At 40.4% G+C, this 64,269-nt stretch overlaps 5 protein-coding genes across 5 annotated transcripts; all 5 read left to right on the forward strand.

Moving 5' to 3' along the window:
- Positions 1-6,609: 6,609 nt before the first annotated feature.
- On the forward strand, positions 6,610-8,311 carry tmsb2 (thymosin beta 2). Its single transcript, XM_033974686.2, has 3 exons — positions 6,610-6,725; positions 7,703-7,807; positions 7,897-8,311. Exons 2-3 carry the CDS (start codon positions 7,708-7,710, stop codon positions 7,932-7,934), a joined length of 138 nt encoding a protein of 45 aa, XP_033830577.1. The 5' UTR covers positions 6,610-6,725; positions 7,703-7,707; the 3' UTR covers positions 7,935-8,311.
- A 4,218-nt stretch (positions 8,312-12,529) lies between these two features.
- On the forward strand, positions 12,530-13,887 carry LOC117377999 (protein Wnt-8a-like). Its single transcript, XM_033974539.2, has 4 exons — positions 12,530-12,698; positions 12,881-13,006; positions 13,108-13,250; positions 13,330-13,887. Exons 1-4 carry the CDS (start codon positions 12,545-12,547, stop codon positions 13,885-13,887), a joined length of 981 nt encoding a protein of 326 aa, XP_033830430.1. The 5' UTR covers positions 12,530-12,544.
- A 413-nt stretch (positions 13,888-14,300) lies between these two features.
- LOC117378000 (protein Wnt-8-like) lies at positions 14,301-15,959 on the forward strand. Its single transcript, XM_033974540.2, has 6 exons — positions 14,301-14,359; positions 14,429-14,462; positions 14,545-14,674; positions 14,759-14,884; positions 14,982-15,124; positions 15,210-15,959. The coding sequence occupies exons 1-6, from the start codon at positions 14,310-14,312 to the stop codon at positions 15,762-15,764; spliced, it is 1,038 nt and encodes a 345-aa protein (XP_033830431.2). The 5' UTR covers positions 14,301-14,309; the 3' UTR covers positions 15,765-15,959.
- Positions 15,960-25,712: 9,753 nt separating this feature from the next.
- Positions 25,713-27,973, forward strand: lcp2b (lymphocyte cytosolic protein 2b). Its single transcript, XM_055225034.1, has 3 exons — positions 25,713-25,757; positions 25,882-26,031; positions 27,839-27,973. The coding sequence occupies exons 1-3, from the start codon at positions 25,713-25,715 to the stop codon at positions 27,971-27,973; spliced, it is 330 nt and encodes a 109-aa protein (XP_055081009.1).
- Positions 27,974-36,422: 8,449 nt separating this feature from the next.
- On the forward strand, positions 36,423-38,647 carry foxi3b (forkhead box I3b). The gene is made up of 2 exons (XM_033974167.2): positions 36,423-37,169; positions 37,373-38,647. Exons 1-2 carry the CDS (start codon positions 36,578-36,580, stop codon positions 37,960-37,962), a joined length of 1,182 nt encoding a protein of 393 aa, XP_033830058.1. The 5' UTR covers positions 36,423-36,577; the 3' UTR covers positions 37,963-38,647.
- Positions 38,648-64,269: the final 25,622 nt, after the last annotated feature.

The raw sequence follows: 64,269 nt of genomic DNA on the forward strand, positions 1-64,269 counted from the left end.
ATGACGCGAGACAAAAAATAGATCTGGAGTAAACGTCACAGCATTAAAGCTGCACTCTGTAACTTTGTGTGTGTGTGTGTGTTGTGTGCGTGTGTGTATGTTGTGTGTTGTGTTGTGTGTGTGGTGTGTGTGTGCATTGTGTGTATGTTGTGTGTTTTGTGCGTGCTGTGTGTGTTGTGTGTATGTTGTGTGTGTGTTGTGTTGTGTGTGTTGAGTGTTGTGTGTATGTTGTGTGCGTTGTGTGTGTGTTGAGTGTTGTGTGTGGTGTGTGTTGTATGTGTTGTGTTGTGTGTGTGTGTTGTCTTGTGTGTTGTGTGTGTGTTGAGTGTTGTGTGTGTGTGGTGTGTGTGTGTGTATGTTGTGTGTTGTGTTGTGTGTGTGGTGTGTGTGTGCATTGTGTGTATGTTGTGTGTTTTGTGCGTGCTGTGTGTGTTGTGTGTATGTTGTGTGTGTGTTGTGTTGTGTGTGTTGAGTGTTGTGTGTATGTTGTGTGCGTTGTGTGTGTGTTGAGTGTTGTGTGTGGTGTGTGTTGTATGTGTTGTGTTGTGTGTGTGTGTTGTCTTGTGTGTTGTGTGTCTGATGAATTAGTCAACTATAGACCTATCTCTAATCTTCCCTTCCTCTCAAAAATTCTAGAACGAGTTGTGGTGAAACAGCTCTGCCGCCACCTGCAGGACAATAATATATTTGAAAAATTTCAATCTGGATTCAGAGCTCACCACAGCACAGAGACTGCACTGCTTAAAGTAACAAATGATTTACTACTAGCTGCTGATAACGGGCTGGCTTCAGTCCTGGTCCTACTGGACCTCAGTGCAGCGTTTGACACCATTGATCACAACATTCTACTGCAGAGGTTAGAATGTGACATTGGAATCAGAGGGACCGCCCTCAAATGGTTTAAATCCTATCTATCAGATAGGTACCAGTTTGTTAGTATAAACCAGAGCACCTCTCCCTGTTCTAAAGTAGCCTGTGGTGTTCCACAAGGATCTGTGCTTGGTCCAATCCTATTTACTCTGTATATGTTGCCATTGGGTAACATTATCAGAAAACATGGCATTAATTTTCACTGCTACGCTGATGACACTCAGCTGTACTTATCAATGAAACCAAATCAGACTGATCAAATAGATAAACTCAGTGCCTGTGTGAAGGACATCAAAACCTGGATGACCTTGAATTACCTGCTCTTAAATCCTGAAAAAACAGAGGTCATTGTCGTTGGTCCCAAAGGTCAAAGAGATTCTCTGTCAGACCAGATATTCTCACTCGACAATGTGAATATAGCTTCTAGCCCTACTGTAAAAAATCTTGGAGTCCTATTTGATCAAAATCTCTCATTCACAGCCCATATAAACCTAGCTTGTAATACCGCATACTTTCACCTGCGAAATATAACTAAAATTAGAAATATTTTACCTAAAAACGATGCTGAAAAACTCATCCATGCATTTGTTACTTCCAGACTTGATTACTGTAATTCCCTGCTTGCCGCCTGCCCCAAAAGTACTATAAGGAGCCTCCAGTTGGTCCAAAATGCAGCGGCCAGAGTCCTAACAGGAACTAAAAGAAGAGACCACATCAGTCCTGTACTAAAATATCTGCACTGGCTTCCTGTCGAGCTTAGAATCAAATTCAAAGTCCTCCTCCTGACATACAAAGCCCTAAACGGTATGGCCCCATCCTATCTGCAAGATGCTATTGTCCCGTACCAGCCAAACAGAGCACTCCGCTCTCAGAATGCAGGACTATTAGTGGTTCCTAGAGTGTCCAAAAGTACAGTGGGAGGGAGAGCATTCAGTTACCAAGCTCCTGTGCTATGGAATCAACTCCCTGCTGATGTTAAACAGGCCCCCACAGTCTCTGTATTTAAGACCAGGCTTAAAACCTTCCTCTTCGGTATAGCGTATGACCAGGTTACTTAGTGAGGGAGTTAGGGTCATTAAAACCCGGGATAAGATAAGCTGCAGTAGGAGTAACTAGCTGGGGGAAGTATGGCAACCTGAGCACTATCCTCTACTTTGCCCTATTTTCTCATCAGCAATGCTATTCACATGTTGTCCCCTGTCCCACTCCCCCTGTGGAGTGTATCTCTTTCAGATGCCCCGATGACAGTTGGACCTCCTCCTTGCCTGGCTCTCCTCCTCCTCGCCCGGCTCTCCTCCTCCTCGTCTGGCTCTCCTCCTCCTCGCCCGGCTCTCCTCCTCCTCGTCTGGTCTCCTGGCCGATTTCTTATGTTGTCTGATTTTTCCTGTTGTGTCTGATTTTTCCTGTTGTGTCTGATTTTTCCTGTTGTGTCTGATTTTTCCTGTTGTGTCTGATTTTTCCTGTTGTGTCTGATTTTTCTTGTTGTGTCTGATTCTTCCTGTTGTTTTGTTTTTTGTGTCTTGGCGGCACGGTGACTGAGTGCCATCACTCATGTCTCACAGCAAGAAGGTTGGTTCGATCCCCGGGTCACCAGGCCTTTCTGTGTGGAGTTTTTCATGTTTCTCCCCGTGTCTGGATGGGTTTCCTCCGGGTACTCCGGTTTCCCCCATCAACCAAAACATGAACGCCCTTCGAGACAACTGTTGTTGTGATTTTGGGCGTTACAAAAATAAATGAATTGAATTGAATTGTTGTGTGTGTGTTGAGTGTTGTGTGTGTGTTGTGTGTGTTGAGTGTTGTGTGTGTGGTGTGTTGAGTGTTGTGTGTATGTTGTGTGTGTTGAGTGTTGTGTGTGTGCGTGTGTTGTGTATTGTGTTGTGTGTGTTGAGTGTTGTATGTGTTTTGTGTGTGTTGTGTGTGTGTTGAGTGTTGTGTTTTGAGTGTTGTGTGTGTTGAGTGTTGTGTGTGTTGAGTGTTGTGTGTGTGTTGAGTGTTGTGTGTGTGTTGAGTGTTGTGTGTGTGTGTGTTGAGTGTTGTGTGTGTTGAGTGTTGTGTGTGTTGTGTTATGTGTGTGGTGTGTTTTGTGTGGTGTGTGTGTGTTGAGTGTTGTGTGTGTGTTGAGTGTGTGGTGTATTGTGTGTGTTGTGTGTGTGTTGAGTGTTGTATGTGTTGTGTTGTGTGTGTGTGTTGTATGTGTTGTGTTGTGTGTGTGGTGTGTTGTGTGTGTTGTATGTGTTGTGTGTGTTGAGTGTTGTGTGTGTGTGTTGAGTGTTGTGTGTGTTGAGTGTTGTGTTGAGTGTGTTGAGTGTTGTGTGTGTTGAGTGTTGTGTGTGTGTTGAGTGTTGTGTGTGTTGAGTGTTGTGTGTGTTGAGTGTTGTGTGTGTGTTGAGTGTTGTGTGTGTGTGTTGTGTGTGTGTGTGTGTTGAGTGTTGTGTGTGTTGTGTTGTGTGTTGAGTGTTGTGTGTATGTTGTGTGCGTTGTGTGTATGTTGTGTGCGTTGTGTGTATGTTGTGTGCGTTGTGTGTATGTTGTGTGCGTTGTGTGTATTGTGTGTGTGTTGAGTGTGGTGTGTGTTGTATTTGTTGTGTTGTGTGTGTGTGTGTTGTATGTGTTGTGGGTGTGTTGTGTGTTGTGTTGTGCGTTGTGTGTTGTGTTGTGTTATTTCTTTGCGTGTCCATAAACACATTTGACATTTGTGTGCCGTTTGTCATTACAGATGTTTTTTACAGCTTTAAAAAACGCCTTGAAAAACACACATTTTTACTGCGTGTTGGCTCGCTTCTCCACAGATCTGAACTGTAACTTGACTCCCATGGGCAAAGCTGTAGCATCTCCATGGAGACAAGCGGAAAAGTTACACAGTGCAGCTTTAAGAGCGTGTCACGTGTCATTAGAACAAGAAAAAACAAGTTTGGATCCCACTTTTGACATAAACATCATCACAGGTTGACGGTGCGATTCCAGCTCACACATAAATGCTGTTGTTGTGTCCTTGGGCAAGACACTTAACTCTGACATGAGCCTTGTAGTAAAGTAAAACTGTGGATTTTGGGTATTTCTTTCTTTTTGTGAAGCGTTGAGCTCGTCTGTTGTTATACAAGTTACATTTTTATGACATTTTCCACTTTTAAAACCCCAAATATCCCACCTGTTTTCATTTTGAAGGGTAAATACAAAAAAGCAAAAAATAAAAATAAAAAAATAAATAAAATAAAAAAATAAAATAAAATAAAAATATATATATCCACTTTTTTATTTATTTTTATTTTTTTATTTATTTATGTATTTTTGTTAATATCTTGAAGAAAATTATTAAAATATTCTACAGTTATATATAAATTGACCCTTGACCTTTGTAAATCCTAATCTCTTTTTCAAGACATCAGTAAAACATAAACATAAATTTAAACAATATTAAGACTTTTTTTCAAAGCTACGATCAAATAAAAAGAATGAAATGATAATTATAGATAAAACGTGATTTGATTTGATTTAAAAGTTTGTGTGTTAAACGTGTGTGAATGAAACAAAACACAACTCCAGGTCTGTTTGTGACGAGGAAACGACATTAGACAATGACTTAAAGCTACAAGAGTCAGTTTGTGTAACATAAGACCTTTAAATGTCCCTTTAAGAACTTTAAATATCCCTTTAAGAACTTTAAATATCCCTTTAAGAACTTTAGATATCCCTTTAAGAACTTTAAATATCTCTTTAATAGCACATGAGCTGCTGCTGTAGTTTTTTAAAGGTAAAACATCATCTGCTCCTTTAGATTCTGAATCACACTTGTGTCGTACAATTATCACACATCACACACACAATTAACACACACACAGTTATCACACACACAGTTATCACACACACAATTATCACACATCACACACACAGTTATCACACATCACAAACTATTTATTTTACAAGAGTAATGTCTCTGAATAGAGTGTCCAGCTCAGAGGCTCAGAGGTACTGTGTGTGTGTGTTTTGTGTGTGTTGTGTGTTTTGTGTGTGTTGTGTGTTTTGTGTGTGTTTTGTGTGAGTTGTGTGTGTTGTGTGTTGTGTGTTTTGTGTGTGTTGTGTGTGTTGTGTTTTGTGTGTGTTGTGTGTTTTGTGTGTGTTGTGTGTTGTGTGTGTTGTGTGTTTTGTGTGTGTTGTGTGTTTTGTGTGTGGTGTGTGTTTTGTGTGTGTTGTGTGTTTTTTGTGTGTTGTGTGTTTTGTGTGTGTTGTGTGTGTTGTGTGTTTTGTGTGTGTTGTGTGTTTTGTGTGAGTTGTGTGTGTTGTGTGTTTTGTGTGTGTTGTGTGTTTTGTGTGAGTTGTGTGTTTTGTGTGTGTTGTGTGTTTTGTGTGAGTTGTGTGTTTTGTGTGTTTTGTGTGAGTTGTGTGTTTTGTGTGTTTTGTGTGTGTTGTGTGTTTTGTGTGAGTTGTGTGTTTTGTGTGTGTTGTGTGTTTTGTGTGAGTTGTGTGTTTTGTGTGTTTTGTGTGAGTTGTGTGTTTTGTGTGTGTTGTGTTTTGTGTGTGTTGTTTGTCACAGTTTATTCTAATCGTCCTCAGATCAGCTCCTGACGACTTAAACTGAACATGAAGATTCATCATCAAAAAACAGTTTAACTTTACTCTCTTCTCTCTCTCTCTTCTCTCCTCTCTCTTCTATCTCTCTCTTCTATCTCTCTCTTCTATCTCTCTCCCCTCTCCTCCCTCTCTTCTCTACTTTCTCTCTCTCTCACCTCTCATCCCTCCCTCTCCTCCTCCTCTCTGCTGCTATCTGCCTCTCTCTCCTCTCTCTTCCCCCCCTCTCTTCTCTCTATTCTCCCTCTCTCTCCTCCTCCTCCTCCCTGTATGTATCTTCCCCCTCCCTCTCCTCTCTTCTCTCCCTCTCTCTCTCTGTCTTTCCTCTCATCCCTCCCTCTCTCTCTCTCCTCCTCTCTGCTGCTATCTCCCCCTCTCTCTCCTCTCTCTTTCCCCCCTCCCTCTCCTCTCTCTCTCCTCTCTCGCCTCTGTGTGTGTATCTTCCCCCTCCCTCACCTCTTTCTCTTTCTTCCCCCTCCCCCCTCTTCCATCCCTCCCTCCCTCTCTCCCCCTCCCCCCTCCCTCTCTTCTCTCTTCTCTCTCCTCCCTCTTATACCAGCCCTGACACATCAGCACACTCACTTCTTCGCTGCTGGCTGTCTCTCTCTCTCCTCTCATCCCTCCTCTCCCTCTCTCTCTCCTCCTACTCTCTCTGTGTATCATCCCCCTTCCTCACCTCTCTCTCTCCTCTCCCTTCCCTCCCCCCCTCTCTCTCTCCTCCTGTCTGTGTGTATCATCCCCCTCCCTCTCCTCTCTCTCCTCTCTCTTTCCCCCCTCCCTCTCCTCCCTCTCTCTCTCTCCTCCTCTCTCTGTGTGTATCATCCCCCTCCCTCTCCTCTCTCTCTCCTCCTCCTCTCTCTGTGTATCATCTCCCTCTCCTCTCTCTCTCCCTCTCTCTCTCCTCCTCCTCTCTCTGTATATCACCCCCCTCCCTCTCCTCTCTCTCTCTCTCTCTCCTCCTCCTCTCTGTGTGTATCATCCCCCTCCCTCTCCTCTCCCTCTCCTCTCTCTCTCTCTGTGTATCATCCCCCTCCCTCTCCTCTCTCTCTCTCTCTCCCTCTCCTCTCTCTCTCCTCTCTCTCTCTCCTCCTCTCTGTGTGTATCATCCCCCTCCCTCTCCTCTCTCTCTCCTCTCTCTCTCTCCTCCTCTCTCTGTATATCACCCTCCCTCTTATACCAGCCCTGACACACCGGCACACTCACTTCTCCTCTGCGAGCCGCCTCTATCTCTCCATCCCTCCGTGCTCTCTGTGCCGGTGCGTTTCGCCCGTCGTCTCCTTCTAAACCCGGTAAGCCGCACTCGTCCATGTTTTCTCTCGTTTTCCTGCTTTCGTCGTTGGGTTCGTGGGCTTTTTTCCCCGGAGAAACGCAGACAAAGGAGTGGGGCGTGGCAGCTCGTGGTGGAGGAGACGAGAACGAGGGGGTGATGGTGCTGAACGGGGACTGTGGCTATAAACAAAAGAGCTAAACGTGGGGGATGATTAAGCTAACGGACGCTTTTTAAAGATGTTTTTGTGGTTTATGTTTTAACGGTGACGCGTGGAGGCTTCACAGGGGAAAAAAACCCCCACTGCAGCTCATTTGAAATCCTCGAGCTTCCTCCCAACTGTGTCTAAACCGATTTTATCAGCTCCTTTTCAAACGTACAGCGCTAATTTTACAGTAGCTTGTGTTGCAAATGATTAGCTTCGGGCTAGCTGGCTTTAGCACGTTTCCACACACTGGCAGACGGAGCTGTGGTTTCAAAGAGGCGTGTCCGGCCATGCTGTTCCGAAGCAGATTAGTCGTATTCCCAGGGCTAGGTCAGGACTACACTGCGGTATCGGACAGACGGGGAGAACGCAGAACGCATCCGAGCGGCGCGAAGGTGGACGGGAGGGGGGAACAAAGACACCGGGGGGCCAGGAGAGAAGACGCGCGCAGACAAAGAAGAAGAAGAAGAAGAAGAAGAGACGCGAGGTGGAAGCGGGCACGTGTTTTGGGGATGCGCCGTCGTCGTTCACGTGTTCCGGACCTGCAGTGTCGTGCCACTCCCTGCGCGATCGCGGCGACGGGGAAAGAGCGGTTAGAACGTTAAGATTGACGCGTTACAAAAGCGCGTTGTGTTTATATCCCCCTCCGGACGACCACGGTATACGAAAGCGTTGGGAAAAAATCAAACCGTGCGACTGCGGCGAAAGCTTATCCGAGTGTTTACTAATCTATTATGGATGAAGGGAAAGGTCAAAGTTGCTCGCTCAAACGTTCTGCTCCGTCTTTTTTGCAGCCAAGATGTCCGACAAGCCCAACATGGCAGAAATCGCTAGTTTTGACAAGACAAAGCTGAAGAAGACGGAGACGAAAGAGAAAAACCCGCTGCCGACCAAAGAAAGTGAGTTACCGGGCCGACGCCGAGACGCTAAAAACGAAAAAACGTACCAAAAAAAGTGCCTTACGTTTGTGTGTTTTTGTGCGTTCTAGCCATCGAGCAGGAGAGGAAAGGCGACGCTACACCTTGACTCGCGAGAGCAGAAGAAGAAGACGAAAGATGCCACCACGAAAAGCACTTTGTTTTGATCATAACAGTATTTGAATATGTCGTTTGTCTATGTACATGGGTGCTCTGAGCTCCCTGGGGTGCTGTAAGGGGATATGGCACCCTATCTGGGGGTTCTCTTACTAGAAGGGAGAGGAGAGGTACGCCTGGGTGTGTGCTTTTTGTTGCAGTTTAGCCAATGTTCTCCAGTATTGCCAAACTAGGGAGTGGTGTAGAGTCGTAGCGCAGGGGAAAGGCAGACACCCACGCTTACATCCAGACAATTCGGATAAATCAAAGGGATGTTTTTTCTTAATCGACTTTTTACTTTTGTTTGTCAAATAAATATGAAGATGTGGACGTTGTGTTTCTGTCTGTTACGATCGCAAACGCCGCAGACATTTGACACAAGTTTCTAACTCATAAACATAATAAACGTTTGAATCATCAACGTTAAAAAAAGACTCAGAAAGGCCACTGTGGTCAAAGAGCAGGGCCGGTTCAGACTATAGTCAGACTGAGCAGCTGCTTAGGGCCCCGAAGCCACTAGGGGGCCCCCCAAAAGCCCATATATTTATAGTGAAAATAACAGAATATATCAAGTTTTATTGGACACTGGGTTTGTGTGTTTACAGCAGCATAAATATCCATCTAAAACTATTACATTTGTTTAAAATATCTGCTGCTGCTACGTTTGTTTTTGAGTCGGGCAGAGGTGAGGGCAGCTCTGTGTTTAGGACCCGACATAATGTAAATTTAAAGAACACTGTCGCAACTGGAACACGTTAAAATCCACCAAAAACGAAGAAAAAATGTCTAGAATTTAAAAAAATCTTGTGTTCTGCTCTTGTGGCTGTTGTAGTTGTGACATTCTGGATGTTTTCAGTCTGATGTTGGTCATAAAAATACAAATATAATCGGTCAAAGTGATGAGAGCAGAGTCAGAATGTGTCAAATGTGAATCACCAACAGCTGAGCCAGGAGGGGGCCCCAGAGACACATTCAGCTTAGGGGCCCCCTGAACGCTGGGACCGGCCCTGGTCAGAGGACACGGGCCGCTCATGATGACACATTTCTAACTCATAATACACATTCAAATCTCAATTTTCACCCTGAGCTGAGTCCAGACTGAACCAGGTCTGAGATAAACCATTCAGAACAAACATGAAGCTAACGTCTCTGCTAACATCTCTGCTAACGTCTGCTAACGTGTGAAACAGCCCAGAACACGTCTATGTGCCACGTGTCACAACAGACTCAGGGCTACACGAGGATTGATTTTTATTTACTTATTTATTTATTTACTTATTTATTTATTTAAAAGGGACAATGCACATTAATAAACACCAGTAAAAAAATACATGTGTAAATGTGCCGTTAGCTGCACAGCTCATTTTCATTCTCAGTCCCTCAACATCTAAAACGAAACAAGAGACAGGACACAAACAACAATCAAACAACTCCACAGATCACAAAAAACTCACCCTCCATTCGGTCCAAGTGCCTCTTTATAAAGTGTGTGTGGCTGAAGTGTGTCCAGTCATTTTAAAGTGCTGTGTTGTTCTAATAAAGCCCGTTCAGTCCAGATGTGTGTCTCTCCTGACGCTCAGAGACGACCAAGACACTGGAGTTTACAGACGCCCGCACGTCCTAAAACATTCACACATATAAACATATTTACATATATTATTCATAAAATAAATAAATAAATGGGTCCAAATTAAACAGTTTTAAGGATGGTACCAAATACTAATGAAACGTAAACTCCTGACCTTGAACTTTTGAAAAAAAGATATGAAAACTTGTCTTAAAAAATCCTTCTCTCATTTTTCCGACATTCAGCAAAAAGAAATAATTTTGTTTATTCTAACTGACGCAAAACAGGAAAAGTTTAGTCTGATTTCATGTCAGACAGTGAGGGGAAAAAAGAGTATGTGGTGTGTGTTTTTAAATATAGACAGATGGAGATGAGAATCACAAAATGGCACATCTGTCTGTCTGTTATTCGCCGGCATAATAATAATAATAATAATAATAATAATGATAATAAATATAATAATAATAATGATGATGATGATGATGATGATGATGATGATGATGATGATGATGATGATGATGATGATGATGATAATCTAACCTCTGCGCTGGACGCTGAAATAAAAGTAAACTGAGTTTACATCTGAAAACAGTTTGTGAATCTAATGTAAAATGTAAATAACTTGATGTCACTTATAATGAGATGAGGCAGTTTACACGTCTGTGTCACAATGAGACATAAAGACGTCTGCAGTGAGCTGCACCCTGCACCTCCTCTGCACCTCCTCTCCTGCCCCTCTTCTCTCCTGCTCCTCTCCTTCTCCTCCCCTGCTCCTCTTCTCTCCTCTCTGTTTCCTCTCCTGCTCCTCTCCTGCTCCTCTTCTCTCCTCTCTGTTTCCTCTCTTGCTCCTCCTTGCACTGTTGTTCTGATGCTGCTATTGTACATATTTTTTCCCTTTAAGTATTTCATTTGATTTTTTTAAGCATATCTTTTTAACTTTGTGCATGCTCTTATTTGTATTTGTATTTATTCAGTGTGTTTATGTTGCACTTTTTCACCGAATCAAGTTCCTAGTTTGTGAACTGTGTTCACAGACTATGGCAATAAAAGTCTTCTGATTCTGATTCTGATTCTGATTCCCCTGCTCCTCTCTTGCTCCTCTCTTGCTTCTCTCTGGTTCCTCTCCTGCTCCTCTCCTGCTCCTCCCCTGCTCCTCTCTTGCTCCTCTCTTGCTTCTCTCTGGTTCCTCTCCTGCTCCTCTCCTGCTCCTCCCCTGCTCCTCTCTTGCTACTCTCTTGCTTCTCTCCTGCTCCTCTCCTTCTCCTCTCCTCTCTGTTTCCTCTCTTGCTCCTCTCCTCTCCTGCTCCTCCCCTGCTCCTCTCCTCTCTGTTCCTCTCCTTCTCCTCCCCTGCTCCTCCGCTGCTCCTCCCCTGCCTCCTCTGACTCAGTGGCGTCTCTGCTCCTGCTGAGCCCCGTCACCTCCTGCTCTTTGACTCTCTCCATGTTTCACACCTGGATCATAAATCTTCTATTAACGCCCCGCGCGCGACGTTACGTCTCTTTGCGTCTGTTACGCAACAAAAGCGCGCACATCTGCATTTGTTTGTGTGATCTGAGTTTAGAGCAGGAGGGAGGTCACAGTGATCATCCTCATGGACAATAAACAGATACTTAAAGCTCTAGTCTCTTTACTGCTCTGTGTTTGTTCTAATAATGATCCCACAGTTTCGATGTTGTGATTAATCTAACATCATGTCGAACCCGCCCCGTTTAACCCTCCTCTGCAGCGGCTCTGTGTCGGGGCCTAATGAGGTGTTATGGCTCTAAGTTTCAGTCATAAACATAATGAAACATGTGTCATTAGAGGATTATCGTCTGCAGCACTTGGCGCGTCTTTGTGTTGAGCCTCGGCCCATCTCTGGACCATTGACCCGCGCCTCTCACTCAATGGCTCTTGTTAACTTTTTGAGTGGCTTAAAGGGATTTGGCATGTTTATGTGATTTGGAGAAACTGTTTTGTTTCTAAATGACTAATGACTTTCGCATCAACTTTGGTTCCGTTAAGAGAAAATGAACGAAACACCTGCGCAATGACAAATCCACTTTTTACAACCAGCCAATCAAATAAACTGTGCGTAAATGATCCAAACCACAGGCCCGATGTCAAATGTCTTATGGTTTTATTCACCGTTAAATCTCTATTTGCTTTGCTCTTGTAAATTCCAGACTGTTTTCACACTGTGTCGTTTCCCAGGGAAACATCTATTATCCTTTTATCACAGCTTCGCCAAAGCCACCGATGTGTGAGGAGTATTTACATGACTATATCCACGCAGCTCCTCAAAGACTTTATGGCTTTGTACTCACTGCTGGGCCCCGTAGGATACTGGTGCCATTTCCCAAACGCTTCCACATTCACCAGGGACACAACGGGACATTCCTCTATGTGCGCGCGGAACTGGCTCCAAAAAGGACAAGTTTTTTTTAAGCCAATGCGTAAATGTAGAAAAGAAACGCACAATAACATGATTAGGTCAGTTATGATGAATAGATAAATGATCCATGTGTGTTTTGACTTTATTTGGGGGAAGTGGCTGATGGGATGAGCCTGGGAAAAGCAGGTGAATAATGAGGCCAGTTACTGTCTGCGTCACGTCTTTGAAGTGCACTTACGCACCTACGGCTCCTATTTGTCTCCAGGACAAGGCAATCACGATCCGCGCGGATCTTTTCACAGCGAAACGCCACCTGCAGGACACACCTGTCAATCAAAGGGGCACGTGCATATAAATATCATCTGCGCGCACCACAGCCACAAACACCTCCCGCCTCACTCTGTAAAAACATCTGGATTTCTCCAGCGGAGCCCGGAGCATTTTGTAGCTATGGGATTATTTATTTTTTTCACAGTTTTCCTGCAGATGTGCTGCCACTTCCACTGCGCCTCCACCTGGTATGTGACTTCAGAACTTATCACCTCACTTTGTTTTAGTGCAGCTTAATAACTTTATCTTCGCCATTCCCCTGTTTGTTGCAGGACGGTCAATAACTTTCTCATGACCGGACCCAAGGCCTTCCTGACCTACGCAACGAGCGTCCAGTCTGGCGCCCAGAGCGGCATCAGGGAGTGCAAGCACCAGTTTGCTTTGGATAAGTGGAACTGCCCAGAAAGTACTCTGCAGTTATCCACACACAACGGCCTCCGCTCAGGTATAAGAAGTACTCAACCTTAAATACACTTTACTTATTCAAAAGTACAAACTGTGGAGGGTGAATCTGTTTTTACGCACGTTTTACGCACGTTTTACGCACGGGGTTTAAGCGCTCCGAGCATAAACTGTTATGTATTTGTAGCATTTAAAAATACTGAGAACATCTGTTATGAATTTTAGCCACGAAGGAGACGTCCTTTGTCCACGCCATCAGCGCCGCTGGGGTCATGTACACACTGACCAAGAACTGCAGCATGGGAGACTTTGACAACTGCGGCTGTGACGACTCAAGGATCGGACAAGCAGGTTTAGATTTATTTAAACTAAAAGAGTCTTCTGCAGTGACAAACACAACATTAATAATAAATATAAATAATAATAAATGCATATGTTCTTTTCGTTGTCAGGAGGAAAAGGCTGGATCTGGGGAGGCTGCAGTGACAACGTGGAGTTTGGGGAGAAGATTTCTAAACAGTTTGTGGACGCGCTGGAAAATGGACACGACTCACGCGCAGCTGTGAACCTGCACAACAACGAGGCCGGGAGACTGGTAACACTTTAACCTCACTCAGTTTAGCTCAGATGTTTTTACGTTAGAGGCCGGAGCTAAAGTTTTTCTCCTTTAACAGGCGATCAAGGCCACGATGAGAAAAGCCTGTAAATGTCACGGCGTCTCTGGGAGCTGCAGCATCCAGACCTGCTGGATGCAACTGGCCGATTTCAGAGAAGTGGGGAATTACCTGAAGCAGAAGCACGAACAGGCCAAGAAACTGGAGATGGACAAAAAGCCCGCGAGAGCCGGAAACAGCGCGGTTCACCGCGGCGCGCGCGCGCTCTCTCTGGGAGGCATCGCCAAAACGGAGCTCATTTACCTGGAGGACTCTCCGGACTACTGCGTCCAGAACCAGAGTCTGGGATATCACGGCACCGAGGGCCGCGAGTGCGTGAGGAGCGGGAAGAGCGCGTGGGAGAAGAAGAGCTGCCGCAGACTGTGCGCAGACTGCGGCCTGACAGTGGCGCAGAAGCGCATCGAGGTGGTCAGCAGCTGCAACTGTAAATTCCACTGGTGCTGCACAGTCAAGTGTCAAAGGTGCACGCAAGTCGTGACTAAACATTACTGCGTGCGTAAACACGGCGCGAGGAAAGCGCAGAGTAAAACCAAGCGCAAACATCTGCGCCGCTCCTGAAACTTCTGCTTTTGTAAATATGTTTATTGTTCATTTCTCTGCATCTAGTGCACTTTATATTATATTGTATTATTTGTACATTGATTTTATGAAGAAAAATGTTTTATTTCTGAGTAAAGACACATTTAGAGTAAATGATGAGGGTTTGGTCACGCGCACGAAGGACTGTAAATAGTATTTATTTCTATTTTTTATTTTTAAATAAATATATATAATAAAATGCACGTCTTGTGTCGTGTTACATTCTCTTTCTGTTTGTGTATTGGCACCGGGGTGTGTCAGAGTCTTTGAAGTGCGCGTGAGGCGTTTCCAGAATCATCCAATCAGCTCCAAGGAGCGAGGCTCAAAACAGAGTCTGAGTTTAAATGAGAGAAAGTTCAGAGGGAAACAGTCTGATCAGTGAGTAAAGCTGCTGCTGGGACATGCTGCGTGTTTGGTTTTGGCTCCTGGGACTGTGTCCCGCGCATGCGTGGTAAGAGTTTCCTCTGTGTTTGATGCTGTTGTATAAACTCTGAGTGTGACTGTGGTGTGACTCCTGCAGGATGGGGACTAACTTTCTGATGACGGGGCCAAAGGTGAGATTATTATTCATCTGTAAAAATGTTTTTTAGCTCAGACTAAAGACTCAGGTCTGACGTCACGTCTCCTCGCGCACAGGCGTTTCTGACGTACGCCGTGAGCGTGCACGTGGGCACGCGCAGTGGCCTGGACGAGTGTAGACATCAGTTCGCCTTGGACAAGTGGAACTGTCCCGACAGCGCCACGCAGCTCCGGGGCCTGAGGCGAGGTCAGTTATTTCAGATGTTTCAGTGTTTGTTAAACTAAACCCGCTGAAACGCACGTCCTGAAACATGAAACTGACTCACTGCAGCCACGAGAGAAACGTCCTTCGTCCACGCCATCAGCGCCGCGGGGGTCATGTACACTCTGACCAGGAACTGCAGCCTGGGAGACCTGGACAACTGCGGCTGTGACGTGTCCAGGAACGGACAGACCGGTGAGTCACGTGACACACGCGCCACACACTGATAACGTGAGATAATATTACATAATATCACCCCTGTATGATCTGAAACATGACTGTGCGCGCGCAGGGGGGCGTGGCTGGCTGTGGGGAGGCTGCAGTGACAATGTGGAGTTTGGTGAGTCCATTTCCAAACAGTACGTGGACGCGCAGGAGACGGGACAGGACTCTAGAGCCGCAGTGAATCTCCACAACAACGAGGCCGGACGCAGGGTACGAGCCACACACCTGTGTCCAGAGACACATTCACGTACAGAGCATAAACATGACACACTTTAAACTCTGTCTGTGTTTACAGGCTGTAAAGGCCACGATGAAGCGCGTGTGCAGATGTCACGGGATGTCCGAGAGCTGCAGTGTCAAAACCTGCTGGATGCAGCTGTCAGACTTTAGAGACATAGGAAATTATTTAAAAAACAAACACAAACAGGCGCAGAAACTGGACACTGATCAGACGCGGCTGAGGGCGGGGAACAGCGCGGACAGCCGCGGGTCCATCCTGGACGCGCTCCGCAGCATCGCGCCCACTGAGCTCATCTACCTGGAGGACTCTCCGGACTACTGCCGCAGGAACAGCAGCGTGGGGCTCCACGGCACCGAGGGCCGCGAGTGTCTGACCCACGGCCCCGGCCCGTGGGAGACAAAGAGCTGCCGCAGACTGTGCCACGACTGCGGCCTGGGGGTGGACGAGAGGCGCGTGCACGAGGTCACCAGCTGCAACTGTAAGTTTCACTGGTGCTGCCGCGTGCACTGTGACAGGTGCGCGCACGTGGTGCTCAAGCACGTGTGCGTGAGGAGGGACGTGCACGAGGCCAACGGCTCCAGGAGGAGACACAGAGGACACAGGACATAACATCTGTGACAGTGGACAGTGCTCTAGAGGAAAGAGGAACAAAAACTCAGGAAAAAAACAAAAACAAACAGTCCGTCCAGCTCCACAGGAGGAAGAGGAGGTGATGAAGATGGAGTTTGTCTGATGTTTGCACTTTATGTTTTGTTACGTGTTAATTTATGGATGATGTCACTCAAATAAAATATAAAACAGTTGAAATGAAGATAAGTGTGTGACTTTGTTTCAGTCGGGTCAGAGTCTCGTGGTCCATTTGAATGACAGAGGCACATTCATGAGGATTACACGCAGCTCGCGGCGCGTTTCACACCTGAGCTCATCTGCTGTTAGTCTGTGCTCTGTGTGTATTCTTACTCTGTTCAAAGGGAATAAAAGACTTTAAAAGATAAATAGACTAAGTGTGTTGAGGTAAATGTGGTTATTAGGCCCCGGGATCATCCTGTGTTTGGCCCCTGGGACCCACAGCTCAGGAAGATGCAAATGTGACTGAAAACATCAAAGTGCAGAGGAAAACGCACAGAACACGCTGAGGTTTAACTGTTTTATATTCGACAGATGACGTAGGAACTGTTTATTTTAAATAGATTTCAGTTTGGTTCTCAGTCAGTGCTTATTTAATTGTTCTTTTAAAATGTTGTTGTTGTTTTTAGGCATTTAAAATCCAAAGTTTACAGCCTGTTTGTGCTGGGAAATGTACAAACTGGGTCATCTTGAAGGATATTTTGGATTGGCCCATAAACAAAATCATAAAGTTCATCGTAGCGTCATCAGTGGAAACGAACATGAATTGAAACTCTTTTAAACGACTCCCTGTTTTCTGTCAGTTTGTGTTCTGCTGTTAGTTTTACCAAAGTGAACAGACAATTTCTCATCATCTTAACGTCATAAATAATAATAAAAACATACTTTAATATCATCTCGCGCTGGGACCCCCGACTTCAGAACAGGAAGACACTGAAAAAGTCCTGAAAAAGTCCGTCAGGGTCACGTTCTCGCAGTTTGATTCAGAATAAACCTGAAAAGCCTCCGTCTCCGCCTCACGATCTGCCTCCACCTTTTCCCCCCTGACCCCCTGCATCTCCTAAAATCTTCCTCTCAGCTGGACACGTCATAAATCTGCCAGGGTCCCGGGTCAATGAGACGGGATGGATATTACCTGCATCAGGGGGGGGTCCGCGCCTGGGGCCAAGGGGGGGAGGTCGTTTTGAGATTCAACTGTAAAAGAAGAAACGAGCCAGAAGTTAGAATGGAAAGATGGAAAGATTTCGTTCAAATTGAGAAATATAAACGTCTAGATCACGTGTGTCAAACTCAAGGCCCGGGGGCGAAATGCGGCCCGCCATATCATTTTATGTGGCCGCGAGAAGATAAATTAAAAGGCATGACTGTCATTTTACAATAAGTCTATACGGATTTATTATGCGCACTGACAGTAAACTAATGAGACTTTCCCAGCAAGTGGAACTGAGAAATATTTGCAAATAATCATCACAAAATGTTCATGAAGAGGAAAATTGTCGGCGTGGAAGGAAGTTTGGAGGAAGAAAAGTGAAAGTGAATACAAGTTTGTGCTTTGAGGAGAAAAACCTGTGTGTTTTTTGTGTTATGAGGCGCGGTCGGTACAATCTACGTCGACATTTTGACACCAAACACGGAGCTAAGTGTGAAAAAGTGAGTCTGCGAGAAAAACAACAAATTGTCCAATAATTAAAAGGCTGTAAAAGGACGAATTTGAAGCAGAGCTGAAGGTTCTGACCAGATCCACACTTTTAAAAATGTCAGTTTATCACAGAAACTGTTATTTAAAAAGTTAAAAAGGAATTACATTTATTTTACATGACATTTGTTTACATTTAGTGACATTTATCCTGCCACAGTCACATCTGGCCCTTGATGGCGGCCATTTTGCTGATGAAAATGAGTTTGACGCCCCTGGTCTAGGTGGATGTTACCGGGGTGAGATGGAGCTTTTGTCCTAAGTTCTAAGTCTGAACAAACATCTAACGTCGTGACAAACCAAAACGTAACCCGCCGATCGGCCCATTTGTCTGTTTACCTGTGGAACTGCTCTGTTTTTCCCATGATGCCCTGCTGTGTCTTAACGAAGACCTGGCCAACTGGAAACCTTTACTTATCTCTGCGGGTTCAGCTCTGGCCTCCGTGTTTTTACAACTTAAAACGCCTTTTGTAAAGAGGTCGGCGCGGTCGTTTATGTAATAGTTTGACGGTGACATAATCTCAGTCTTTATATTTTACATAAACGTTTAAAGAGCCGATGTTACGCTTTTTTCTGTGTTATAATGTGGTTTCCTCGTCACAAACAGACCTGGAGTTGTGTTTTGTTTCATTCACGCATGTTTAACGCACAAACCCTGCACCGAAAACGCTCTGTTCCACCTTGTGATGTCATCGTGTGGTAAAACAGGAAGTGCTCCACTGTGTTTTTAAACTCCACACACCTTCATTTCTAAAATCTTTGGGATCATTTCAGCTCTGGAGTTGCCGTTTATCTCGACTGAACTAAAGGTAAAAGGAGCTGTTAACTTTGAAAACTACCACTTCATGACATCACAAGGTGGAACAGAGCGTTTTGAGATCTGTTTTTGAGGAGGTAACAGTATTATAACATAAATTAAAGCTCATAAGAGTCCATTTTGGTTGCTCGGTAACACTTATGCAGTGATTTATGTCTAATCTGCTGCCAAACCAGGAAGTAAAATTAACAACTTTATAAAATCTAGGGACAACTGGGCAATTTTTTATTTTATTTTTGAACTAATCTTGAATATAACTGTTAACTATGTTCTACTAAATCATAAAGTCTCACCTGCTACGCTCTTAAACTGCGTATTTAGGCTGAGTTTTTCTCTCAAACTGAAAACACTCTGTTCCACCTTGTGATGTCATCGTGTGGTGATACAGGAAGTGCTCCACTGTGTTTTTAAACTCCACACACCTTCATTTCTGGAATAATTTGGATCATTTCAGACCTGGAATTGCCACTTATCTCGACTGAACTAAAGGTAAAAAAAGGAGCTGTTAACTTGAAAACTACCACTTCATGACATCACAAGGTGGAACAGAGCGTTTTGAGCTTTACTAAAGTGTGACTCAAACACGTGTGAATGAAACAAAACACAACTCCACGTCTGTTTTTGAGGAGGAAACAGGTTTAGAACAAGCTGAAAGAGTCCGTTTTGTGTAAATACTGGACGTAGGAAAGTACTGACATTTTACACTCAAGTAAAAAGTACAGTTACTACAATATACTCAAATATAAGTACAAGTTCTACTGCTGTACGTGAGTATAGAAAGGAGCCGAGGCAAAGGGGGGACAGTTGGGGGTTAGGACGACTGGGACACATGTTGGACTCAGCAACTTCTGTGATTTTAAATGTAGTTATTAAAAATATAAGTACTACTCAAAAAAGTACAGTTACCTCAAATCTACAGTACACAGAAGATGTATTTGCAGTTATCGGTTCAGTATTGCAGATATCGGTTCAGTCGATATCTCCTAGTTTGAGATATAAATACATGTAAAAATTTAGGGTTTGTAATTGTCCCAGAAAGTCAAATAATGTTTAAACTTTTATTTATACAAAGGATCAGTTTTGGTCTTATTTTATTTAGTTTAAAGGGAATAAATGCTGTTGTAAGTCTCTGTACTCGTATCGGTTGATATCGGCAGACAGATACTTAAAATGTATGGTATCGAAATCAGTATCGGAACTGAAAAAGCTGATATTTGCGATTCGTTTCTTGGCTGTGTGAGTCTGTTTACGTTTATAACAAGTAACGAGTGATTAAAGAAGTTAAAAGAAGAATAAAAGTTAAAAAGAAGTTAAAAGAAGAATTTAAAAGAAGTAATCGGCTATAACATTGTGTATTTATATGTGTATTTTGTATTTTCTGGACTTATCTGAAGTGTTTTAGGGGGTCTCGGAGCAAAATTTAGAGCAAATTCTATGTAATTTCCTACATTCTGGTGTGTTTTATGTGTTATATTTACAAAAAGTATCATTATTATTTCAGATTTTACGCCGGGATTTGCTCAGACGAATCGTAAAAAAAAATACAAATTCAAAATAAAAAAAATCTATAAAATGAGTACACTTTGATTTGTCACAAACGCTGTCAAATACAAACTTAATAAATAAAGTTTAGCCTAAAAACTGTTTCTCAATCAAAGTGCAAAGAGCCGCACGGGAGGATTTAAAGAGCCGCATGTGAAGGACGGGAAAGGGGGGGATCATGTAAAGTATCTGTATCAGAGGAGGAGCAGAGACCGTGGAGGTGGGAGGAGGTGAACTCCCACGAGGACCCCCCAGGAGGACTCAAATATTCGCGCCGGCCCGGGGCTCTGAGGGGAGGGGGAGTCTGAGGATGATTGATCACCGCTTCGGCCCGGGACGCCTTCCTCTTTCACCCAGGTGTGAGATACCGACGGCTCTTTGGGACGAGCCGGGGCTGGAGGACGAGATGTGACAAAGATCGGGGCGTCTTTAGCGATCGGTGTCAGAGAGGAGGTCGCTCAGAGTCATCATCTCGCTCTGTTTTCTCACGTGGTCACCAGCTGCAACGAAACAGTAAACGGTTATTTTTAGTGACCCGTGCAATTTTAAGGTCTGCTCTGAGATAATTTTAAACGTCTGAAGCTGTTTCTCACCAAACCACTGAAACTTTCCATCGTGACTGTTCAGCTAAAGGTCAAGAAATGAAAGTGAACGTGCGTTAGACGGCGTTTGAGGCAGATTATAAGACGCAGAAACAGCAGAAGCAGCAGCAGCTCGGAGCGAGTTCAAACGTTTACAATGAGTTTTACTGTTCCCCCGTCGAAATCTGAAGTGATGAGCTGGAAACCGCTGACTCTGGCAAACTACATGAGGAAGGTGAGTGAAAAAGAGAGAGTTTCTCACACGTTTGGTCAGAGCTGGAGGAAAATGTGAATGTGAATGTTATGGTTTTATTTTAGTTTAGTTTGTTAAATAAAACAACAGGGTTAAATCAGAGCTAAAGCAGAACTGAACCAGGACTAAAGCAGGACTAAACATGGACTAAACCAGGACTAAACATGGACTAAACATGGACTAAACCAGGACTAAAGCAGGACTAAACATGGACTAAACATGGAGTAAACATGGAGTAAACGTGGACTAAACCAGGACTAAACATGGACTAAACGTGGACTAAACATGGAGTAAACATGGACTAAACGTGGACTAAACCAGGACTAAACATGGACTAAACCAGGACTAAACATGGACTAAACATGGACTAAACCAGGACTAAAGCAGGACTAAACATGGACTAAACCAGGACTAAACATGGACTAAACATGGACTAAACGTGGACTAAACCAGGACTAAACCAGGACTAAACCAGGACTAAACATGGACTAAACCAGGACTAAACATGGACTAAACATGGACTAAACCAGGATTAAACTGGGACTAAACCAGAACTGAACCATGACTAAAGCAGAACTGAACCAGGACTGAACCAGGACTAAACCAGGACTAAACGTGGACTAAACCAGGACTAAACGTGGACTAAACCGGGATTAAACGTGGACTAAACCGGGACTAAACGTGGACTAAACCAGGACTAAACGTGGACTAAACCAGGACTAAACATGGACTAAACCAGGACTAAACGTGGACTAAACGTGGACTAAACCAGGACTAAACCAGAACTGAACCAGGACTAAACCAGGACTAAACCAGGACTAAATCAGGACTAAGCCAGGACTAAATCAGGACTAAACCAGGACTAAACCAGGACTAAACCAGGACTAAACCAGGACTAAATCAGGACTAAGCCAGGACTAAATCAGGACTAAGCCAGGACTAAACCAGAACTGAACCAGGACTAAACCAGGACTAAATCAAGACTAAGCTAGGACTAAACCAGGACTAAGCCAGGACTAAACCAGGACTAAACCAGAACTGAACCAGGACTAAACCAGGACTAAACCAGGACTAAACCAGAACTGAACCAGGACTAAACCAGGACTAAACCAGGACTAAACCAGAACTGAACCAGGACTAAACCAGGACTAAACCAGGACTAAACCAGAACTGAACCAGGGCTAAACCAGGACTAAACCAGGACTAAACCAGGACTAAGCCAGGACTAAATCAGGACTAAGCCAGGACTAAACCAGAACTGAACCAGGACTAAACCAGGACTAAACCAGAACTGAACCAGGGCTAAACCAGGACTAAACCAGGACTAAATCAAGACTAAGCCAGGACTAAACCAGGACTAAGCCAGGACTAAACCAGGACTAAACCAGAACTGAACCAGGACTAAACCAGGACTAAACCAGGACTAAACCAGAACTGAACCAGGACTAAACCAGGACTAAACCAGGACTAAACCAGAACTGAACCAGGACTAAACCAGGACTAAACCAGGACTAAACCAGAACTGAACCAGGGCTAAACCAGGACTAAACCAGAACTGAACTAGGACTAAACTGGGACTAAACCAGGACTAAACCAGGACTAAATCAGGACTAAACCAGGACTAAACCAGCGGTGCAGACAGGAAGGGGCGTTACCTTCCACAGCGTGGCGTCGGATTGGCTCTTTGGTTGCTATGATACTTGCTCCAGATTCCTGTTCCTGCTCTGGCCTGGATGAGCTTCATTTGGAGCTGAACTTTGTGGTGACGTCACTCAGTCAGTCACTTCTTTACACTTCTCTGTGGTGTGGAGATTACATAACCAAGAAACACATCTAGCAAATTATTAAAGATGGTATAATAAAAAAAAAACACCCTTTTTTCTGCGCAGCTTAAGTTTTCTGGCTGTGACAAAGTGACAATACAACAAAACATCACTGGAAAAAACTTTTTGGTGAGTATAAATCTATATAAATACACACATTTCCACCATAATAGTGATTTATTTAAATTAAAACCACATTATTGACAGCTAATGTCTGAGTGTGACCTGAGAGTGTTCCCGGGGTGTTACTATCAGTGAGTACTAATATTCATTCACAAATTAATTAAAAAAGTGCTGTATTATTCTGAACTTTTTCTTATTTCAACAGTAAAGTGAAAGATCTACAAAACGCCATATTAAACATAACTCCCAGTCCAAGGTAAACCCCGTGCAGTACTCTGGTAAAACTGTGAGATTTCATAGAGTCTGAAGCCGTGTTTTATTCTTTTTAGCGTAAACAACAACCAGAGACAAGGTAGTAACACAAATATACAGTAATAATGGTAAAACGTGTATTTAAATGTACTTTTAACGTCTACTTTTACTTCACTTCCAGTTGTTCAACAGGAAGAGCACTTAGAGCAGTATGTAAGTTGTAAACATAAACTATATTAGTAGATTTTCTTATTGTAAAAGGTGTAAATTTAAATATAAACTCAATATAAGATGTTTTGGAAGGAAAAATTAACGCTGTGAGAATCAACTGTGTCTCAGGACCAAGAGGAAAGTCTGTACGACAACGACAGTCTAAACTGCTCCTTGACCAAGATGAAGATAAAGAAGAATCAAAATGTCTACCATGGTAAAGTGGAAATACTTTGTCAGATTTAAGAGAAAAGAACAAAACATTTTTACCAAAGTTTAAAGATTAATATTATGTAACAATATAATGATATTTTCTGGCCCAGATTCTCTGACTGAGCCTGTTTCAGTTAAACCCAAACTGAAACCAAGGAATGATCTGGCATCACAAAGACAAGGACAACTACCAGGTAAATAACTAACTAAATAAAGAACTAACTAACTAACTAACTAACTAAAGAAGTAACTAAAGCAGTAACTAAATAAAGAACTAACTAAATAAAGAACTCACTAACTAAAGAAAGAACTAACTAAAGAAATAAATACATAAACAACTAACTAAAGAACTAACTAAATAATTAAATAAAGAACTAACTAAATAAAGAACTCACTAACTAAAGAAATAAATACATAAACAACTAACTCACTAAATAACTAACTAAATAACTAATTAAATAAAGAACTAACTAACTAAAAAACAAACAAACTAACTAATTAAAGAACTAATGACCTAACTAAAGAAAGAAAGAACTAACTAAAGAACTAATCAACTAAATAACTTACTGACGAACTAAATAACCAACTACATAACTAAATAAATAAATAACTAATTAACAAAAATAAATAACTAACTGAAGAACTAACTAACTAAATAAGTAAATTAAAAAAGAACTAACTAACTAAATAATTAACTAGAGAACTAACTAAAAAATAAAAAAATAACTAAAGAAGTAATCAACTAAATAACTAACTAACTACACGACTAACTAGATAATAAATTAACTAACTAATTAATCAACAAAAATAAAGAACTAAATAACTAACAAAGAACTAACTGACCAAATAAATAAAGAACTAACTAACTAATCCACCCCCTCTCGTTCCTGTCCTCCCCTCCACATCCAGCAGAGGGCAGTGCACACAAAGACTTGAGCTCCTCCTGCAGCAGTTACTCTCTCATCACACAAAGGTTTGTCAACTTCAGCTCAAAAAGTCTATTTTTTTTTCTAGTCACATGTTTAAAGTTAAATTTGACAAACTCTTACACTTGTGTTTACTTCAGAGAACCTCAGTCTTTTCCTGCACAAAGTTCAGAGCTGGAAGAGGTAAAAAGAGCCGCTACTATTTGATATCAAAACAATGTATTAGAACAATCGTTAAATGTCAAACACACAAGTCCCTGCACAAAGCTGTAGTTCCTAAAGCTGACCAGCAGATGGCAGTGTTTCACTAACACTTAAAACGTCTACACTCCATTTTTCCCATGTATTTGTGCAAACATCATCAATATTTTGTATAAGCAGCTCGTGAGGTCACATTATGTCTGCTGTGTTCTGTCCACATCCAGTTATAAACAGTTTAGTGTCTGTTATTAAGAACTGCACTGTTAGCATGCTAGTTGCCGTTAGCTTTAATGAGCTAGTGTTGTGTGCAAGACATTTAACACAACATAAACCTTCAGAACTTCCTCTTCCCTCCTCTCCTTCTGCTCCTCCTCCTCCTCACCTCATTCTCCTCCTCCTCGTCTCTCCTTCCCCTCTTCCTCTCCCCTCCTCTCTTCCTCCTCATCTCCCCTCCCTCCTCCTTCTCTTCCTACCCCTCCTCTCCAACCCACCTCCTTCTCTTCCCTCCCCCCACTCCTCCTGCTCCTCTTCCTCCCCTCCTCCTCTCCCCTCTTCCTCCTCCTTTTCTCCCCTCTTCCTCCTCCTCTCCACTCCTTCTCCTCATCTCCCCTGTCTTCCTCCTCCTCTCCTCTTCTTCCTTCTTCTTTTCATTCCCTCCTCATCTCCCTTCCTCCTCCTCTTCCCTCCTCCCTTCCCCTTTTCCTTCTCTCCCCTTCTCCTCCTCTCTTCCTCCTCTTCATCTCTACTCGTCTTCCTCCTCCTTCTTTTCCTCCCCTCCTCCCTTCCTCTCTTCCTCCTCCTCTCTCTCCCCTCCCCTTCTCCTCCTGTTCTTCTTCCTCCTCATCTCCTCTCCTCCTCTTCTTCCTCCTCATCTCCTCTCCTTCCTCCTTCTTTTCCTTCCCTCCTCATCTCCCTTCATTCTGCTCTTCCCTCCTCCCTTCCCCTCTTCCTCCTCTTCTTTCTCTCCCCTCCCCATTTCCTCCTCTCTTCCTCCTCTTCATCTCTACTCGTCTTCCTCCTCTTTCTTTTCCTCCCCTCCTCCTTTCCCCTCTTCCTCCTCCTCTTTCTCTCCCCTCCCCTTCTCCTCCTCCTCCTCCTCCTCCTCTTCTTCCTCCTCATCTCCCCTTCTCCTCTTCCTCCTCAACACAGAACAAGTCCTTACTATGGCTCTTTAAACGGCTCTTTAAACAGCTCTTGAACGGCTCTTTAAACGGCTCTTTAAACAGCTCTTGAACGGCTCTTTACACGGCTCTTTAAACGCAGACTTTAGATCCGCGGTGGTACAGAGGAGAGATGACCAGGCAGGAGGCAGAGGCAGCGCTGGCAAAACTGGACAAGGTCAGGAGCGGAGGTCTTTGTGTTCTGTAATAGAAAAACAAATACTACTAAAATCACTACTAATAACAACGAGAGTCTCCCGTGTGTGTGTGAGTTTAATTGTCTGGTTGTGTGTAATGTCCAGGACGGTGCCTTTGTGGTCAGAGACAGCTCCAAAGGCCAGTCAGAGCATCCCTACACTCTGATGGTGCTGATGGAAGACAAGATTTACAACATTAAGATTCGTAAACGAGGCGATCAGTTCCTCCTGGGCACTGGGCTCCACCACAAAACGGTAGGAACTGCGTTTTTTTAAGTGCAGTAACTGAATACATATAACAAGAGTACGGATTCGGAATACTGATTTTGAGTCAAACCACAAAATGTAGACTTCAAACTGCGCAGAATTCCTGAGAGAAATACAAAACGCTGATCTTGTCGTGAGGAGGGTGAGATTTAACTTCTCAAAACAGTGAAACAAACATTAAGTAGCGTTTTTACTCTATAATTTAAATGCAGCTCCATGTAAAAGTATTCCAAGTATTCAGAATGCAGCACTCTGACTGGACCACGCACCAGAAAACACTACGAAATACATTTTACTGCAGGTATTTTCAAAGTATTCTTCCATCTCTGGGTGTGAACAGGTTTGTTTGGGTGCGGGTCACTCCATATGGGCAGAGCTTTGAACGAAATGCACGTAATATATTGGAAAATTTTGTATCTTTGGGCGTTATGTAAGTTTGGAGATGTGTTTTGGTTTGGAGTGTTCCAAAAAATGACGTAAATAACATAATTTCCATGGAGAAAAGTAGATAAAGTGACCAAATCAAGCAGGTTTTGGCAATAAACACGGCTGTAACTGAATAAATTAAAGATACGGGAAGTGGTCAGTTTTTATACAGCACTTTTCCACCTTTATCATCAACGATAAAGGTGGAAAAGTGCCATTCAGTTCGAATCCCGACTCCAAAATTCAGCCAAATCAATAACATTTCATGAGAGAAGCAGGTGATGGATCCACCACCAGAAAACTCACACAGAGCAACTTAAAACTCCTCATGTCTGTTTTTAAATAATCCCACAACAATGAAAAATTATAATTTGTGAAGAGAAAGAACTGACTGACTCCCTGAAAGACGGAGGTGGAGCATAACAAAGTAAAAGTAGTGAAGTGCTGTACTTAAGTAAATATTTTAAGTATCTATTCTTTACTTAAGTATATTTTACAGTGGTACTTTTTACTTCACTACATTTGAGAGCAGTATCTGTACTTTCTACTCCCCTACATTTTTGAAGTGGACTGAAAACGTAAAAGTATTTATTTATTGATTGATTGATTTTATTCATTTATTTATTTTTAATTACTATTTTTATTTTATTTTTTTTAAGTTTTCTATTTTTATTTTTTTTATTATTTTAATTAATTATTATTTATTTATTTATTTATTATGTATTTTCTTTTTCTTTTTTTTCTTTTTTTTATTAAGGCTGAGGGTTTATTTTTAACACTTTCATAATTTGAGCAAAACAAAAATCTACAAATAAAAACAGACAGACAAAAAACGATCGATTCAGTTGTTTCTGTTGAACAAAATTCAGCTCAAATCTTTATCAAAATCACCACATTTGAGCTTTAAAAGACTCAAAATCTGCACAAAATTATTTTACTTTTTACTCTTCAAGTGCATTTTTAAAGTAGATTTTCTCATGTGATACTTTTACTTTTACTTGAGTATGTTTTTGTTCTTGTGTCTGTACTTTTATTTTTTGCTAATAGCCCGAGTAATTACAGAGATAATAACCGTAAACCAGGTCAAACCATTTGCATTTTCACAGTTAAAAGTCAAATCTCACCCTTACCCTGACCTCTGACCTTTGACTCACAACCTCAGAGTTAAACGCGGGTCAGTCCAGAGCGCGGTGACGTCATAACCAGCCCCTCTGAGACGACGTCATTTTCTCTGCAGCGTTAGAAACAGCAGAGCGCCACTTTACTGCTCCACATCCCGGCGCTCGCTTTGGGGCGCGCTCAGTACAGACTTGTCCTGGCTCATTAGGTCCTTGTCGGTTTTTTTTTTGTGGCGTGTTTCTCTCTGTAGAGTTTCCCCGGGGTGAGAGCGATGATTACCCACCATGCCCACATCCCGCTGCTGCTCATCGACGCCAAGGACCACAACCCGGAGACGCAGCGCCCCCTGTGCTGCCTCCTGCACCCGGTCGGACCACAGCAATAACAAGAACTAATCATAATAATGAGGCGAAATGTGGGAGTCTGGCTGTTTCTGTGTGGAGCTGTGTACTGTACGTGATTAAAGAAACATTACGGGATATTTTTAAAACTTTTTATCGCTCCGTATTGCTGGGTGAGTTCAGATCGCTATGTTCTAAAGTTCAATACTTTTTAACACAGATGGGGGCAGTTAAAATGAATATTATTAAAACACAGACTTTTGTTGAAATGAGAGATATCGGCCGATGCGGGGGGGTTTATGGCTGATGTCGATACCGATATTTTAGAATCCAGCGCAACCCATGGTCGATAAGGTCTGACAATATTTTCGGGCTGATGCGTAAAACCGATTTTGGTCATTTTCCCCATAAATATATGATTTGAAATGAATACTAACCATAGACTGTTTATATAAATGGACATAGCTAACCTGCTAGCCTCCGCGCTCCAAAACAGGAAGTGATCATGTGCGCGCTTCCTGTTCCATCGACTCTGGCTCCAATTCACTTCACATTGAAAAACTGTCACCTCTCTCTTTGATAGCGCCAGTCCAGGGGTGTCCAAACTTTTCTCATTAAGGGCCACATATAAAAACACACACAAAGCTGAGGGCCGATTGAGGGCCACAGACTGGTCACGAATACAGCGAATACTTCAAATCTGCGTTTTTATTACACGTTAGACTGAACCACTAGACCTTTATTCACGCTTACATCTTCAATACGACACATTAAATATCTGATACGGGCTCGATTTTCAGAAATGTGCAGTAAAAAGTAATGTTTAAAGTAATACGGGTCAATTCACCTAGAAGCTTGAGGGCCAAGAAAAATTGGTCTGAGGGCCGCATTTAGCCCCCGGGCCACAGTTTGGGCATGCCATAGAACAGGGGCGTCAAACTCAATTTCACCGAGAGCCACATCAGCAAAATGGTTCGTCTCAAATTTGCAAAGATATAAAAAAATATGTCTGTGTCACTGTGTAAGTCCTGATAAACTGACATTTAAGACAGACAATTTAAATTTACCTTGTCGCGGGCCGCATAAAATGACATGGCGGGCCGCATTTGGCCCCCGGGCCTTGAGTTTGACACATGTGCTCCAGTCAGACTCGTCATTTTGGTCTTGAAATTTTGATATTAATCCACGCTACATGATCCTGGTTTTTATTTTGCTATTTTGTCCATTATTTAAGATACTGAACCTAAATTAGCCGCTATAACTGCTAGCCTCGATTAGCTTCATTTTCCTGGAGCTGAACGCTGTGGGTGACGTCACATTCACAGTCTATGGTCTCAATAGTTTTCTGTATTCCCACTTATTCAAGAAAATGTAAGCAAAAAATCCATTGTAATAAAGTGAATATTCACACGGTGTCGTTTCCCCGTCGTCTCTTTAATCACGGTCATAAGTTAAAACTCTTTGTCACTGATCATACTGTAATATTAAAGGTGTTTTCATAATCTACACTGTATTACCTTTCTTCCTTGGACGTGATGTGTTCTACTGCAGCTGCTGACGGCCATCTTGGACTTCCACAGCTCCAGTTTTCCCGGGGCGACCGACGCAGACGATGAGGTCACAGAGCTTCAGCTGCGTTTGAACTGCGGATCACAACACAATAACGTGAACAAGATTAAAATGCACATCCATCCATCTTTTTCTGCTTATCCGGGGCGGAGTCGTGGGGGCACAAGTCTAAGCAGGGACACCCAGACTTCCCCCACCCCAGACACTTCCTCCAGCTCCTCCGATTGGACCTCAGGACATTCCCAGGCCAGACAAGACACTGTAAACATAGACATAGTCCCTCCAGTGCGTCCTGGGTCTTTCCCGATTACCGTAAATTGCTTTAATCAAAATAAAAGAATCACGTGACGAGATGTTATAGCTTTGGCTGAAAAGTTCCACTATATGGCATTAAAAGTGTCTATCTTGCATTTGTCCAAGTACAGTTTAGTTTAAAAAAAAATTTAAAAAAATCCTGTGTTCCTACTTGTCCCAATGACGTCACTTGCTTGTGTCCATAGAGATAAGATAAGTTTAATGCCATACTACGGACTATTCCAGGCAAAGCAATAACATCTCTACGGCGATAAGCAGGTGATCAGCCCTGCACCAAAAATGTTACACAGTGCATCTTTACAACAGTCACTGCAATTTGCTACTAGTGTTTGTGTAATCTCTCAGTCGTCCAGGTACGATCATAGTGTGTTTATATAAATCGATGTAGCTAATGTGCTAGCTGCCGCGTTTCAAACAGGAAGTGATCACGCGCGCGCCTCGGCTCCATCGACGCTGGCTCCAGTTCAGTTTCTATTGAAAGACTGTGTTCCCTCGTTCTGTAACTGGTGCTGTCAGACTCGCCAGTTTGGTGTTTAAATGTTCGTTTGTTCCTGGTGTTTTTATTTTGTGTCTGTAACTCAAAATATGAACATTAATAACAGACGAACCAGGCGCCTTCTTTCTCCCACTAGCATTAGTAACAGGTTTGATGACAGCATTGCTAAGACTCAGCCTCCTACCAAACAAGCAGCTTCACTCCGGATTGGCTCTTTGGTTGCTATGATACTCGCAGTCAGAATTCCAAATATGTAACTCAGCTCCACAGTTGTCTCTCGCTATATCGCAGTTCACCTTTCGCGGTCTCGCTGTTTCGTGGATTTTTTTGAGTAATTTTACATGCTTTTTTACAGCGTATGAATGCGGATTGTGTCGTGCGTCCTGATTGGCTCTTGGACTGTAGACTGTTGTGTCGTGCGTCCTGATTGGCTGTTGGACTGTAGACCATTGTGTTCTGTGTCCTGATTGGCTGTTGGACTGTAGACCATTGTGTCGTGCGTCCTGATTGGCTGTTGGACTGTAGACCATTGTGTCGTGCGTCCTGATTGGCTGTTGGACTGTAGACCATTGTCCATCAGTCTCCTCCGTGCCGTGTCTCCTGTCCAGTACAGAATGTGTTCAGACAAATTTACATAAACGTTGGATCGCAGTGTGACTCTGAAGTGCTGTACGTTTGCAATTCATTTTCTCCCCGACAAAACCCACAATGTCGATGAAACGTTCTGCACCGACAAAGACGCCTACGAAGGTTTGAACTTTGAGAGAGTTTAAACGAGAGAGAAATGTGAGAAAATGTTAACGCCTGTGTGAGAAAAGTGTATAAAGTGTGTGGTGAGGGGTTTTACAGACAAAAACAGAGAGAATAATGTAAAAAATAAAGCTGATACTTCACGGATTTCGCTTATTGTAGGTTATTTTTTGAACGTAACTCCTGCGATAAACGAGGGACCGAGCTTCATTTGACTGGAGCTGAACGCTGTGGGTGACGTCACACTCAGCCTATGGGTATGATGCAGAGTAAAAGGAAAAATCAATTCTGTCAACTGGAAAGCTAATAGTGAATATTGATTCCTTCCTTATCTGGCAGCCCTGCCCTCCAGCTCTGTTAAATTTCAGTCTCTTAATGGTTTACTCCCCTCTCAGGCTTATTCTCCTTAAGGCGGCGTTTTACATATAACGTCGTGTGCATCTGTTCACGCTCCTCATTCAAATCCTACAACCGTGTTTTGTTTTTTTTTTCTTTGAACCTTTAGCCTAATTGAAGCCTTTAAAGGTTAGCAGGGGAAACACATGTTCTGGTTGCTGTCCCCTCTGGCACGAAATAAGTTACAACATCGTGGTTTGAAAAGCTGGAGTGCGCTGGGACATGACAGATGAGTAAAAAATGTGTTTGAAATGTGTCAGTTGGCGCTATCGGCCCATCACCGAAGCCGTCTGACTGACATGAAGAAACGCGGCGAAACGTGGCCCGAATTAACAACGGTTGGCGTACTGTAATCCGCTCACGTTATCAGGCGGGAGATCTGGGGTGGGGGGGGGGATTACATCATGAGATTTTGGATATTCGCAGTGTCCAAGGTGGTGGTTTAAAGCGGCATTTTACGCTATTTTCCTAATGTTCCTCATCACAGACAGACCTGGAGTTGTGTTTTGTTTCATTCACACATGTTTAACGCACAAAAACCCTGCATATTTAGGCTGAGTTCTTTTCTCAAACTGAAAACACTCTGTTCCACCTTGTGATGTCATCATGTGGTGATACAGGAAGTGCTCCGCTGTGTTTTTAAACTCCACACACCTTCATTTCTAGAATCATTTGGATCATTTCAGCTCCTGGAATTGCCACTTATCTTGACTGAACTAAATGTAAAAAAGGAGCTGTTGAAAACTACCACTTGATGACATCACAAGGTGGCACATGAAAAATGTAACTGTGTCGTTAATGGGTCCGTATTACGCTGTTTTCAGATCTCTGTTATAATGTGGTTTCCTCGTCACAAACAGACCTGGAGTTGTGTTTTGTTTCATTCACACATGTTTAACACACAAACACTCTGTTCCACCTCGTGATGTCATCATGTGATAATACAGGAAGTGCTCCGCTGTGTTTTTAAATTCCACACACCTTAATTTCTAGAATCTTTTGGATCATTTCAGCTCTGGAATTGCGCATTTCTACTGAACAAAAGGTAAAAAAAAAGGAAGCTGTTAGCGTGAAAACTACCACTTTATGACATCACAAGGTGGAACAGAGCGTTTTGAGCTTTGGAGATTTACTCAAATATGTCTGAATGAAACAAAACACAACTCCAGGTCTGTTTTTGAGGAGGTAACAACATTAGAATACGACTTAAACCTCAGAACCTTTAATAAATGCCTAAATAAAATGGAGAGAATTAAAAATAAAAACATACGCAGTAAATCGTTCATGGTTTTAGACAAAGACTCCATCTGTTTCAAAATGTCGTCCAGATCGACGCACTCAGCGGCCTCTCCGTTCTCCTCTGCAGTTTCCATCTGAAAAAATACAACAATATAACAGAGATTTAGAACAATGAGTCATTCTGTGTGTCTCCATGGAGATGCTGGATGCTGTGTGTGGGATGTTACACAGTGCGGCATTAAACACGTCTCCTGTATTTTGCATTTATGACCTGTGCTTTCAGCTGGTGGTGCCGTTTGTTTGTCTCCATGGAGATATAGATAAGTTTAATGTCAAACTGTGAAGGATTCTTGGCAATACAATAACATATTCGCGGAGTTTGTGGTGGAATCTTGACCAGAAAAGTTACACAGTGTAGCTTTAAGGCTTTATTTAACTCACTGCAGCTGATGAGAAAAATATATATTGACTCTTGGAAAGTGTTTTAACTGGAGATGAGGAATATTAACGGACCTATATTACAATCTCTACTGAACTAAAGGTAAAAGGAGCTGTTAACTTGAAAACTACCACTTCATGACATCACAAGGTGGAACAGGCCGTTTTGAGCTCTGTAAAATTGTACCATCAATGAAAAACGTTAGTCGTTAGTTTGCATCTGTAATGAGTCTTTATCGTGACAGGCCTCTTTTAATCACTTTCCATATTATATTATAGAACCAAGATGAATGTATTAAGCTAAATTGCAAAGTAATGAATAATTCCTCTTTGTTTTTCTCTGTATTAAACATAAATGAATTACTACGCGATTACTGTAGCTGTGAAATAAGCATGATTAAATAAACGATGACAAGATTCTCCCATTTTTTTTAATTTTCAGATTAATTAAATGCATTTACATATTATATTAAACACAGAACAGCACACGGGGAATTTATAGGCACAAGAACGACGCCTCCATGTACAAAATCAAATTAGAGATTACATAAAGAATCATTTATGTATCAAACACTTCATATAACAAACTTCAAAGTCAAATTCAAAAACAACGTCACATTTTATAAAGACTATAGCTGTGTGTTATTACATTCCTTTCAGACTTTTATTCTCCCAAAACAGTAGCTTTGAATCTCTGATAAGCATCTCGAAGCTTCTGCAGCGACGTCACAAGTTCTGGATTGGTTCTCACGGCAACCATGTCATACGCCATCCAGGTGAGCTGAACTACAGGTATGAAAAGAATGAAAAACTTTAGACTTTATACATTAATACTGAGAGGTAAAAGACCAAATGTCGTATTTATCAATAAGAAACAACCAAACCCACACTTTCTATCATACAAACCACACTAATCTGATATGGATTAGTGGGTTTCAGACACAGACTGTGTAAAGAAGTGCATTAAGTGAGTGTGACTTTTTACTTTTACTTCACTACATTTGAGAGAAGTATCTTTACTTTCTACTCCACTACATTTCTGAACTGGACTGACAACTAAAAGTATTTTTATTTCTGTTTGAGAGCTGCTGAAAAGGCTGAGGGTTTATTTTTTATCAACTTCATAGTTTAAGCAAAACACAAAAAATACTAATAAAAACAGCTATAATAAAAAAAGATCGATTCAATTCTGTTGAACAAAATTCAGCTCAAATCTTTATCAAAATCACTACATTTACTCTTTAAGTACATTTCTAAACAGGTACTTAAATGTTTTTACTTAAGTAGATTTTTCATATGATACTCTTTCACTTGATTTTTATTTTATTTTATTTTTTATTTTGCTCTGATATCTGCACTTTTACTTAAGTAACAGAATTGAGTACTTCTTTCACTGTTGTGTATATAATAAGGCAAGTTGTAGAGTTACTCCCTCGAGTTTATCTGATATATTCTCCATGCATATATAAATATGTACTTTTTCCCCCTTTGCATTCATTTATTTAAGTACAAGTCAAGATTTGTAACTTTTAAATGCGCACTATCAGTTTAAAAAAAAAGTTTTGGGTCTGTTACTGGCTTGTCTCTATGGAGATGCTGTCGCTTTGATCTGGAATGTCCCACAGTATGGCATTGAACTGTTTATAAAGCTAAAAAAAAAACCTCAATGAATGTGGAAAGCATGCAAATAAATATATACTTTATACAGAGGTTATTTCCTGGGTTTTACCTGATAAATTATCCATGTATAGATAAAAAATATACTTTATACAGACATTATACCTCACAAATTCTCCATATATATAAAAATATGTACTTCTTTATACAGTGTATATGTGTTTTATACCTGTTTGTAAAGTTAAACAAAAACACAAAAAACTTGGAAAGCATGCAAATAAATATATACTTTATACAGAAGTTATTCCCTGGGTTCTAGCTAACATATTCTCCATGTATAGATAAATATGTACTTTATACAGACATTATACCTGACATATTCTCCATGTTTATATAAATATTCTGTTTTATACCTGACATATTCTCCATGTATAGATGAATTTGTCCTTCTTTATACAGTGGATATGTGTTTTTCTGTTTTTTACCTGACATATTCTCCACATCCTCTATGATCCGCTCCATCTCTCTGTTGAGCTCCGCGGGCTCCTCTCTGGGGTCGGGGGGTGGAGGAGACGCGGCGGGTGGAGGAGACGCGGGAGGAGAAGATGAAGCGGAAGAAGCAGAGTCCATCTAAAACCGGTAACATGAGCCAAATAAAACGGCCCGCACGAGTTTAAGTCATCAACATTCACCACAAACACGAACGTTAGAGAGCGCGAGCCGAGCTAACTCACTAGCACTTAGCATGTTAGCACTTAGCATGTTAGCATTAGCGCTTAGCCGTGCTGCTGTTCACTGACTTTTTCAATATTGGGTAACTGTAATTTTTCTCGCTTAGTGATAAATGAAACATTTAACTTACTGTGAATAAAAGACACGATGAAAAGTCTAGAAAAAAAAAAAAAAAACTCCTGATCCTGATTTTTGTGTTTATTTTCGCGCTGAGCAGAAGAGTCAACTGCGCATGCGCTGTTCTCAACTCACCTGCTGTCACACACATGCACATATACATACATACACATACATACACACATACAGACATATACACACACACATATGCACACCTTTACACACACACATATATTTACACACATGTACACATACACACACATATACATACATTTACACACATACACATACATACACAAATACACACACATACATACATACACACAAATATACATACACACACATTTACACACACATACATACACAAACACACACCTTTGTGCACTAGAGTTATAAAGTTGATATAACCCATTATTACGATTCTGTTATTATAATGTGACGAGATAAAGATGATAGCCAAGAGACAAAAAAAAAAAAAATTAAAAAAGGCCTTTGTCTTGCATTATTCTAAAAAAAAACAGGCTACAACTATTTATTTTTTCATTTCTGTCATAGATTGTAAAAAAGTTCATTGACAAAATTATAAGTAACAAGGAATTTAAGATGAACACACACATGACTGCACAAAAAAGTTACACTAGCGGCAACTGGAGTGGAAAATTATTTTACTGTGGGGGAGCATTCTGAGCAAAAGCCCTGAAGGAACAGAATAAGCTGACAGGAGCAAAAGTCCTGGAACCGGCATCCCACCTGTGCAGCCAGCCAATCAGCAGAAGAAAGGGGCGTTACCAGGGAGATAAAGGTATGACAGGTGACATTAAGCAAGGGCAAACTGTCTCAACACCAGTGGGACAGTGACCAAGGACTTGCACAGACTTGGAGATTTTAGGAGCTGGACACAAGACTCTGTAGTTGAAATATATTTTTTTTAGCGTCATTTTACCACAGATCTGAGGAAGAGGAAAAGAAGAGACTTATAATGTCCTCGTTTGAGTCCCAGGGTCAGTCTCCTCCTCGGTGCGGTCCGCAGTTCCCCTCTCTGGGACAAGAACCTCCAGAGCTCAGCATGTACAGCGACTGCTACTACCCTCCTCCGTCGCTGCCCAGCCCGCAGCGCACCACCCCGACGTCGTACGAGCTCACCGACTACACCAACCCCTCTCCGAACCCTTACCTCTGGTTCAACAACTCCACACCCTCCTACCTGGGCACCACCGCACCTCCAGGGAACCCAGGGCCCCCCTTCGTCCCGCAGCACTACGGGATGCAGAGGCCGTACCTGAGCCCGGCCGGCGCTGGGGGTCCGGGAGGGGAGCTAAACTGGTTCTCCCTGCCCTCACAAGAAGATCTGATGAAGTTAGTGAGACCGCCGTACTCCTACTCCGCTCTCATCGCTATGGCAATCCACGGGGCGCCAGATAAAAGGCTAACGCTGAGTCAGATTTATCAGTACGTGGCCGACAATTTCCCTTTTTACAACAAAAGTAAAGCGGGATGGCAGAACTCCATAAGACACAACCTGTCACTCAACGACTGCTTCAAGAAAGTGCCAAGAGATGAGGATGATCCAGGTATTTTTATGTTTTGTTATTACATTTTATTGTCCGTTTAATATCGTGAAGCAATTATAGTGATTATAGAATACTGTACAATGATCTAGCATCAACTAAAGTGCATGGATAATATGAATGCTTTTTATATTTCTTTTTATTTGCCACTGATCTTTGAATAAATCATAAAAAGAACAATTAAATAATCTAGTCTCATCTCACAGGCAAAGGAAACTACTGGACCCTTGACCCCAACTGCGAAAAGATGTTCGACAACGGCAACTTCCGCCGCAAAAGAAAGAGAAAGTCTGACTCTCTCCCCGGCGCCGAGGGAGGATCCGTGGCTCAAGACTCGGGCGACAGTGACAGAGGCAGTCCCAAACACCCAGGCAGCTCATCCCTCAGCCTGTCCCCTCCGTCAGACCGCATCCCCTCCCCCTCCGCCGCCTCCTCGTCGACCCCTTGCCTCAGCAGTTTCTTGACGGAGATGTCGGGGGTGAACGCTGCGGCGGGAGGAGGAGGAGAACTCGGGGGTGACGGTTTGGCCAGGCCGTTACCCATCAGCCTGCCTAGTATAGATATATCGCATAGGCCCGGCAGCTTCGGGAGCTTCTCGCCCAACAACTCCGCCGGTACGGATTGGGCGTCGCAAGTGCCGCCTCCGCCCCCCGTGCTGTCGTCCTCGCCCACCCACTCGGCTCTGGGATACACGAGCCCCATTCTGAGCCAGTACGGCGGCGGCGCCAGTGGGCATTTCTACCCGGGACTCAGCTCGACTGGCATCATCTATCACCGGGAAGGGACTGAAGTTTGAAATACAAATCGCTAAAACTCTTCAAATCTTTGTTTTTAAGTTTGACGCATGTCTGGTATCCATAGCAACGTCAGTAATTTGCATCCTCCGCAATTCCGTCATAACAAAGACCTGCAGCTAGCATAAAAACGACATAAATTACGTCTTGTCTACTTGGGTTTTTAAAACATTTTTCGCGCTGACGGGTACATCAGAGCTCACTACAGCGTGACTACAAAGAGTAAAAAGACTTTGATTCCCATAGGAACCGCTGAGTCAGCAGCTCCGCGATCTGCCTAAGTCCCTGAAAAAAAAGAAAAAAAAAAACGTACTCAGCTATCACTATCTGATCCCCCGTCAGCTTTTATCCAAACTAAACCCTCTCTATCAGATCTGACTCATTATGAACACACACAAGATGAGGTCTGCTGACATGAGGTCCTTTCACGGCGCTACCTGCCAGCGCGCCTGATGCTATCGCTAAGTCAACAATCACATATGTCATTAGGAGCGGGTTAATCCCACTGTCTGTTTCCAGTTTGCGTCGTATCAGCAGCGTAGACGTTCCCTTTAAGCGGTGTATATATTCTGTTTGTTATCGATATGTATCTCAATATGTGTGATATGTACGGTTTGGTTCTGTTCTTATTGATCTGTGCTTTATATGTTTGTCTGTTTTTGATATGAATAAAAAAACGTCTCAGTCAATTTGTGTTTTTTTCTGTTTATTTTAGCTTTAAAATGTGGAGTCGGAGCTATGAATGAATGGATTGTTATGACTATTGTGTTGAAAGTAAAGCTCCAACTTGCATGAACTTTAATGAAAAATTTAAAGTAAAAACCCAATAAGCAAATCATTTATATATTTAGATAGAAATATTGGTAATAATTGTATAAAAACAGTGTATATTTCACCTTAAAGTGCACATATTACGCTGTTTTCTGATGTTCTAATGTTGTTTCCTCGTCACAAACAGACCTGGAGTTGTGTTTTGTTTCATTCACACATGTTTAACACACAAACAAACCTGCAGATTTAGGCTGAGTTCTTCTCTCAAACAGAAAACACTCTGTTCCACCTTGTGATGTCATCATGTGGTAATACAGGAAGTGCTTCAATGTGTTTTTAAACTCCACACACCTTCATTTCTAGAATCATTTGGATCATTTCAGCTCTGGAATTGCCACTTATCTCTACTGAACAAAAGGTTAAAAAAAAGGAGCTGTTGACTATGAAAACTACCACTTCATGACATCCCAAGGTGGAACAGAGCGTTTTGAGGTCTGTTTTTGAGGAGGTAACAGCATTATAACATGAATTAAAGCTCACAAGAGTCCATTTTGGTTGCTCAGTGACACTTACGCAGTGACTTGTTCTTATGTCTAATCTGCTGCCAAACCAGGAAGTAAAATTATAAACTTTACAAAAACTGGGGACACTAGGCAATTTTTATTTATTTTTTTTAAACTAATCTTGAAAATAACTGTTAACTATGTTCTACTAAATTATAAACTCTCACCTGTTGCGCTTTTAAACTGCATATTTAGGCTGAGTTCTTCTCTCAAACTGAAAACACTCTGTTCCACCTTGTGATGTCATCATGTGGTGATACAGGAAGTGCGTCAATGTGTTCTTAAACTCCACACACCTTCATTTATAGAATCATTTGGATCATTTCAGCTCTGGAATTGCCACTTATCTCAACTGAACAAAAGGTTAAAAAAAAAAGGAGCTGTTGACTATGAAAACTACCACTTCATGACATCACAAGGTGGAACAGAGCGTTTTGAGATCTGTTTTTGAGGAGGTAACAGCATTATAACATGAATTAAAGCTCACAAGAGTCCATTTTGGTTGCTCGGTGACACTTACGCAATGACTTCTTCTTATGTCTAATCTGCTGCCAAACCAGGAAGTAAAATTATAAACTTTACAAAAACTAGGGACAACTGGGCAATTTTTTATTTTATTTTTTTAAGCTAATCTTGAAAATAACTGTTAACTATGTTCTACTAAATTATAAAGTCTCACCTGTTGCGCTTTTAAACTGCATATTTAGGCTGAGTTCTTCTCTCAAACTGAAAACACTCCGTTCCACCTTGTGATGTCATCGTGTGGTAATACAGGAAGTGCTCCACTGTGTTTTTAAACTCCACACACCTTCATTTATAGAATCATTGGGATAATTTCCGCGCTGGAATTGCAAAACTCTGCGGAACTAAAGATAAAAAAACGTAGATGTTAACTTGAAAACTACCACTTCATGACATCATAAGGTGGAACAGAGCGTTTTGAGGTTCGGAGATGTAGACAGATGAATGATAAAAAGTTAGTTAAACATGCGTGAATAAAACAAAACACAACTGCAGGTCTGTTTTTGATGCGCTAACGACATTACAACATGGATTAAAGCTCAAAAAAGTCAATTTTGCGTAATATAGAACCTTTAACAGACGTAACTTCTTCTCCTTAAACATTCTACAAACAAAATGGCGCACGTAAACAAGACATTTAGCATCCAGTGACAGAAAACAGTCCTGTTGGAAAAGCGATGACCAGGAGTCTTGAGCCAGCATGTCTCTGAAACCTGATCTCTGTGTGATGGATGGGAAACGGTATCTCCAAAAAACGGTGAAGCCCCACATTCCCATGCACGCAGCGACTCTTCCTACACCCCAGACACTGCTGACTGTATGCAAAGTACTTCATTAGCGTGGAGGAGTAGCGCAAAGAGAGAGACAGCACGAGTCAGCATCGGCCTGTCCTCGTGTCCTCAGGTTCCCACGGCGACAGTGGGAAAGTACGTCCAAAACACAAACATTTGGTATCAGGTCACCGAATCTGAGTGAATTATTATGTTTCGGCAGGTCGAGTGTAAATATAGAGTATAGCGGGACAAAAATAACACCGCAGAGCTATTACGTTACATCTACGCATGTTATGGTTTTGTTACGGATCTATTGTCTCATTTCTCTCTCTGCGTTTTTGTTTCAGACGTGGAATAAGCGAGTGCGACGCCACTGATCCACAGCGTTCGGCGCCAGTCGAATGAAGCTCATCGAGGTGAGTGTCATAGCAACCGAAGAGCCAATCAGGAGCGAGGCTGTTGAAGGTTCTTTGCTCTAAATCACATGTGTCAAACTCAAGGCCCGCGGGCAAAATACGGCGCTTGACATCATTTCATGTGGCCCTCGACAGGGTAAATTAAAAGGTATGATAGACTTAAAATGTCGTTTTACCAGGAGACAAAGCAATTTTTACATCTCAGCAAATGCACATGCAATATTTGTAAATTAAATAAGTAATAAATACAGAAACAGTTAATGAACAAATTAAAAAAAGTAGATTTATTTTACATCTGGTCCTTTCAGAGCAGCCATTTTGTATTCATATGTATTGTCATCTGTCTGTTTGACCTAATTCTTAAAAAAAACACCTCAAAATAACTAATAAAACAAACAAAAAACACCTCAAAATAACAAAAAAAACACCGAAAATAAAGAAAATAAACACAATTTTTTTTAACTCAAAATAACTTAAAAAATATATAATAAAAAATTACAAACAAAAACCCCTCCAAAAAAAAAAAAAAAAATTAATAAAAAAAGAAACTCAAAATACCTTAAAAAAAAAAGGATCATGTAGAGGGTTAATACGAACATTTAAGACCAAAATGACGAGTCTGACAGCAGCAGAGACAGAGAGAGGACACAGTTTTAGAGTTGATTTCTGTTTGAAACGCGGCGACTCGCAGGTTCACCGTGTTGAGACGCTTTATTCACACGAGAGAAAACGAGTTTAGATGAGTCTGTCTGTGTCTGGGTCAGTTTCCTCCGGGCACGCTGGTTTCTCGATAATGAATATATCGATTTTTAGGGGTCAATATTTCTCGTTTTACATTTACTTTGCCCTATTTTTTTTTTTTCATTTTTGGTTATTTTTTGTGTATATGATCAGATTTAAGCTGTAAAAGTTGAATTAATAACTCGTCTGACTCATTACAGACTCAAACTAACAACTGAAGTGTTTCATTCTGCTGTTTATTCACTGCAGCTCATGATTTTGAACAATATTGTAGATTTAGAATAGTTTTTGTGGTTTAATTCTGCTCTTGGTTTTTGTGTTAGTGCCATAAATGAGTTTCAATATTATCGTTTATTATCTGTATTTACTTCAGTGATGTGAAAGCTGCAGATGCCCTGTCAGCTCTTGTCAGTCCCTGTAGTCTGTGATCACATTTCGCTCTTTGAGAAAAATCCTTTCTGCGCCGGAGGGATTTTTTCGTTGTAGTACCAGTGAGTGGCCACTAGTCTAACTCGAGACAGCTCTAAACAGTTATTTTAATAGATACACTGGTCTGGACTTATATATTTTGCATATTATGTTACTCTATTTTTTTTTTCCCAACAAATTTAGTCAAGTTTCAGTTTTTTCCCATGTATTTCTAGGATCTTGGCTAAACCCAAGTTGTATATATTCAAATTAAAGACACATTTGAGACTGAATTTTGTATCAGAGCAAATTCAAGCTTGAATCAAAGATGTTTTATTGCACAGCCACGACAGAAATCCGTCTTTTGATCTTAGAAACTGAGGTTTTCTTAAGCCTCTGAAGAAGAAAGAAGAAAAAGTGGAAGGTGAAGCTCAGTTTTTGTTGTTTTGTCCATTTTACCATGAATTTAGAACTCGTTTATTTGATGAAACGTTCTCCCAACGCTCTGATATGTTCTGGTGTAAAGACTTAAATTTAATGGTTGTTTCATTCTAATGTTTATAAGTCGGCGTCATTTCTCCGTGAAGCCTGGAAGAAGCGGCAGATGAGTTTGTTTAAATGAGTCACTTTTTGTAACGCACGTCTGAGAACTGGCCTGTTTTATTTCGTTAATGGTGTTTTATAAAGCCATTAACCAAAGCCAAAACACAATAATAAAATAGAATCAGTCAATCAATCAATCGTGTATTTATTTTAAACAGACACAAACAGACAAACACATAATTGAACCATGGTGTTTTCATGAGGAAGGAAACAAAACTAAAAAAAAACTACATTGGACAAGATACAGCTGATAAGAAATAGTTGAGTTTGTTTGTATTTGACAGTGTTTGTAGCAACCAAAGAGGATGCATTTTATAGATTTTGTTTTTTACTATTCGTCTGAGCAAATCCCAGCATAAAATCGGACAGAATAATGATCATTTTGAGTAAATATGACACATAAAATGCACCATAAAATGCAGGAAACGACATATCCCCCTAAAAACACTTCACATAAGTCCACAAAGTTCATGAATACAAAATGTTACAGTTGATTTACTTCTTTTAAATATATATTTTTAATCATTTTGTCTCGTTACTTGTAAAAAAAACACCCAAAAAAACAAAACAAAACATGTCTCTTTCTGACTTTTATTTGGTCTGAAATGGGTCTTTTTGCTGCATAATTCATACACGAAGTAATTCAAAGAACTTTACAGAACAAAATGACATTAAAATCACAATACAACAAATTAAAACATAAATAATCACAAATAATCATCATAAAATTAACATTAAAAGAGAAGAATTACTGAAAAAAAAACCTTTATATGGCTGAATTTTAAAATGCAGAGACTAAAACTTAAGAACAAACTGAGTAAAACACTTTAATTAAAACTATAAGTAAAGATTTCCATAACAATTCTTTGATAATTGTCATTTATTCCAGACAATAGACACGTTTCATGTTTTTTTTACTTCAAGAATACTGCATTTACCACCAAAATACTTCAACAAAAACAACAACAAATACAAAAAGCCCAAAGCTAAGCCAAAGCTGCGGTTCTTTATCTCAGCTTTTGGACTCTTACACATTTTGTCCACAGCGTCACAAAGTCCAGAACCGCTTAAATCTTCCAAAATGGCGTCTCGTTGACAGTGGCCTTGTCAAGGACCTGCCATCGCACTGCAGTGACAGCAAAAAATGTGCAGAAATTCGCAAAAGTTATGGACCGCAGGTGGCACTAAACCTTAAAAGTATAGGATTTATTTATGTTTTCTGTTTCGTTTTCCTTGCGCCACTGTTAAAATGTGAAGTTTTAAGGACGGTGATGTACTGATCTGTTAAGCTTCTACTGAGAGTTATACATATTCAGGAGAGCTGTGTTTACTGCTGCAGTGCCTTACTCTTAAAATGACGGATATTCTACTCTCTCTATCACGTTTTATGCAAATGAGAGCTAAAACTATGTTGGAACTAGGGAGACTGGTGCAAAATCAAAGTGTTAATAGATTATTTTACCTTTATTTAACCAGGAAAGTCCCATAGAAACGACTAATCTCTTTGTCCAGATCTGTCAAAACATCAACACATCACAAGAATTCAACCCTCCAAAGATGAAAAACTAGCGACAGGACAATATATTTGGACTTTTTATCGTGCACATAGTGAAATAAAAGCCCCAGGATCATGTAGAGGGTTAATACGAACATTTAAGAGCAAAATGATGAGTCTGACAGCAGCAGGTACAGAGTGAGGAGACAGTTTTTCAAAAAAATAAAATAAATAAAATTCAAAATAATAATTAAAAAAAACACACAAAAAAACTCAAAATAATTTAAAAAAAACGAACAAAAAAAACCTCAAAATAACAAAAAATAAACAAAAAACTACAAACAACTGAAAAGAAATAAAATTAACAAAAAAACACTCAAAATAACAAAAAACCCAACTCAAAATAACTAAAAAAAAAAAACCTAAAACAAACAAACAAAAAATAAAAACTCAAAATAACTTAAAAAAGTATAATAAAAATAAACAAAAACGACTCAAAATAAAAACCCAACTCAAAATAACTAAAAAAAAAAACCTAAAACAAACAAACAAAAAATAAAAACTCAAAATAACTTAAAAAAGTATAATAAAAATAAACAAAAACGACTCAATTGTATAAAATTAAAACCTCAAAATAACCAAAAAATAAACAAAATAAACAAAAAATAACAAAAACAAAAAAAAAAAATTATAATAAAAATAACAATTGTATAAAATTAAAACCTCAAAAATTAAAACCTCAAAATAACCAAAAAATAAACAAAATAAACAAAAAAGAACAAAAAAAAAAAAAAAATTATAATAAAAATAACAAAAAACCTCAACTCAAAATAACTAAAAAAACAAACTGTGCAGTCAGATTTATTTTTTACATTATTCTCTCTGTTTTTGTCTGTAAAACCCCTCACCACACACTTTATACACTTTTCTCACACAGGCGTTAACATTTTCTCACATTTCTCTCTCGTTTAAACTCTCTCAAAGTTCAAACCTTCGTAGGCGTCTTTGTCGGTGCAGAACGTTTCATTGACATTGTGGGTTTTGTCGGGGAGAAAACAAATCGCAAACGTACAGCACTTCAGAGTCACACTGAGATCCAACGTTTATGTAAATTTGTCTGAACACATTCTGTACTGGACAGGGGACACGGCACGGAGGAGACTGATGGACAATGGTCTACAGTCCAACAGCCAATCAGGACGCACGACACAATGGTCTACAGTCCAACAGCCAATCAGGACGCACGACACAATGGTCTACAGTCCAACAGCCAATCAGGACGCACGACACAATGGTCTACAGTCCAACAGCCAATCAGGACGCACGACACAATGGTCTACAGTCCAACAGCCAATCAGGACGCACGACACAATGGTCTACAGTCCAACAGCCAATCAGGACGCAGGACACAATGCACGTTCATTCGCTGTAAAAAACATGTAAAACTGAGCTAAAAAAATCCACGAAACAGCGACACCACGAAAGCTCAACCACGATATAATGAGGAACAACTGTACACAAAAAATGCTCCGTGTACCATTAAAATAACCATAAAATATATCGATATTTCAATGTTTTGCACACCTCTAGCGCCCGTGCTCGCTTCCTGTTTGGAACGGCTAGCTAGCAGGTTAGCTACGTCCATTTATATAAACTGTCTATGATATTAACACTGCACAAAACATGACTACACCTCTCTTATTGGATTGTAGTTTAAAAAAAGGGATTGGGATGAGTTTGTAATAAGTTTAAATGACATAATTGGGGGAATATAACCAAAATCAGCCCAAAATATCAGTCTTAAAATATCGACAGAGCTCATCGGGCATCAGTTTCTTTGGATTTTAAACAATCATATCGACAAAAGCCACAAAAAAAAAAAACAAACATCGATCAGTCTTTACTAAAAACTGTGACAAACCAGCTGGTATTAGATGCTATTTCCAAACATTTTAGCTTTAAGTTAATTTGACCAGCGCTAACTACAACGTACGCCTGATTTACTTCAACGTTTTACTTGTATTTTTATATTTTTAGTGACTCTACAAAGCCGTTTCTGTCTTGTCCTCTTAGTGGAAAAGGTCCAGGTCTGGTCCAGTCTCCTGACCTTGTGTTTCTTCGTGCTGTTCGTGTCCTGCAGATATTTTGGGCGACACTTTGATCCGTGTTGCCATCAGGTCCTTGTGTTTACCCGATAACACCGGCAGCATGACTTTAATTTACACTAAACACAAAGCACCAAGGAAACGGCAACGCCTGGAGTTTGGGGAGGATTCACAAAGTTAAAAGTTCACATGGATTTTTGCGTTTTTTTGGTCTTTTAGTTCATTTTAGGATTGTACCGCTGCATAATGTGTATCGTCGACAAAATTTAAGTTAGGAGAAAGTTGTTTCCTCGTCACAAACAGAACTGGAATTGTGTTTTTTTGTTTCATTCACACATGTTTAACACACAAACCCTGCAATTGAAACGCTCTGTTCCACCTTGTGATGTCATCATGTGGTAATACAGGAAGTGCTCTGCTGTCTTTTTAAACTCCATTTACCTTCAACTAGAGTCATTTGGATGATTTCAGCTTCTGGAATTGCTAATCTCTACTGAACTAAAGATAAAAAGTAGCTGTTAACTTGAACACTACCACTTCATGATATCACAAGGTGGAACAGAGCGTTTTCTCAGCCTAAATCTGCAGGTTCGTGTGTTAAACATGTGAGAATGAAACAAAAAACACAACTCCAGGTCTGTTTGTGACGAGGAAACAATATTAGAACCAAACAAGTTCAACATCTACAACACACAAACCTGCATATTTAGGCTGAGTTATTCTTTCAAACTGAAAACGCTCTGTTCCACCTTGTGATGTCATCGTGTGGTAGTACAGGAAGTGCTCCACTATGTTTTTAAGTCCATACATCTTCATTTCTAGAATCATTTGGATCGTTTCAGCTCCTGGAATTGCACATTTCTACTGAACTAAACATAAAAAAGGAGCAGTTAACTTGAAAACTACCACTTCATGACATCACAAGGTGGAACAGAGCGTTTTGAGGTGTGTTTTTGAGGAGGTAACAGTATTATGACATGACTTAACGTGCACAAGAGTCAATTTTGGTTGGTAGGTAAGACATATGCAGTGACGTCTGCCACCAAACCAGGATAAACTTTATAAAAAACTATGAATAACTGGGCTTTTTTAACTAATCTTAAATATAACTGTTTACTATGTTCTACTAAATTATAAACTCTCGCCTGTTGCGGTCTTAAACTTGCATTTTGAAATTTGGATCTCAACCCGTTCCCATTTGCATAACTGAAACGATGACCCTGCAATTACATTTTATTACAAATGAAACTTTATTTGATGATAATAATGATAATGATGATCCCTTTAAGCCTCTGGTTTAACTGTGCAAAATGCTATGTCATAACCTTAGTCATTTTGTGCCAAACTGGTATGCAAAGTGTTTTACAAGAACCCAAACATGAGGGCATTTACAAGAAGACAAAACGGAGAGCGGATGATTCGTAAACGTCACCAAATGCACTGTCCTGACATGTTCACGATCAGACTCACTTTTCTTGGCACTTTGCGCTGCCAGCTACACTTTTTGTCACGTTAGCGTTCAGGGTTTGCGTAAGCGGCGGCGTTGGGAGCATAGGGGTGGCCTTTTCCATGTTGGTTTTGCAGGTTCTTACTTTGAGTCGAGCTGCCAACAGAAACATTAACAGCCTTTTGTCTTTTGGAAGGTTATTAACAGAGCCCAGACGCACCGCACGCTCACGTGGATGCAAATTTGTTAACCGTTTATCGTGGCAGAGATGGGGACGAAAGAAGACAGGCTTTTACAGATGAAGGTTTTAAGATAAGAGCGGGTTTTAAAGAGCCCGCGCTATGCAAAACCGAGCTGTGATCCGTGTTTTAAAGCTGTTACCTGCTCGAAAACAGACCTGGAGCTGTGTTTTGTTTCGCGAATGAAACAAAACACAACTCCAGGTTTGTTTGCGACGAGGAAACGACATTATAACGCAAAAAAACTGCACAAAAACGAGTGTAACACGGGCCCTTTAAGATGCCACTTTACCGCATTCCTCTTGAAACCACGTAGACTTAATGTGAAACATATTGAGCCCATTTCCTTTTCTCTGCTGTTTCATTCGTCTTTTATAATTATACGCTCTGGTTTTGTAATTACGCCCCTGTCATGTGAACGATCTCCGCGCACGCCGCTCGCCTTCAGTCCATCTTTAAATGACAGGCCCGTCGTCATTTGTCCAATTAGACTGAACCGTCTCTATTATTACACCTCCTTCAGAAAATACCGGGGTGGGTTATGAAATCTTAAAAATGATTATCTGTAAAAGAAAAACGCAGATTTAAAAGTGCGTCGTGTTCTGTTCCTCGTGCTGCTCATCTCCAGAGAATGTTCCACAGTATGAATCTAGTATTTCTTCATCTCTGTTGTCTTTTTATGGCCCAAAAATATCCATCCATTTGTTTTTTTCTGCGGTCAACAGTCTAAGCACGGACTTCCGACACTTCCCTCACCCCAGACACGTCCTCCAGCTACTCCGTTGGGCGTTCCCAGGCCAGACGAGAGACGTAGTCCCTCCGGCGTGTCCTGGGTTTTCTCTGGAGCCTCCTCAGCTGCTCCGGTCCACGTGGAGGAGCAGCGGGTCTACTCCGAGCTCCTCACCTTCGCCTCTCAGGGAGCGCCTGGCCACCCTGCGACGGAAAGAAACTCATTTTGACTTCTCGTATCCGCCATTTTGTCCTTTCGGTCATTACCCAAAGCTCACGACCACAAGCACAAAAATATCTCCAGACTTCACCTCTGACTTGTCTAAGTTTAAAGCCATACTGCGGAACTTTCCAAACACAGCGATATTTCGTTTAACCTTCATTTTGCTGGGAAGTCCCTTGAGATGAAATCGTTTTCGAGCGAGACGTGGCCAAAAAGCACCTCGACAAACGCAGTGAAAAACATGAAATAAAACAGCATCTCCGTTTAGAGGCAAGCAGAAAAGTTACACAGTGCAGCTTTAAACCAGGATTAGAGCTGGACTAAAGCAACCATTTTTTTTAAGAAGAATATAATGAACTTGAATTAAGCTCTACATGTTTAATGTGACTGCAGAAAAACAGGTGTCCATGAAGACTATTTTACAATTTTAAAACATAATTCCAAAGATAAGTATTAAGATAAACGAATAATTAGATTTGTTCCGTGGTTATAAAAGTTTTTAATCACGTCGCATTTTTGTATTTGAGGCGTCCTGTCCATTAAAGAGGCGTCTTTTTGAATGAAGCCCTAAGAAATGTCTCCTCCTCAAGAGAATCTGCAGTGTTTCGTGGTTTATTTAATGAGACAAAATGGGAGACGCAAACTCAACGGAACCACAGAACAAAGTTTGGAAGAGACCGACCGTTACCTAAATCAAGTCGTATAAGAAACAAGAAATGTGGAGGCAGGGCAGAGTGAGAGAGAAAGAGAAGAGGACCAAGAACATCTGAGGAATATCTGAGGAACATCTGAGGAATGTCTAAGGAACATTAGAGGAAAATCTGAGAAACATCTGAGAAACATCTGAGAAACATCTGAGGAACATCTGAGGAATGTCTGAGGAATGTCTGAGAAACATCTGAGGAACATCTGAGAAACATCTGAGGAATATCTGAGAAACATCTGAGGAATGTCTAAGGAACATTAGAGGAAAATCTGAGAAACATCTGAGAAACATATGAGAAACATCTGAGAAACATCTGAGGAGCATCTGAGGAACATCTGAGGAGCATCTGAGGAACATCTGAGAAACAACTGAGGAACATCTGAGGAATATCTTTCTATGGGGCTGTGTTAAAGGTTTTTTTTGTATTTAACAAAGAAACGAGACATTACTGAACTACAACAAAAGATACAGATGAACTTGAACCATTGATGAGGCTCTGCTGCAGTGAAACACGACAAGAAATCCAGCCTCGTTTTAAAGTGCTTCACGCCGCTAATGTTTCCCATATTGAAGTGCGTTAAATGAGGTAAAACACTTTGGAAAACCACTGATACAACAGCACAAGTCTGATGAAGAAACCTGATCAACTGCCTTTGTAATAAAGTTTTAAATCGTAAAGAGACTGTGACTCATGGACACCGTGTTTTATCATTAAGGAAACAGACATGAGCGTCTCGTCTCAAACACTGAAGCTGAGGACCTGAACTTGCTCTAGGTGCTGAAATGATTGCTCAACAGAGTGATATGATTAAAATCTATAAATCCTCCTCCGCACCTGCCGCCCGGCTCGTGGCAGAGCAGCACGCACCTGTCTGACTAACGGAATGGGCCCCACACACTTCCACAGACGCCGCATGGCAACACAAGCTCCATGTTTATATTACAAACCCAGATGGACGGCCATTATTCTCCCGAGCTGATACGCTTGACAGATTTGTGTTGTTTTTTTTTATGGAGTTTCCAGATTATATGAACCTAGCGACGAGGATTTCATGCATCACTTTAGGGAGGAACGGGGGGGTCGAGGGTCATAACCGGAATGTTTAATCGAGTAGAAGTATCACTGATGTATAAGATAATAAGAGTATAAGTCACAACTGTCAAAAAAATGTATAATAATGACGGAAAAAAAACATATATTTGACATATAAATCACCTCTGAGTATAAGTCTCACTGGAGTATAAGTCGCATTAGCCAAAAAAATGCATAATAATGACAAAAAAAACATATATTTGACATATAAATCACCTCTGAGTATAAGTCTCACTGGAGTATAAGTCGCACCAGTCAAAAAATGCATAATAATGACAAAAAACATAATATTTGACATATAAATCACCTCTGAGTATAAGTCTCACCGGAGTATAAGTTGCATTAGCCAAAAAAATTAATTATAATGAAGAAAAAAACATATATTTGACATATAAATCACCTCTGAGTATAAGTCTGGCTGGAGTATAGGTCGCACCAGCCAAAAAAGGCATAATAATGACAAAAAAACATAATATTTGACATATAAATCACCTCTGAGTATAAGTCTCAACGGAGTATAAGTCGCATTAGCCAAAAAATGCATAATAATGACAAAAAACAAACATATTTCACATATAAATCGCATTTGAGGATAAGTCGCACCCCCAGACAAACTATGAAAAAAAGTGCGTCTTATTCTCAGATGCAATTTATGCGTGAAATATGTTTTTTTTTCATCATTATTATGCTTTTTTTTTGTTAGTGCGACTTATACTCAAGAAAATACGGTGCACAAAAATATCATCCAAGTAACAATTCCAGTAAATACAATTCACAACTTTTTCAGTTTGATTGTAGTGCTGTTTTAGTACCACTGGGGGCGCCAATTAACCAACTGCCCAGGTATAATAGTAGAGTTAAAGGTACGACTGGTATATAAGTCATGTTCTAATGTCGTTTCCTCCTCAAAAAACAGACCTGGAGTTGTGTTTTTTTGTTTCATTCACACACAAACAAAACACTACATATTCAGGCTGAGTTCTTCTCTCAAAACACTCTGTTCCACCTTGTGATGTCATCGTGTGGTGATACAGGAAGTGCTCCGCTGTGTTTTTAAACTCCACACACCTTCGTTTCTGGAATCATTTGGATGATTTCAGTCCTAGAATTGCCCATCTCTACTGAACTAAAGGTAAAAAAGGAGTTGTTAATTTGAAAACTGACACTTGATGACATCACAAGGTGGAACAGAGCATTTTGAGCTTTGGAGATGTTACAGACTAATAAAAAAGTGTTACTCAAACATGTGTGAATGAAACAAAACACAACTCCAGGTCTGTTTTTGATGATATAATAAGATTCTAACGTGACTTAACGCTCATAAGAGTCCGTTTTGTGTAATATAGGACCTTGTACCATACATATTTTATTACTAGAAAAAAAATGTAAAAAAGGAAAAAAAAATCAGAATAGTTCTCTTTTTATATAAGAACTAGCAAAAGATGATGATAATACATGATAATACTACAAACCATAATTTTGTGTTGAATATTAAAGGTCCTATATTACACAAAGTTGACTCTTGTGACGTTTAAGTTGTGTTCTAATGTCGCTTCCTCCTCAAAAACTGACCTGGAGTTGTGTTTTGTTTCATTCACAATGCTCTGTTCCACCTTGTGATGTCACGAAGTGGAAGTTTTCAAGTTAACACCTCCTTTTTTTTACATTTAGTTCAGTAGAAAATTGTTAATTCTTGAGCTGAAATGATCCAAATGATTCTAGAAATGAAGGTGTGTGGAGTTTAAAAACACAGCGGAGCACTTCCTGTATTACCACACGATGACATCACAAGGTGGAACAGAGTGTTTTCAGTTTGAAAGAATAACTCGGCCTAAATATGCGGCGTTTGTGTGTTGTAGATGTTGCACTCGGTTGGTTCTAATGTTTCCTCATCACAAACAGACGTGGAGTTGTGTTTTTTTGTTTCATTCTCACATGTTTAACACACAAACCTGCAGATTTAGGCTGAGAAAATGCTCTGTTCCACCTTGTGATGTCACGAAGTGGTAGTGTTCAAGTTAACACCTCCTTTTTTTTTACATTTAGTTCAGTAGAAATTGTTAATTCTTGAGCTGAAATGATCAAAATGATTCTAGAAATGAAGGTGCGTGGAGTTTAAAAACACAGCGGAGCACTTCCTGTATCACCACACGATGACATCACAAGGTGGAACAGAGTGTTTTCTATTCAGGAGAACTGTAAATATGCAGGTTTGTGTGTTAAACGTGTGAATGAAACAAAAAAACACAACTCCAGGTCTGTTTGTGACGAGGAAACAACATTAGAACAGATCAGAAAACGGCGTATAATGTCCGCTTTAAACATATATACTTCAAAGTACTCCATGACATCACAAGGTGGAACGGAGCATTTTGAGCCGTTCACCTCTTGCGCAAAGTTCATCCGTCTGCGAGTAAACTGCCCATGTCCCCAGTCCCCCGAACCCAAAACACACGCGTTCACTCTGTATACACTAAAACAGCCTCGTCTTCTGCTCGCTGTTTAGTAAACGCCGGACACAGATCCTGATGCCCCTGATGCCCCGCAGCAGAGACGAGGGCCCATGGCACTACCACCTCCTGTTGTGTAAACAGCCCAGCACACTCCGCACACACACACACACACACACACACACACACAGGTGCCAAACACTTCAGAGCTCTTTCGGTAACGTTTCACTTACGTCTCTGCAGCTTAAACACACAACGCCACAAATCTACAACACGTCAAGTTTAAACGTAGACCCCTGTCACGTTGAACAAATTGAGATCGCGTTATCGTCTGTGCGTTTTTCCAAACTCCAAAAAGAACAACTTCAAATCCCCCCTTGAGCGAGTTCGACGACAGCGGGCTTGTTGAAACTTGAAAGATCCGTCCGTCTGTTAGACCCAATATAAACAGCTAACGGTGCGGCTAACGGTGTAGCTAGCGCCGTCAAAACGTTGTCACCGTCTCCAGCGTCAGAGCGAGGGGTTCATTCAAATTTCCCATGCCAAAACGTGAAGAATCCGAGCGGTTGTGTCCCAGTCGGAGCCGTACGTAGCAGACTGGAGGGTTGTGAGCGCGGTGGCGTCGTTAAAGAGGGTTTATATACACGATTTGGGAAAAGTTGAGTTTAAAGACAAACACTGCAGTGGAGTTAGTGTGTATATATGAATCATTCCCTATTTCACCCTAAAATATTTTCCATGTCAACATGCCGTAAACATGGCGATCTGCAAAGGGCTCCGCAGAGAGAGAGGGAGGGAGCGACTCGCGGGGATGATGCGGCAACATCTGCTCAGAGAAGAGACGGAGACGACGGAGACGGTTCAGATTTTTATTAAAGGGCCCGTATTACACTGTTCACTCATCTGTGTTCTAATGTTTCCTCATCACAAACAGACCTGGAGTTGTGTTTTTGTTTTTTTTTGTTTCATTCACACATTTAACACACAAACAAACCTGCATATTTAGGCTGAGTTTTTCTCTCAAACTGAAAACACTCTGTTCCACCTTGTGATGTCATCATGTGGTAATACAGGAAGTGAGCCGCTGTGTTTTTAATTCGCTTTTAAACGATTTCAAGCCTGGAATTGACAATTTCTATGGAACAAAAGGTAAAAGGTAGTGTTTAACTTACTTGAAAACTACCACTTCATGACATCACAAGGTGGAACGGAGCATTTTGAGGTTTGGAGATGTGACAGACTAATAATAAAATGTTTGAATAAAACAAAACACAACTCCAGGTCTGTTTTTGAGGAGGAAACAGCATTAGAACCAACCAAGTTCAACACCTACAACACACAAACAAACCTGCATATTTAAGCTGAGTTCGTCTCTCGAACATGAAAACGCTCTGTTCCACCTTGTGATGTCATCATGTGGTGATACAGGAAGTGCTCCGCTGTGTTTTTAAACTCCACACTCCTTCATTTCTAGTATCAGTTGGATCATTTCAGGCCTAGAATTGCGTATCTCGACTGAACTAAAGGTAAAAACGTAGCTTTTAACTTGAAAACTACCACTTGATGACATCACAAGGTGGAACAGAGCGTTTTGAGGTTTTTAGATGTTACAGACAAATAATAAAGTGTGACTCAAACATGTGTGAATGAAACAAAACACAACTCCAGGTCTGTTTTTGAGCGAGAAACAGCATTAAAACATGAATTAAACCTCATAAGAGTCAATTTTGTGTAATATAGGACCTGTTAATTTGGTTAATTCAAAATACTACTCAAGTATAAAAAGCTGTACAGTTGTCCCTCGCTACATCATGGTTCGCCTTTCGCGGCCACGCTGTTTTATGGATTTTTAAAATGCAATTTCACATGAACGTGCATTGTATCCTGCGCCCTGATTGGCTGTTGGACTGTAGACCATTGTCCATCAGTCTCCTCCGTGCCGTGTCTCCTGTCCAGTACAGAATGTGTTCAGACAAATTTACATAAACGTTGGATCTCAGTGTGACTCTGAAGTGCTGTACGTTTGCAATTTGTTTTCTCCCCGACAAAACCCACAATGTCGATGAAACGTTCTGCACCGACAAAGACGCCTACGAAGGTTTGAACTTTGAGAGAGTTTAAACGAGAGAGAAATGTGAGAAAATGTTAACGCCCGTGTGAGAAAAGTGTATAAAGTGTGTGGTGAGGGGTTTTACAGACAAAAACAGAGAGAATAATGTAAAAAATAAAGCTGATACTTCGCGGATTTCATCTATTGTGGGTTATTTTTAGAACGTGACCCCCGCGATAGAACATTTTATTCGTTCTGATTATGTCTCCAGAGTCTTACCTGTGTAAACTAATGAGTGACAGGACAGAACACACAAGTTTCCACAAGACGAGAATAAACTGCACAATCCAGTTTGTGTAACTCTTTTATGTCCAGGCCAAATTAGACATAAAAATTGAAAAAAAAAACCTCACAAGATCATTTTTTTCTTTGCATTAATGTCGTAATAATGTATGTTTTTTATAGTTATAGTTCGTCTTATTTATCACTTTTCCAGACATTAAGTCGCTTTATAATTTCATGTTTTATCCATTTACACTTTTATTATAGCCACAGCTGCCCCGGGACAGACTGACGTGAAGTGAGGCGGCCAATCTGCACCAAGCGCTCACTCGCACGCCACATTTATACCGACATGGGTGAAGTGTCTTGCCTAAGGACACAACAACAGTTTTACCACAGGTGCTGCTCTTCTCTGGCACCTGGTATTTCCAGCTGTTGAAATCAATGGAAAAACACACACAAATACGACTTATACTCATTAGTGCGAATTTGAATATGACTTCAGATTTAATTTAATTTAATCTATTTATTTATTTGGTTTGGAAAATGTGCAGTGGATTAATGAACAGACATGACACGACACACATGAATGTAAACAGAGGATTATAATCAAAGGTGAATTTTCATTTGTTGTCCCGACGGCTGGGTCACAGAGGGGTCAAAAAAAATAAAAAATTAAAATAAAATAAAAAATAATAATGATTAAAAAATATATATGAGTGAATACAAATTTAATAATAATAATAATAACAATAATAATAATAATAATACTAAATACATATACACATAATAAATACATACATAAAAAATAAAAAATAAGAAAATAATAATAATGATTAAAATATATATGAGTGAATACAAATTTAATAATAATAATAATAATAATAAATACATATACAGATAATAAATACATAAATAAAAAAATAATAAAATTTAAAAAATGATTAAAAATATATATGAGTGAATACAAATTTAATAATAATAATAATAATAATAATAATAAATACATATACAAATAATAAATACATAAATAAAAAAATAATGATTAAAAATATATATGAGTGAATACAGATTTAATAATAATAATAATAATAATAATAATAATAATAATAAATACATATACACATGATAAATACATAAATAAAAAATAATAAAATAAAATAAAAATAATAATGATTAAAAATATATATGAGTGAATACAAATTTTATAATAATAATAATAAATACATATACAAATTATAAATACATAAGTAAAATAAATAATAAAATAAAAACTAACAATGAAAAAAATTATATGACGTAACAACATTTGTAAACTTGAAAAGTAGCAAAAAAGACTATTTCCCAAGTGAGATATCCCCATTATAAACATTTTGAATCAAATTTGGGTTTAGAAAAGTTCACTTTAGGTGCTAGTTTATTGTTACTTCAGTGTTTATTGGTCAGAGGTCAAAGGTCAGGGGTCATGGCTGCATTTTTACACAGCACTTTTCGCACCCCCAACATCTGCTGATTTAAGACTATCGCTTGCTGTTATTTCATTTTCATTTTTTTTTTTTTATTAAAGGGACCATATGTAACACACAAACTCTACACATTTAGACTGAGTTCTTCTTCTCCCAAACTGAAAACGCTCAGTTCCACCTTGTGATGTCATCATGTGGTAATACAGGAAGTGCTCCGCTGTGTTTTTAAACTCCACACACCTTCACTAAAATCATCATTTGGATCATTTCAAACCTAGAATTGCCGATTTCTATTCAACCAAAGGTCAAATGTAGCCGTTGTTTCACTTCACAGCTACCACTTCATGACATCACGAGGTGGAACGGAGCATCTCGAGCGCCGGCCTCGTCTCAGTAGATTGGCCTGGCGTCGGATGGATTGTGCGAGCGCGTTCACCCACACACCGCCCTCGCTGCGCCTAATGGGTCGATGTTACCTGCCGTGTCTGAGATAATAAGAATCGAAGAGGAACAGCGCTTTTTCATTTCGTTTGTGGAAAAATAACGATATTTCAGGTGCATAGAAAGTGTATTTTTATATGCAGAGGAGAGGAAGCGTTGGCTGTACAGTTCAAATAAGAAACGCAATCTGTTTTCCACATTTTTATTTCATGTTGTTAATGTTTTGCTTATATTTCTGCTCAGTAATGTTGCATATTTGGGGTTCTCTCTCAACAAAGGAAATGAGTCTGTAAACATTAAATATATTGTCTTTACTGACCCCTTGTGGTTGGAATTATCAGCTCCATTTTGCCTTGCTGAAATGTTAAGGTGTTGGTTAAATCTAGAGGTCGACCAATATGTTTTTGTTTTTTTTTTTTGTTTTTTTTTTATGGCGTTATGCAAATACTGACCCCTTGTGGTTGGATGTGGAATGTTTCAGGGTAAATGCTGTGCCCCATAAAATAAAATTCAGACCTGTAGCTAAAAACAGACCTGGAGTTGTGTTTTGTTTCATTCACACATGTTTGAGTCACACTTTATTATTAGTCTGTAACATCTCCAAACCTCAAAACGCTCTGTTCCACCTTGTGATGTCATCAAGTGGTAGTTTCTCAAGTACGTTAACATCTCCTTTTACGTTTAGTTCAGTAGAAGATTGGGCAATTCCAGAGCTGAAATGATCCAAATGATTCTAGAAATGAAGGTGTGCGGAGTTTAAAAACACAGCGGAGCACTTCCTGCGTCACCACATGATGACATCACAAGGTGGAACAGAGCGTTTTCAGTTTGAGAGAAGAAGAACTCAGTCTAAATCTGCAGGGTTTGTGTGTTAAACGTGTGTGAATCGACTTAAACATCATTCGTTGAGTCGTCAGATCCACAGGTTGTCGGTGCGATTCCAGCTCCCACAGATGAACGCTGTCGTTGTGTCCTTGGGCAAGACACTTAACCACCAGTGTGTGTGTGTGTGTGTGTGTGCAGTGGTGTGTGAATGTGTGTGTGGTTCCTTGATGTAAAGACGTTTGAGTGACTTAAAGGTGGAAAAGCGCTGGATAAAAATGTTTAATTTGTGTAGTAGTAGGCAAATTGAAGATGTAGTAGTAATAGTAGTAGTAGGCTAGTGGTAGTAGTGATAGTAGTAGTAGTTGTAATAGTTGTAGTAGTTGCAGTAGTAAAAGTAGTAGTTGTAGTCATAGTCGTGGTTATAGTAGTTGTTGTAGTAGTAGTAGTACTAGTAGTAGTAGTAATAGGCTAATAGTAGTACTAGTAGTAAGAATAGCAATAGTAGTAGTAGTAATGGTAGTAATAGTAGAAGTAGTAATAATAGTGTTAGTAGCAGTAGTAATAGTAGTAGTAGTTGTAGTAATAGTAGTAGTAGTTGTTGTAGTAGTAGTAGTAATAGTAGTAGTAGTTGTAGTAGTAGTTGTAGTAGTAGTAGTTGCAGCAGTAATAGTAGTAGTTGTTGTAGTAATAGTAGTAGTTGTTGTAGTAATAGTAGTAGTAGTTGTAGTAGTAGTAGTAATAGTAGTAGTAGTTGTAGTAGTAGTAGTAGTAGTAGTAGTAGTAGTAGTTGTAGTAGTAGTTATAGTAGTAGTAGTAGTAGTAATAGTAGTAGTAGTTGTAGTAGTAGTAGTAGTAGTAGTAGTAGTAGTTGTAGTAGTAGTTATAGTAGTAGTAGTAGTAGTAATAGTAGTAGTAGTTATAGTAGTAGTAGTAGTAGTAATAGTAGTAGTAGTTGTAGTAGTAGTAGTAGTACTCAGGCCTTCACAAAAAGTCGTGAAAACAGATACATAAAATATGACACAGGACAATAAAACTATAAAACTCCAGATTTCCGTTCAGAGCTCAAACCAAAGACACGTGTCAGACCCTGAGCAGAGCCACATAGTGATGCTAGGCGCTGTTAGCGTGTAGCATGTTAGCGTGTAGCATGTTAGCGTGTAGCATGTTAGCGTATAGCATGTTAGCGTAGCCTCGTTCCTCTGTCTTTCCCCCCGTGTGTTTGTGCATTATTCAGTGTTATATTCCTGTGCAGCAGAGTCAGAGCGAGCACACGTCCGCCTCGCGCTCGCCGTGTGTGTTCGGACTCACTAAAACGCTGCCGACTCTGAGTTATGGACAATTTGTGAGGTATTCTGTGTGTAACCATGGCGACGGCGGTCTGAGCTCGGAGCCGCTCGCTAATTCAAAGGTCGGGACTTTTTTTGTGGATTGTAATTAAGATGAGTCCAGTAGAACACGCTGCACAACGGCAACACAACGACATCGACGCACACTGCAGCTGTTTTCATTAGTTACGTCTCAAGCCGAGTAATTTAAGACAAATCCATACTTCAACGTTTAGAGGGAAAACGACAAACTTTACTCTGCGGAATCTTTAGACGAAGTGTTTTTAGGTTCAGATTAAGACGATGTTTAAGATCTAATGTTGTTTTCTCATCACAAACCGACCTGGAGTTGTGTTTTGTTTCATTCACACATGTTTGAGTCACACTTTATTATTCGTCTGTTACATCTCCAAAGCTCAAAACGCTCTGTTCCACCTTGTGATGTCATCAAGTGGTAGTTTTCATCTTAACAGCTGCTTTTTTACTTTTAGTTCAGTAGAAATAGGCAATTCCTGAGCTGAAATGATCCAAATAATTCAAGAAATTAAGGTGTGCGGAGTTTAAAAACACAGCGGAGCACTTCCTGTATTACCACACGATGACATCACAAGGTGGAACAGAGCGTTTTCAGTTTGAGAGAAGAACGCAGCCTAAATATGCAGCGTTTGTGTGTTGTAGATGTTGAACTTGGTTGGCTCTAATGTTGTTTCCTGGTCACAAACAGACCTGGAGTTGTGTTTTTTTTGTTTCATTCACACATGTTTAACGCACAAAAACACGAAATCGCTCTGTTCCACCTCGTGATGTCATCAAGTGTTGATACAGGAAGTGCTCCGCTGTGTTTTTAAACTCCACACACCTTCATTTCTAGAATCATTTGGATCATTTCAGCTTCTGGGATTGCCGATCTACTACTGAACTAAAGGTAAAAATGTAACTGTTAATGAGAAAACTACCACTTGATGACATCACAAGGTGGAACAGAGCCTTTTTGAGCTTTGGAGATGTTACAGACTAAAAAAACACAACTCCAGGTCTTTTTTTTTCACGCGCTAACAGCATTATAACATGATTTAAAGCTCAGAAAAGTCCATTTTGTGTAATTTAGGACCTTTAAGTCGTCTTTCTTTGTCTTAAAAGTCGTATTCAGAGTTAACATAGAGTTCATAGATGTAAGTTTGTGTCTGCGAATTTAACAAATACATATATAATTTTTGTGTAAAGCCAAATAGTCTTAGTCTAACAGTTTAAATATGAAACGTTAGAACAATAACACAACTGTTGACGAAGTTTTTTTCCACAAAACGCTGCAAATATGATAAGTTTTGTCAACATTCGAGTGAAAACTGTTACAATTATTACACAAAATGGACACTTTGTGAGCTTTAATCCACGTTCTAACGCTGTTCCCTCCTCAAAAACAGACCTGGAGTTGTGTTTTCTTTCATCCACACGTGTTTTCTTTCAAGTAAACACCTTAAAAATGCAGGGTTTGTGCGTCCAACATGTGTAAACGCAACAAAAACACAACTCCAGCTCTGTTTTTGTGCGTTATAACCTGGATTAAACCTCACTAGAGTCAGTTTTTTGTGTAATATAATCCCTTGAATCATGATTTTTCTTCCTCTTTCACTTAAACGAACCTAATGAATCTTTTTCTCCGTTCCGGCGCCGCAGCGAGCTCAAACTCCAGCCCCGTCGTCCCAGTATTTCTCAAACCAGTGATAAAACGGAAGTTGTAGCCTCGGGAACTTTTTTGGACACTTAAATTGGTTTTACTGCAGCGTGTGTGTGTGTGTCCGAGTGACGATAGAAGCGTTGAAACTGTCTTTTAGAAACTCGTGCGTCTTCGTTATCATGTGTGTATTTTCAACGCGGCGCCTTTAACCTCCAAAACTCATAATCTAAGAGTTTGGCTGCGGTTTACGACGAGGAGCAGTTTGTTAGCGGAGCTGGTAATACATCTCAGCGGACAGGCCATCGCAGCTTTAATCATGTGTGTGTGTGTGTGTGTGTGTGTGTGTGTGTGTGTGTGTGTGTGCAGTTATGTCACTACTGCGTTGTACTTTGATGGATTACGTTCTCATTCCTGTACTTTTTTTTTTGTAGGCGTTTCAGAGGAATTGGCAGTTTTGTTCATCTTAAAGAGGAGAATCTGGTCTCACTGACAAGACAAAGCAACGCAAAGTTTATCTGTGAACACAAAGTGATTTAAAGTGTTGTGCAGGATAAGGAAGGCGGTAAAATCACAATAAAACAAATGAAAATGTAAATAATTATGATAAAAGGAGCATTAAAAGAGAAGAGGCAGAATAAAACCCTTTGAGTCACAGCAGATGAACAGAACCGTTTGAGTCTGGATTTAAACTTTGTCTGTTTCAGGTTTAACTGCACGAAACTCAAATGATTCACAATGTTTAGGCCCAGTTTGATCCATGTTTTAGTCCACGTGTAGTCCTGGTTTAGTCCGTGTTTAGTCCTGGTTCAGCCCTGGTTTTGTCCTGGTTTAGTCCATGTTTAGTCCTTGTCTAGTCCTTGTTCAGTCCTGGTTTAGTCCTGGTTCAGTCCTGGTTTAGTCCTGGTTTATTCCTGGTTTAGTCCTGGTTTAGTCCTGGTGTGGGTTCATGTGGGAGATGTTCTTTGGTGCACATTTACACATTTACACATTTACACATTTAAACATTTACACATTTCCACTTTTCCTTGTTCCTGACAGGTGGAGTCGGCCTCATTACCTCGACCCCTGAGCTTCTTGTAAATGGATCTTTCAGACATGGAGGAGACATTCTGCCCTTCGACTTCATGTTTTCAGAATTACAAAAAAGGGCAGGTTTGACAAGAAAGAAATGGGCTCCGTGCACGACATCACCTGGCGACCTCGCTGTTAGTGTCACTACGACCTGTCCAGTTTTATCTCTGTGAGGTTTTTTACACGTCTCACTAAAATTAACAAATATTTAAAAATCAGGCAGCGGACAGGGAGCTGCAGACAGGGAGCAGCAGACGGGGAGCTGCAGACAGGGAGCTGCAGACAGGATGTGGTCATGGTCACACTTCCTGCCGTGTCCTCTCTCTGTACCTGCTGCTGTCAGACTCGTCATTTTAGTCTTAAATGTTTGTATTAACCCTCTACATGATCCTGTTTTTGTTTTGTTTTTTAGTTATTTTAAGTTTATCTTGATTTTTTTTGTTATTTTGAGTTTTTTGTTTGTTTTTTAGGTATTTTGAGTTTATTTTGATTTTTATTTATTTATTTTTTTGGTCATTTTATGTTTCTTTTTAGTTATTTTGAAGGATTATTTGTTATTTATTTGTAATTTTTTTATTTATTTTTTTTTTTTTATTATTATTTTTTTGAGTTTTTTTTTGTTTTTTTGTTTTTTTTAAACTGTGTCCTCTCCCTGTACCTGCTGCTGTCAGACTCATCATTTTGGTCTTAAATGTTCATGATCCTGGGGTTCTTTTTTTTTTTTTTTTTTTATTTTATTTTATTTAGGGTTGTTTTTTTGTTGTTGTTTTTTTAGTTTGTTTTTTGTTAGTTTTTTTATTTAGATTTTTTTTTTTTTTTTTTGGTTATTTAAAGTTCTTTTTTTTGTTATTTTGAGTTTCTTTTTTAATTTTGATTTTATTTTATTTATTATTATTATTATCATTATTATTATTATTGTTTTTTTGTTTTTTTTTAATGTGTCCTCTCTCTGTCACTGCTGCTGTCAGATACGTCTCATTTTGAATCAATACAATTCTACATTTTACACTTTTTTTTACACAAATCAACAACACTTGTGTGAAATACTTTTACTTTTTACTCTTAAAGTACATTTTTAAACAGGTACTTCAATACTATTACTTATGTAGTTTTTTTCATTTTACTTGAATAACGTTTTACCTTTGTATCTGTACTTTTACTTAGCAACAAAACTGAGTACTTCAGCCACCTCTGCTGTGTGTACTCTGAATACAGCCAAATAAAAAAATAAAACTACTTTTCTGCGTACTGTATATATATTCCAGTTCCATGTATTCAGTTACTTCCCAGCCCTGATCCGAGGGGCGTGGCTTTAGTCTTCAGTTGTGTCTCCGCTCTGTTATGTCGCGCTTCACTGATTTACAACAGAAATATTTCACGTCTGATTTACATATTTTAGGTTTTGTTTTCATTTTGTCAAGAAAAAAAACGATTATTGTTGAATTTTATCATAAAAGGAAAAGAAGACCAGTATTTCACAGCATCGAAAAGGAACAAAACATAATAATACACAGAGATGGATGAAGTACTTCACTTTGTTACTTAAGTAAAAGTACAGATACAGAGGTAAAAAGTAAAGTAAAAGTATCACATGAAAAAAGTGACTTAAGTAAAAGTATTAAAGTACGTGTTTAAAAATGTACTTTAAGAGTAAAAAGTAAAAGTATTAAAAGTAGTAAAAGTGTAAATGTAGAAATATTGATTAAAATGAGACATATTTTGTTCAACAGTAACAAAACAAATCTTTTTTTAAATTTATTTTCTTCTGAATTTTGTGTATTTATTTTTATTTTCTCCTCAAATCATATGAAAAGTACTTCTTACTTTTCAAAAACGTAGTAGAAAGTACAGATACTGCTCTCAAATGTAGTGAAGTAAAACTAAAAG

Source organism: Periophthalmus magnuspinnatus, chromosome 10 (assembly GCF_009829125.3).
Source record: "Periophthalmus magnuspinnatus isolate fPerMag1 chromosome 10, fPerMag1.2.pri, whole genome shotgun sequence".
NCBI lineage: Eukaryota > Metazoa > Chordata > Actinopteri > Gobiiformes > Gobiidae > Periophthalmus > Periophthalmus magnuspinnatus.

Excerpts from the sequence above, each read along its gene's own strand:
- tmsb2 (XM_033974686.2), top strand. The coding sequence starts at position 7,708 with ATGTCCGACAAGCCCAACATGGCAGAAATCGCTAGTTTTGACAAGACA. Across the intron at positions 7,808-7,896 it reads CCCGCTGCCGACCAAAGAAA|CCATCGAGCAGGAGAGGAAA; the intron begins GTGAGTTACCGG and ends TGTGCGTTCTAG.
- LOC117377999 (XM_033974539.2), top strand. The coding sequence starts at position 12,545 with ATGACCGGACCCAAGGCCTTCCTGACCTACGCAACGAGCGTCCAGTCT. Across the intron at positions 12,699-12,880 it reads ACACAACGGCCTCCGCTCAG|CCACGAAGGAGACGTCCTTT; the intron begins GTATAAGAAGTA and ends TATGAATTTTAG. Across the intron at positions 13,007-13,107 it reads CTCAAGGATCGGACAAGCAG|GAGGAAAAGGCTGGATCTGG; the intron begins GTTTAGATTTAT and ends TTTCGTTGTCAG.
- LOC117378000 (XM_033974540.2), top strand. The coding sequence starts at position 14,310 with ATGCTGCGTGTTTGGTTTTGGCTCCTGGGACTGTGTCCCGCGCATGCG. Across the intron at positions 14,360-14,428 it reads CTGTGTCCCGCGCATGCGTG|GATGGGGACTAACTTTCTGA; the intron begins GTAAGAGTTTCC and ends TGACTCCTGCAG. Across the intron at positions 14,675-14,758 it reads GCTCCGGGGCCTGAGGCGAG|CCACGAGAGAAACGTCCTTC; the intron begins GTCAGTTATTTC and ends GACTCACTGCAG.
- lcp2b (XM_055225034.1), top strand. The coding sequence starts at position 25,713 with ATGACCAGGCAGGAGGCAGAGGCAGCGCTGGCAAAACTGGACAAG. Across the intron at positions 25,758-25,881 it reads CGCTGGCAAAACTGGACAAG|GACGGTGCCTTTGTGGTCAG; the intron begins GTCAGGAGCGGA and ends TGTAATGTCCAG. Across the intron at positions 26,032-27,838 it reads CTGGGCTCCACCACAAAACG|AGTTTCCCCGGGGTGAGAGC; the intron begins GTAGGAACTGCG and ends TTCTCTCTGTAG.
- foxi3b (XM_033974167.2), top strand. The coding sequence starts at position 36,578 with ATGTCCTCGTTTGAGTCCCAGGGTCAGTCTCCTCCTCGGTGCGGTCCG. Across the intron at positions 37,170-37,372 it reads AAGAGATGAGGATGATCCAG|GCAAAGGAAACTACTGGACC; the intron begins GTATTTTTATGT and ends CTCATCTCACAG.